This window comes from Lolium perenne, chromosome 2 (assembly GCF_019359855.2).
Source record: "Lolium perenne isolate Kyuss_39 chromosome 2, Kyuss_2.0, whole genome shotgun sequence".
NCBI classification, from domain to species: Eukaryota; Viridiplantae; Streptophyta; class Magnoliopsida; order Poales; family Poaceae; genus Lolium; species Lolium perenne.
Window position 1 is genome coordinate 197,513,716 of NC_067245.2, and position 72,089 is coordinate 197,585,804.

Consider the following 72,089-nt stretch of genomic DNA (forward strand, 5'->3'; position numbering starts at 1 on the left):
GGTCGGTTTAGCACAATTTGTGCCAGGTGGGCTGCATGCACAGCTTTGATGTACATGCGTGTGTACACTTGTATCTCTTCTAGCTGTAAATTTTTACAAGTGGATGAAAGTGAGCTATTTGTGAGTTGGCTATTACCTTGCCACTAAGGAAGTCTCGGCAGGGACTTAATTGTAAATTTCGAAATCCTGTTAGGGGCTGAAAAGTGAAACCGATGTATATGAACTTTGTAAGCAAATATTGCTAGGACTTTGGTGATTGAATTTTTATTTAATATGGGTTTAGCGTGAAATCATGTTTAGCGACATGTGATCAATACTAATGTTGTAAAAATGGTGTTTTTAAATTTCGGGGTTTTCACAAACACATAGGAAGATATAAGTTTCAGCGGTTGCTTTCAACTTCAACATGTATATCTCATGGATAATTGTCAACACAAAGTAGTATGATGAATGCATATAAGCAAGTATGTTGGAATCAATGCACACAGTTGACACAAGTGTTTGCTTCTAAGATAAAAAGAAGTAGGTAAACTGACTCAACATAAAGTAAAAGAAAAGTCCTTCGCAGAGGGAAGCAGGGATAAAATCATGTGCTAGAGCTTTTCAAGTTTTGAAATCATATAGAGAGCATAAAACTAAAGTTTTGAGAGGTGTTTGTTGTTGTCAACGAATGGTAGTGGGCACTCTAACCCCCTCATCAAACAGACTTTCAAAGAGCGGCTCCCATGAAGGACGTTATCTCTGCCAGCAAGGTAGATCATCCCTCTTCTCTTTTGTTTACACATGTATTTTAGTTTTATTTAGAGATGACACTCCTCCCAAACTTTTGCTTACACAAGCCATGGCTAACCGAATCCTCGGGTGCCTTCCAACATTCACATACCATGAAGGAGTGTCTATTTGTGAGATTAAGTTGCTTAATGATGAATCAGAGCAAAACATGTGAAGAGAATTATTAATGAAAGTTAATTAATTGGGGATGGGAACCCTATTGCCAGCTCTTTTTGCAAAATTATTGGATAAGCGGATGAAGCCACTAGTCCATTGGTGAAAGTATGCCCAACAAGATTGAAAGATTAAACACCACATACTTCCTCATAAGCTATAAAACATTGACACAAATAAGAGATAATAACTTTTTAATTGTTTAACGGTAGCACATGAAGTATTTACTTGGAATGGCAGAAAAATACCATGTAGTAGGTAGGTATGGTGGACACAAATGGCATAGGTTTTGGCTCAAGGATTTGGATGCACGAGAAGTATTCCCTCTCAATACAAGGCTTTGGCTAGCAAGGTTGTTTGAAGCAAACACAAGTATGAACCGGTACAGCAAAACTTACATAAGAATATATTGCAAGCATTATAAGACTCTACACTGTCTTCCTTGTTGTTCAAATACCTCACCAGAAAATATCTAGACTTTAGAGAGACTGATGTCTACGCACGCTTCTTTTCATGTAGACAGTGTTGGGCCTCCAAGAGCAGAGGTTTGTATAACAGCAGCAAGTTTTCCCTTAAGTGAATCACCCAAGGTTTATCGAACTCAGGGAGGAAGAGGTCAAAGATATCCCTCTCAAGCAACCCTGCAATCACGAGTCTCTTGTGTCCCCAACACACCTAATACACTTGTCAGATGTATAGGTGCACTAGTTCGGCGAAGAGATAGTAATTAAGATGGGCTCAGTAAATTTAATGATGCACTCCCAAGAAATAAGAGTTGAAGCAAAAGAGTGCATCAAAAAGCAAATTCAAAACACATTTAAGCCTAACCCACTTCCTATGAAAAGGAATCTTGTAAATAAACAAATTCATGAAGCATAATGCAGCAAGCATAGAAAGATAAAACAAGTGCAACTTCAAAAATTTCAACATATAGAGAGGTATTTTAGTAACATGAAAATTTCTACAACCATATTTTCCTCTATCATAAAGATTTTCAGTAGCATCATGAACAAACTCAACAATATAACTATCACATGAAACATTCTTATCATGAGCTTCATGCATAAAATTATTACTACTCCCAACATAAGCATAGTCATTCTTATTAATTGTAGTGGGAGAAAATTCAACAAAGTGGCTATCATCATTATTCTCATCAAGTGTAGGAGGCATAGTATAATCATAATAAAATTTATCCTCCATAGTAGGCGGCACCAAAAGACCACTATCATTATAATCATCATAAATAGGAGGCAAAGTATCATCAAAGAAAATTTTCTCCTCAATGCTTGGGGGACTAAAAATATCATGCTCATCAAAACCAGCTTCCCCAAGCTTAGAATTCTCCATATCATTAGCAACAATGGTGTTCAAAGCGTTCATACTAATATCATTGCTACTAGCATGCAAATAAGATTCCATAGGTTTTTTAATTTTCGCATCAAACAATCCATGTCTTAACTCAGGAAATAGATTAACAAGCTCATAGTTGCTTTCCATTATGCCTAACTAGTGAAATAAAAACAAGAAACAAAAAGATGCAATTGCAGGATCTAAAGGAAATAGCTTCGAGCACTCGCAACGGCGCCAGAAAATAACTTAGTTACCTGGGACCGGAGTGTGAGTGCCTTTTACTTTTCCTCCCCGGCAACGGCGCCAGAAAATAGCTTGATGTCTACGCACGCTTCTTTTCCTGTAGACAGTGTTGGGCCTCCAAGAGCAGAGGTTTGTAGAACAGCAGCAAGTTTTCCCTTAAGTGAATCACCCAAGGTTTATCGAACCCAGGGAGGAAGAGGTCAAAGATATCCCTCTCAAGCAACCCTGCAATCACGAGTCTCTTGTGTCCCCAACACACCTAATACACTTGTCAGATGTATAGGTGCACTAGTTCGGCGAAGAGATAGTAAAATGCAAGTAGTATGGATGAATATGAGCAGTAGTAACGGCGCCAGAAAATAGCTTGCTGGCGTGCAGTTGATGGTAGTAATATTGCAGGAAGTAAAGATGCAGTAAAACAGTAAATAAGCGATGATTGCAGTATTTGGAAACAAGGCCTAGCGATCATACTTTCACTAGTGGACACTCTCAACATTGATCACATAATAAAACCACTCTACACTCTCTTGTTGGATGATGAACACCATTAATTGTGTAGGGCTACAAGAGCACCTCAATGCCGGAGTTAACAAGCTCCACAACAGTCGATGTTCATATTTAAGTAACCTTAGAGTGCATGATAGACCAGCGCAATTATACCGAGTACTAACATAGCATGCACACTGTCACCAACTGACTATGAAAGGAGGAATAGATCACATCAATACTATCATAGTAATAGTTAACTTCATAATCTACAAGAGATCACAATCATAAACTACGCCAAGTACTACATGATGCACACATTGTCACCATTACATCATGGAGGAGGAATAGAGTACTTTAATAACATCACTAGAGTAGCACATAGATTAATAGTGATACAAAGCTCATCATATGAATCTCAATCATGTAAGGCAGCTCATGAGATCATTGTATTGAAGTACATGGGAGAGAGATGAACCACATAGCTACCGGTACAGCCCTTAGCCTCGATGGAGAACTACTCCCTCCTCATCATGGGAAGCAGCGATGGCGATGAAGATGCCGGTGGTGTCGATGGAGATGCCTTCCGGGGGCACTTCCCCGTCCCGGCGGCGTGCCGGAACAGAGACTTCTGTCCCCCAGATCTTGGCTTCGCGATGGCGGTGGCTCTGGAAGGTTTCTCGTACCGTGGCTTATTCTCCTAGGGTTTTCGCGATGGAGTCCTTAAGTAGGCGGAAGGGCAGCCTCAGAGGGGTCCTGGTGGGACCACACAATAGGGTGGCGCGGCCCCCCCTCTGGCCGTGCCGACCTAGCGTGTGGGCCCCCAGGGCTCCCCTCTGGTCCCTCTCTGGCTCTCTGGAAGCTTCCGTGAAATATAAGATGTTGGGCGTTGATTTCATCCAATTCCGAGAATATTTCCTTACTAGGATTTCTGAAACCAAAAACAGCAGAAAACAGGAACTGGCACTTCGGCATCTTGTCAATAGGTTAGTTCCGTAAAATGCATAATAATGACATAAAGTGTGTATAAAACATGTGTGTATCATCATAAAAGTAGCATGGAACATAAGAAATTATAGATACGTTGGAGACGTATCAGAGACCAATCATGCAAACCAAATGTCAAGAAGCTCTATGGTAGTTCTTCATTAATAGGTGCAAAGTACATGATGCAAGAGCTTAAACATGATCTATTTGAGCACAACAATTACCAAGTATCAAATTATTCAAGACATTATACCAATTACCACATGAAGCATTTTCTGTTTCCAACCATATAACAATGAACGAAGCAGTTTCAGCCTTCGCCATGAACATTAAAAGTAAAGCTAAGAACACCAGTGTTCATATGAAACAGCGGAGCGTGTCTCTCTCCCACACAAAGAATGCTAGGATCCGATTTTATTCAAACAAAAACAAAAATAAAAGCATACAGACGCTCCAAGTAAAGCACATAAGATGTGGCGGAATAAAAATATAGTTTCACTAGAGGTGACCTGATAAGTTTTCGATGAAGAAGGGATGCCTTGGGCATCCCCAAGCTTAGATGCTTGAGTCTTCTTGAAATATGCAGGGATGAACCACGGGGGCATCCCCAAGCTTAGACTTTTCACTCTTCTTGATCATATTGTATCATCCTCCTCTCTTGATCCTTGAAAACTTCCTCCACACCAAACTCAAAACAAACTCATTAGAGGGTTAGTGCATAATCAAAAATTCAGATATTCAGGGGTGACATAATCATTCTTAACACTTCTGGACATTTCACAAAGCTACTGAAAGTTAATGGAACAAAGAAATCCATCCAACATAGCAAAACAGGCAATGCGAATTAAAAGGCAGAATCTGTCAAAACAGAACAGTCCGTAAAGACGAATTTTTCTGGGGCACTTAACTTGCTCAGATGAAAAAGCTCAAATTGAATTAAAGTTGCGTACATATCTGAGGATCACGCACATAAATTGGCAGATTTTTATGAGTTACCTACAGACGGGGCTACTCAATTTCGTGACAGCAAGAAATCTGTTTCTGCGCAGTAATCCAAATCTAGTATCAACCCTACTATCAAAGACTTTACTTGGCACAACAATGCAATAAAATAAATATAAGGAGAGGTTGCTACAGTAGTAACAACTTCCAAGACTCAAATATAAAACAAAAGTGCAGAAGTAAAATAATGGGTTGTCTCCCATAAGCGCTTTTCTTTAACGCCTTTCAGCTAGGCGCAGAAAGTGTGAATCAAGTATTATCAAGAGATGAAGCATCAACATCATAATTTTCACAATTTTTCACAATAGGTATATTAGATGCTCCATCACCCGTAGTGGTACTAAGGGCTTTGTCAATTTTAGGCTTATAATAGTTTTTTGGCTTGGGCACCTTAGAGACATACATGAACTTTTGCTCCTTACCCACATAAGCTTTCTCCTTAAACTTAAGAGAAGAAAAAGTTGAACCCAAGGTTCCCATAGCTTCTTCAAGTTCACTAATCCTATGGGTTTGATTATCATGAGTAGCACAAGTTTCTAAGACGGCAATTCTCTCATTAATTCCACCTAGAGATTTATCAAGTTTATCAGTGTTATTAAGTAATATTCCCAATTTAGTCTTAATACTTGGAAGATTTTTCTCTATGGTCTCCAACTTTTTCATGACATCTTCAAGAGAAATTTCAATTTTAGCTTCATTAACAGGTGGTACTCCAACTAGACTCTCAATAATGCAACTAGCTTCTAAAGCAGGAGTGCCTAGGAAATTACCTCCCGCAAGAGTATCAAGAACATACCTATTCCAGCTAGAGATACCAACATAAAAGTTCCTAAGTAGGATAATAGTGGAGTGTTTCTTAGTGCACCTATGATGAGCATCACTAATTCTATACCAAGCATCTTTAAAACATTCTCCCTCTTGTTGCTTAAACGAACGAACTTCAACTTCAGGATTACTCATTTTAGCAGTAGTGAATAAAGCAAATTAAATAAAGTAAATGCAAGTAACTAATTTTTTTGTGTTTTTAATATAAAGAACGCAAACAAGACAGTAAATAAAGTAATGCAAGTAACTATTTTTTTTGTATTTTTGATATAGAAGGCAAACAAAGCAGTAAATAAAATAAAGTAAAGCAAGACAATAACAAAGTAAAGAGATTGGATGTGGGAGACTCCCCTTGCAGCGTGTCTTGATCTCCCCGGCAACGGCGCCAGAAAAAGAGCTGCTGGCGTGCAGTTGACATGGGAGTTAGAAATCTCTGTGGTATAATTTTCCTTCACGTCCCCGGCAACGGCGCCAGAAAAAGAGCTTGATAACGCGTGAAGCACACGTCCGTTGGGAACCCCAAGAGGAAGGTGTGATGCGTACAGCAGCAAGTTTTCCCTCAGTAAGAAACCAAGGTTATCAAACCAGTAGGAGTCAAGGACCACGTGAAGGTTGTTGGCGGAGGAGTGTAGTGCGGCGCAACACCAGAGATTCCGGCGCCAACGTGGAACCTGCACAACACAATCAAAATACTTTGCCCCAACTTAACAGTGAGGTTGTCAATCTCACCGGCTTGTCAGAAACAAAGGATTAAACGTATGGTGTGGAAAATGATGTTTGTTTGCAATGAGCAGCAGAGAACAATGATTGCGATGATTGTATTCAGATGTAAAAGAATGGACCGGGGTCCACAGTTCACTAGTGGTGTCTCTCCAATAAGATAAATAGCATGTTGGGTGAACAAATTACAGTTGGGCAATTGACAAATAGAGAGGGCATAACAATGCACATAGATATCATGATGACTACTATGAGATTTACTTAGGGCATTACGACAAAGTACATAGACCGCTATCCAGCATGCATCTATGCCTAAAAAGTCCACCTTCGGGTTAGCATCCGCACCCCTTCCAGTATTAAGTTGCAAACAACAGACAATTGCATTAAGTATGGTGCGTAATGTAATCAACACAAATATCCTTAGACAAAGCATCGATGTTTTATCCCTAGTGGCAACAGCACATCCACAACCTTAGAACTTTCTCACACGTCCTGCATTCAATGGAGGCATGAACCCACTATCGAGCATAAATACTCCCTCTTGGAGTTACAAGTATCAACTTGGCCAGAGCCTCTACTAGCAACGGAGAGCATGCAAGATCATAAACAACACATATATGATAGATTGATAATCAACTTGACATAGTATTCCATATTCATCGGATCCCAACAAACAAAACATGTAGCATTACAAATAGATGATCTTGATCATGATAGGCAGCTCACAAGATCTAACATGATAGCACAATGAGGAGAAGACAACCATCTAGCTACTGCTATGGACCCATAGTCCGAGGATGAACTACTCACACATCAGTCCGGAGGTGATCATGGTGATGAAGAGTCCTCCGGGAGATGATTCCCCTCTCCGGCAGGGTGCCGGAGGCGATCTCCTGAATCCCCCGAGATGGGATTGGCGGCGGCGTCTCTGGAACTATTTCCGTATCGTGGCTCTCGGTGATAGGATTTTCGCGACGGAGAGTTTAAGTAGGCGGAAGGGCAGAGTCGGAGGGCTGACGAGGGGCCCACACCATAGGCCGGCGCGGGGCCCTCCCTGGCCGCGCCACCCTATGGTCTGGCCACCTCGTGGCCCCACTTCGTATGCTCTTCGGTCTTCTGGAAGCTCCGTGGAAAAATAAGACCTTGGGCGTTGATTTCGTCCAATTCCGAGAATATTTCCTTTGTAGGATTTCTGAAACCAAAAACAGCAGAAAACAGGAACTGGCGCTTCGACATCTTGTCAATAGGTTAGTGCCGGAAAATGCATAATAATGACATAAAGTGTGTATAAAACATGTGAGTATCATCATAAAAGTAGCATGGAACATAAGAAATTATAGATACGTTTGAGACGTATCAGGAGGCGGCTGGGACTGGCGTGGTTCTGCGCCGGAGAGGCAGGTCGGCGTTGTTGTCTCGTCAAGGACTCGTTCACGAAACAGCGGCCGGGGAAAGGGGGCCCGTCTACAAAGTATATTGCGGCGTATAGGTGACCAAACATTCTAATCATCGGCACTAAAATGGAAGAAAGAGCCAAGTGGTATCTCAACTAGATATCATATGCCTCATACTTTGTTGGTCGAAAGAAATATTAACATTCAGGGATGGGGTCAGCGAGGCCCGGTAGGATGCACAAGAGATTGATATTTGTGCCATCGCACCAGGCTCGCTGGCCCCACCCCAGAGTGTACAAGTGACCAAACAATTTAATCATCGGCACTAAAATGGAAGAAAGGCTAATGCAATTAAGAAGTAGCTAGTATGAACTAAATGGAATGCCTCATACTTTGTTGGTCGAAACAAATATTAACATCCAGGGATGGAGTAAGTGAGGCAAGGTAGGATGCACAAGATATTGATATTTGTGCCATCACACCAGACTCACTTGCTCCACCCCAGAGTGTACGAGTGATCGACCAACCATCTAATCATCGGCAAGTACAAAAACACCAACAAACCAACAACCATGGTGACATAAGTCAAGATGCTCAAACACACATAGCATGCATGGAGCAGATGCTCCAAAGGGAGTATTCATCACTTGGTATATAGACCAAGTGATGCTGGCAAAAGAGAGGCCAATCAAGAACCAGTAAATCCAGTAAGTGATAGATATGCCTAAACAAGTAACAACACATAGCATATCCCAGCTAACCAGATGAGACAAGTCTTGGTAGCCAACTTAATCACCTAGCACCACCTAGCCTTTTAAAACCATCAGAAACAGTCCATTTTCTTCAAAGGATACCAAAGTGGCATTCATTTACATGATCCCCTACTATGGATATCTCTATTTTCATCAAAGCCAACAAGAAATAGAAATTTATCATTACTCAGTTGAGTTCAAAACAAAGCTAATGGAAATCAAGAACTAGTCTTGATCTCCAAATGGTGATTAGAGGGAATTTATTCATCTTAAGCAACATTAGGGACAAATGGGATCATGCAAGGGACTTGGGTCATTTGGATCATAAGGCATCAATTAAGGAGGCAACCAGGGACAAAGGGAAACATTTGATGATCCATTATCATAGGCAACAAATCAGCAATCTTTTTCCCCACTAATCTAGCTAAAGTCCTTAAAAGAGATTACCAACAGGAACTCAAGCCACTACTTGATCTTACTAATTCAACATCTAACTAATTAAGCATAAGCTTATTTAGTTACTGTCAGCGCACCGAGAGATTATCAAAAGACAAACAGATAATTTAACCGTATAGTTAAATAGGAGAAGCCCAGAATAATAGTACACCCATAAGGTAAAAGCCACATGTGCATGACACTTTGAGCTACCAAGAATAAAGGCCAACATTGAAACTTGAACAGTCACCAGATATTCATGGGTACTTAGGATCAGTAGGGAATTGATAAAGCAGTGAGGAGCAAGCATACCATCATAAACTGTCCATTTGAGAGAAATAACATTGGGGTAATGTTAAAATGTTTGTCTCCATATTTGGGAGACATTTTTAGTATTGGAGTCTAGCTAATGGAAATCAGGAACTAGTCTTGATCTCCAAATGGTGATTAGAGGGAATTTATTCATCTTAAGCAACATTAGGGACAAATGGGATCATGCATGGGACTTGGATCATAAGGCATCAATTAAGGAGGCAACCAGGGACAAAGGGAAACATTTGATGATCCATTATCATAGGCAACAAAGCAGCAATCTTTTTCCCCTCTAATCTAGCTAGAGTCCTTAAAAGAAATTCTACTTAAAATGAAGTAGCTCTTTGTTGGTATTGATTACCAACAGGAACTCAAGCCACTACTTGATCTTACTATTCAAAGCAGGACCAGTGCAGGACCAGTGCTGATGTTGCCATCATCTCCGACCCCAAGAACTCTCTCATGTTCTCTCTCACATGCCATGCCAGCTGCTTGCTCCAAACTTACAACAACACAAACACAAGCATCTTCAATCAGCAGTAACCACTTGTGCTAATACTGGCAAACAACTAGTAGTACTATTTCTGCATTCTGTAGAATCTTAGAGCAAGCTAGGACTATAAATTGCTGCCAATTCAATACAAGAGGCTCATCATCCACATGATTCATCATCACATGCAGAGAATGGAAATAATATATCCAGATCGAGCACAACAGCATCCAGAGCACAACAGCATCCAGATCGAGCACAACAACATCCAGGAGACAACAGCAACACATCCAGAGCAGGGGTAGAGGAAGAGGGAGGGGAGGGGAGAGGTGGAGCTCACCGACGATAGGGGTGGAGGAGGAGGTTGACGATGACGGCAGGGGTGGAGGAGGAGGAAGACGCGGCGGTTCCTCCTCCTTGACGCGGAGCCGGCCCCTCCTCCTTGATGCGGCGGCCCCTCCTCCTCCACGCCGCAGCGGCTTGTGCTGCTGGTGGCGGGGATGGGTGGAGCGTGGCGGCATGCGGCCCTCGCGGAGGAAGGCGGCGGCGACAGCGGCGGCGACGGCGACGCTCACCATGGAAGGCAGTGGCGCGCGGCGGTAGGGAGAGGAAGAGGGGTGGAGGAGGAAGAAGAAGTACGGGCGGGGGAGAGGGTATGGTATGATATAAAAGGCGCTATTTCTGTGGCGCACTAGCACGAGTGCGCCACAGAATCAATTATTTCTATGGCGCACCAGAACCAGTGCGCCATAGAAACACTTATTTCTGTGGCGCAGCACGCCATGTGCGCCACAGAAATAACTACACTAATTATTGGTGGTGGCAGGATGTGGGCCCCACATAATTTCTGTGGCGCACGGTTTAGTGGTGCGCCACAAAAATAAGCTATTTTGTGGCGCATCCTTTCTGGTGCGCCACAAAAAAGCTTTCTGTGGCGCATTTTTAGTGGTGCGCTGATGTCTACTCACGCTTCTTTTCCTGTAGACAGTGTTGGGCCTCCAAGAGCAGAGGTTTGTAGAACAGCAGCAAGTTTTCCCTTAAGTGGATCACCCAAGGTTTATCGAACTCAGGGAGGAAGAGGTCAAAGATATCCCTCTCAAGCAACCCTGCAACCACAATAAAAGAAGTCTCTTGTGTCCCCAACACACCCAATACACTTGTCAGATGTATAGGTGCACTAGTTCGGCGAAGAGATAGTGAAATACATGTGGTATGAATGAATATGAGTGGTAATAGCGATTTGAATAAAATATGGCAGCGAGTAAACATGCAACAAAACAATAAACAAACGGAGATTCGATGCTTGGAAGCAAGGCCTAGGGATCCTGCTTTCACTAGTGGACACTCTCAACAATGATCACATAATAGAACCACTCTACACTCTCTTGTTGGATGATGAACACCACTAATTGTGTAGGATTACACGAACCCTCAATGCCGGAGTTAACAAGCTCCACAATATTCGATATTCATATTTAAATAACCTTAGAGTGCATGATAGATCAACACAATTATACTGAGTACTAACATAGCATGCACACCGTCACCGACAGACTATGAAAGGGGGAATAAATTGCATCAATACCATCATAGTAATAGTTAACTTCATAATCTACAAGAGATCACAATCATAGCATATACCAAGTACTTCATGATGCACACACTGTCAACATTACATCATGGAGGAGGAATAGACTATTTTAATAACATCACTAGAGTAGCACATAGATGATATTCAACTAGATCACAAAGAGAGAGAGATGAACCACATAGCTACAGCGGAGCCCTCAGCCCCGGGGGTGAATTACTCCCTCCTCATCATGGAGACAGCGATGGCGGTGAAGATGGCGGTGGAGACGGCGGTGGAGATGACTCCGGGGGCAATTCCCCATCCCGGCAGGGTGCCGGAACAGACTTCGTCCCCCCGAATTGGAGTTTCGCGATGGCGGCGGCTCTGGAAGGTTTTCTCGGGTTTCGTCAATTGGTGTCGAGGATTTAGGTCAGGGAGGCCTAAATAGGCGAAGAGGCGGAGTCGGAGGGGCCACGAGGCGGTGACACAACAGGGGGGCGCGGCCCACCCCCTGGCCGCGCCGGCCTGTCATCTGGGGCCCACAGGGCCCTCCTCTGGTGGCTCTCGGGTGTTTTGGAAGCTTCGTGGGATTCTAAGATGCTGGGCGTTGATTTCGTCCAATTCCGAGAATATTTCCTTACTAGTATTTCTGAAACCAAAAACAGCACAAAACAGGAACTGGCACTTCGGCATCTCGTCAATAGGTTAGTTTCGGAAAACGCATAAAAATGATATAAAGTGTGAACAAAACATGTAGGTATTGTCATAAAACAAGCATGGAACATCAGAAATTATAGATACGTTGGAGACGTATCAGCATCACCAAGCTTAGTTCCTACTCGTCCCGAGTAGGTAAACGATAACAAAGATAATTTCTGAAGTGACATGCCACCAACATGATCTTAATCATACTATTGTAAAGCATATGAGATGAATGCAGCGATTCAAAGCAATGGTAAAGACAATGATTAAACAACTGAACCATATAGCAAAGACTTTTCATGAATAGTACTTTCAAGACAAGCATCAATAAGTCTTGCATAAGAGTTAACTCATAAAGCAATAAATTCATAGTAAAGGCATTGAAGCAACACAAAGGAAGATTAAGTTTCAGCGGTTGCTTTCAACTTGTAACATGTATATCTCATGGATAGTGGTCAACATAAAGTAATATGATGAATGCAAATATGCAAGTATGTAAGAATCAATGCACAGTTAACACAAGTGTTTGCTTCTTGAGGTGGGAGGAAATAGGTAAACTGACTCATCATAAAAGTAAAAGAATAGCCCTTCACAGAGGGAAGCATCGATTGCTATATTTGTGCTAGAGCTTTTATTTTGAAAACATAAAGAGAGCATAAAAGTAAAGTTTTGAGAGGTGTTTGTTGTTGTCAACGAATGGTAATGGGCACTCTAACCCCCTTGCCAGACAAACCTTCAAAGAGCGGCTCCCATGAAACATTTTTATTTTTGGGTGGCACTCCTTCCAACCTTTACTTTCACAAACCATGGCTAACCGAATCCTCGGGTGCCTGCCAACAATCTCATACCATGAAGGAGTGCCTTTTTATTTTAGTTTTATTTAGGTGACACTCCTCCCCACCTTTGCTTTCTCAAGCCATGGCTAACCGAATCCTCGGGTGCCGTCCAACAATCACATACCATGGAGGAGTGTCTATTTTTTTTTGTAAAATCATGAAAGTTAATTAATTAGGGCTGGGAACCCCATTGCCAGCTCTTTTTGCAAAATTATTGGATAAGCGGATGAAGCCACTAGTCCATTGGTGAAAGTTGCCCAACAAGATTGAAAGATAAACACCACATACTTCCTCATGAGCTATAAAACATTGACACAAATCAGAGATGATAAATTTTGAATTGTTTAAAGGTAGCACTCAAGCAATTTACTTTGGAATGGCAGGAAATACCATGTAGTAGGTAGGTATGGTGGACACAAATGGCATAGTGTTTGGCTCAAGGATTTTGGATGCACGAGAAGTAATCCCTCTCAATACAAGGCTTAGGCTAGCAAGGTTATTTGAAGCAAACACAAGTATGAACCGGTACAGCAAAACTCACATAAGAACATATTGCAAGCATTATAAAACTCTACACCGTCCTCCTTGTTGCTCAAACCCTTACCAGAAAATATCTAGACTTTAGAGAGACCAATCATGCAAACCAAATTTTAGCAAGCTCTATGTATTTCTTCACTAATAGGTGCAAGTTATATGATGCAAGAGCTTAAACATGAGCACAACAATTGCCAAGTATCACATTGTTCAAGACATTATACCAATTACCACATGTAGCATTTCCCGTTTCCAACCATATAACAATTAACGAAGCAGTTTCAACCTTCGCCATGAAAATTAAAAGCTAAGAACACATGTGTTCATATGAACCAGCGGAGCGTGTCTCTCTCCCACACAAGCATTTATTCAAACAAAAACAAAAACAAAAACAAACAGACGCTCCAAGTAAAGTACATAGGATGTGACCGAATAAAAATATAGTTTCAAGAGAAGTGACCTGATAATTTTGTCGATGAAGAAGGGGATGCCTTGGGCATCCCCAAGCTTAGATGCTTGAGTCTTCTTGAAATATGCAGGGATGAACCACCTGGGCATCCCCAAGCTTAGAGCTTTCACTCTTCTTCTTGATCATATTGTATCATCCTCCTCTCTTGACCCTTGAAAACTTCCTCCACACCAAACTCAAAACAAACTCATTAGAGGGTTAGTGCATAATCAAAAATTCACATGTTCATAGGTGACACAATCATTCTTAACACTTCTGGACATTGCCCAAAGCTTCTGAAAGTTAATGGAACAAAGAAATCCATCCAACATAGCAAAAGAGGCAATGCGAAATAAAAGACAGAATCTGTCAAAACAGAACAGTCCGTAAAGACGAATTTCTAAGAGGCACCAGACTTGCTCAAATGAAAATGCTCAAATTGAATGAAAGTTGCGTACATATCTGAGGATCACTCACGTAAATTGGCAGAATTTTCTGAGTTACCTACAGAGAATTCAACTCAAATTCGTGACAGCAAGAAATCTGTTTCTGCGCAGCAATCCAAATCTAGTATGCACCTTACTATCAAAGACTTTACTTGTCACAACAATATAACAAAATTAAGATAAGGAGAGTTTGCTACAGTAGTAACAACTTCCAAGACACAAATATAAAACAAAAGTACTGTAGCAAAATAAACACATGGGTTATCTCCCAAGAAGTGCTTTCTTTATAGCCATTAAGATGGACTCAGTAATTTTAATGATGCACTCTCAAGAAATAAAAGTTGAAGCAAAAGAGAGCATCAAGAAGCAAATTCAAAACACATTTAAGTCTAACCCACTTCCTATGCAAAGGAATCTTGTACACAAATGAATTCATGAAGAACAAAGTGACAAGCATAGAAAGACATCACAAGCGCAACTTCAAGATTCTCAACATAAAGAGGGGAAACTTAATATTATTAAGATGCATATAACCATGCTTCCCTCTCTCATAATAACTTTCAGTAGCATCATTGATGAAATCCACAATATACCCATCACTTAAAACATTCTTGTCATGGTTCATATGCATAGAAGTATCATTAATTTTGGCATAAGAAGAGTTCTTCTCATTAATAGTAATTGGAGCAAGATTATTATCAAGAATTTGAACATGGTAAACAAGTTGCATATTAAGGGAATTGTTTTTGGCAATCCAATCATAACTATGACAAGTTTCATAAGGATAGTTATAACCTATAGTATAGCATTCTTTATAATAATCATCAAAGGTCGGAGGCATAGTGTCATCATAAGAAATAGAATAGTTATCTTTCACAGTAGGTTCATCCGTGACCATACCATCATTGTTGCAAGAAGAAGATGTATCAAACATGTAATGATCAGTAGCAAAAGGATTTTCAAACACCTCATCCCCAAGCTTAGAGTTTTCTATATCATTATGGGAGGAAGCATGGATAGTACTGATACTATGGCAATTATTAACATCATCATTTTCAGAATTTGCTTCCCAGAGATTTGCAATATCAAAAGTAGTGTGCTCTTTCAAATCATGATCACTAATGTAGGTAAAGGGCATAGGAAGATCATTGTACTCAGATTCATTATCATAATAATCATTAGGAGCAACATACTTACGGTTACCTAGCGTTATCTCATTCACGCGGGGATATGCCGTTACCTCTTTCTCTTTATTCTCCTCCTCCTTCTTCTTCTTCTTCATCTTCTTCTTCGTTCCCTTCTTCTTCTTCTTCTTCTTCTTCTTCTCTTCCTTCTCCTCGTTCCCTTCTTTAGGAGGAAGAGGCTTGAAGGGAGGCTTCTCCACATAACCTGATTTACTCTCAGAAACAATAGAAGAAACTTGGGAGGATTCCTCCTTTTCATTAATAAGTTCGAAACACACAGCGGTCCTATCATATTTTGGCAAAGTGTCTTCTTCTAAAATATTTTGTATGTAAGTATTTGTATGGCTATTATCAATGCAATAAGAAAAACACCCATGCAGGACATCATCAATATCAAGATCACTCATATGTAACAGAGAGATTTTTCTTGATAGCTCTTCACACCACAAAAATAAAGTAAGTTCATCATGCTGATTAGGAGTAATTTCATCATCACAATACAAATTTGCAGCACTCATGGGGTTCAAATTATCATTGGAGGAGCATTGAAAATTAAAATGACCCACTCTATGGCAAACTTCACAAGTAAAAGGATAGAGGGCACAAACTTTTTTACCAAGATCATCTAGAGCCCTAGACCACTTTCTAGTTTTTTCATTAATATGATGGATACAATATTCATCTTCGATTTGATTAATTCCACAAGGTATATGCATTCCACAAAAATTAACATGCTTATAGGAAATAGCAGTCTTAGGAGTTTGAGCCTGTTTATTGCAATCATTAACAACAATTTCATTCTTCATTCAAGCCTCTTTAAAAGGTTCATGATACTTATCGAAATTCTTCTTAGGCAATTCAAAATGAGAAGCAAAGGCTTTATAAAGATTTGCAGCAACTTGAGAGTCAAGACCATAGGTAGCACTCATATTTCGAATTTACTAGTATCCATAAAAGTTTCAATGCATTCATAATCATAGTTTATACCTGACTCTTTACCTTTGTTGTTCTCCCATCCTTCAGCGTTCTCCTCAATCCGATCAAGAAGATCCCACCTAGCTTCAACCTCCTTGCTTGTGAAAGATCCCTCCGAACAGGCATCTAGATAGTCCTTGTGATGTCCTGAAAGCCTTGCATAAAAATTATTAATAATAACATTACGGGGGAGCTCATGAATGGGACATTTGAGCATTAGTGACTTCAATCTCCCCCATGCTTGGGAAATACTCTCTCCATCACGAGGATAAAAGTTATAAATGTAATTTCTATCAATATGCACTTCATGGGGAGGATAAAATTTAGAATAAAAAAGAGATACAATTTCCTCCCAACCAAGAGAATGACTATTCTTCAGCAATTTATACCAATGCGCCGCTTTACTAGACAACGAAATAGAGAATAGCTTCTTCCTCACTTCATCCATAGAGATACCTGCACACTTGAATAACCCGCATAATTCATGCAAAAACAGTAAATGATCTCCAGGATGGACAGTTCCATCCCCTTCATAGCGGTTATCAATAACACGTTCAATAATTTTCATGGGTATCTCGAAAGCAAGATTTATGCGTAGGTGGATTTAAAATATCACAAGCATCATTAGAGTTATCGCATATGGGAGATAAAGTATTATCAGAACAAATTTTCTCCCCTAAAGATGGGAAGCTAAAAAGATCATAAAAACTAGCTTCCCCAAGCTTAGACTTCTCCATAGCATTAGTAGTAATTGCGTTCATACTAATAACATTGCTACTAGCATGCAAATGAGGTTCCATAGGTTCTTTAATTTTCGCATCACACAATTCATGTCTTAACTTAGGGAATAAATTAAAAATCTCATAGTTGTTTTCCATTATGCCTTACTATGTAAAACAAGAAACAAAAAGATGCAATTGCAGGATCTAAAGGAAATAGCTTCGAGCACTTACAACGGTACCGGAAAATAGCTTGGTAGCCGAGATCCGGAGTGTGAGTACCTTTTACCTTTCCTGCCCGGCAACGGCGCCAGAAAATAGCTTGATGTCTACTCACGCTTCTTTTCTTGTAGACAGTGTTGGGCCTCCAAGAGCAGAGGTTTGTAGAACAGCAGCAAGTTTTCCCTTAAGTGGATCACCCAAGGTTTATCGAACTCAGGGAGGAAGAGGTAAATGATATCCCTCTCAAGCAACCCTGCAACCACAATACAAGAAGTCTCTTGTGTCCCCAACACACCCAATACACTTGTCAGATGTATAAGTGCACTAGTTCGGCGAAGAGATAGTGAAATACAAGTGGTATGAATGAATATGAGTGGTAATAGCGATCTGAATAAAATATGGCAGCGAGTAAACATGCAACAAAACAATAAACAAACGGAGATTCGATGCTTGGAAGCAAGGCCTAGGGATCCTGCTTTCACTAGTGGACACTCTCAACAATGATCACATAATAGAACCACTCTACACTCTCTTGTTGGATGATGAACACCACTAATTGTGTAGGATTACACGAACCCTCAATGCCGGAGTTAACAAGCTCCACAATATTCGATATTCATATTTAAATAACCTTAGAGTGCATGATAGATCAACACAATTATACCGAGTACTAACATAGCATGCACACCGTCACCGACAGACTATGAAAGGGGGAATAAATTGCATCAATACCATCATAGTAATAGTTAACTTCATAATCTACAAGAGATCACAATCATAGCATATACCAAGTACTTCATGATGCACACACTGTCAACATTACATCATGGAGGAGGAATAGACTACTTTAATAACATCACTAGAGTAGCACATAGATGATATTCAACTAGATCACAAAGAGAGAGAGATGAACCACATAGCTACAGCGGAGCCCTCAGCCCCGGGGGTGAATTACTCCCTCCTCATCATGGAGACAGCGATGGCGGTGAAGATGGCGGTGGAGACGGCGGTGGAGATGACTCCGGGGGCAATTCCCCGTTCCGGTAGGGTGCCGGAACAGAGACTTCTGTCCCCCGAATTGGAGTTTCGCGATGGCGGCGGCTCTGGAAGGTTTTCTCGGGTTTCGTCAATTGGTGTCGAGGATTTAGGTCAGGGAGGACTAAATAGGCGAAGAGGCGGAGTCGGAGGGGCCACGAGGCGGTGACACAATAGGGGGGCGCGGCCCACCCCCTAGCCGCGCCGGCCTGTCATCTGAGGCCCACAGGGCCCTCCTCTGGTGGCTCTCGGGTGTTCTGGAAGCTTCGTGGGATTCTAAGATACTGGGCGTTGATTTCGTCCAATTCCGAGAATATTTCCTTACTAGGATTTCTGAAACCAAAAACAGCAGAAAACAGGAACTGGCACTTCGGCATCTCGTCAATAGGTTAGTTCCGGAAAACGCATAAAAATGATATAAAGTGTGATAAAAACATGTAGGTATTGTCATAAAACAAGCATGGAACATCAGAAATTATAGATACGTTGGAGACGTATCATGCGCCACAGAACTAAGCTCCACCTATAATCATTTCCCTACTAGTGGGATGCTCAAAGAGTGTGTATTCAATCTCATAGTAGGCTGATGAACTAAGCTAACAGGGATGCGTATTTCTATACCGGAGTAATAAAGAAAATAAGGCTTCTTATTGGTTCATTTTTTTGTTACCCTTGAAGTTGATCAAAATTACCCACCAATGCCACTGGTAACTTATAAGTCAAAAATAGATCGTTTCCTTGTTCGTATGTCGTCCGTTTCCTTCGTCTATGAAGTTCCGGAAACAACCAGGTCAAAAACAAAAGTTGTGGAAACAACCTCCACATCAAACACGTATAGGATCCGAATAGAACTTCACCTCAATTACGTATAGCTTCCAAGCGGAGACGTTCCAATGCTTAGAAATAAGGCCTAGGGTGTAATAACCCAGAATATAGGAACAACGAAGGGTAGATTTAGAAATGGGATGTGCATTTCATCGCAAAATGGGGGAAATTTTCGCGCCTTATTGCAACTAAACCTAAGGGGGATCGAGGTTCTCTCTCATTTTGCACTTAGGGTTAGGCAATGTGAGTTAGGGAAATTTCAACATGATCTCTTTTGTATCTTATTTATTTGGGGAATGATTTCATTTGACAAGTGTTAATACACTGAACAATAAGCATTAAGCAAGATAAATATGGAATTCACAATTCAAACACAACTTATGAATTCAAATGACTTTGAATTTCAAATTGAATATTAAATACAATATTTAATCAAGAATATAAACATTACATAATACAAAAGCTCATAAACAAAACTTGAGCTTTATTGATACACAACACAAATTACAATGTCATTACAATATTCTTGATACAAGAATTATGGAATAATAAACAGAAATGAAAAAGGAAAATTACAATATTATCCTAAACTAAAACCTAGACTAAATGCCTGGAAGATTGTCTTCTGGTCATATTCAACTTCAAACCTGCAAAACAAAACCACAAGTGCTAGCCAGAATGTTAAATATTAGAAATTCAGTTTGGACAGAGTGTAGTCATCACAGAAATTCAGTTTGGAATGAACCAATCACATCGCACACTTGTGCTTGTCCAAAACCTGGACAGCACAAGATAAGAGCAAGCAGACCAAACCTGAGCACCACCAGAGGGCTCAAGTTTCAGCATATGAGAGCACCAGCTCATGTGTGCTATGCAAGGCACAGCAAGGCCATGCAAGGGCTTAGTCACAAAGCAAGCCAGGCTTGTGTGTCAAGGCCAGGGAAGAAGTAGGGTTCATATAAAAGCAGCACAAACCCTAGAAACTGTAGCAGTCGACCAGATAAGGAATTCACCAGGTAAGGGTGAGGCTAGAGCAACACAGAGTTCATCCAGTTCTTGCTCAAGAACAACACCAAACACACACAAACCCTCAGCCACCAGAAATCATGGTGACCTAGAAGATCAACCAGGACTGGAGGTGAAGGGCTGTGAACAAACCACAAGTCTGCATCAACACAAAATCTCATTCTAGGAGCTGGAACAAGGTATACCAAGTTCCTGGAGAGATCCAATGGATCTAGTCCATAAAATATGCATGACACAGTCATGGGGTTGAGCAGATGCTCAACAGGGTGGATCATCACTTGGTTTTCACCAAGGATCACTGCTAGTCTAAACAGCCACCAAAATAGAAACCATCCAGATACAGATCTTGTGCACAGAAGCAAGATCTTATGCACAGATAGCACCAGTAGATGTATTGCAATAAATAGCAGCTAGTATAGACTACATAGAAAATCCTAGGCACATAACCATCAGTAAAACCCTAGATTTCATCACAGGCAAGCATATTGGCATTCATAGTTAGTATGATCCCCAAACATGCAAGCAAAGTTGAGTAGCCCACAAGATCCAACCAAATAGGTGAGCAACCAATCAGTAGCAAGGCTACTGAGGTCACATCACACTTAGCACCATGTAAGGTAAAGCCAAATACAGAACATCATCATCCAGAATTGGATTCAGATTCATTTGCTTGTTAAATCATTATGAACAGCAAATTCATATACAAGCAAGTAATTCAAATCATCACTGCATAAGCAGTTCATCATAAATCAATTTATTCAAGCATGAATATATCATAGATCCATGCTATTTACTAACAGTAGCATACTGTAGGGCAACACAGCACAAATCACTGCATCATAGCCACTGGATCAAGTCCAGTGAGCTAGAATAAGCAACAACACATGTATGCAGTAGCATAGTGATGCTTGAGCATCAGCATCAACAAGGAAAATGCTTCACTTAGTCACAGAATTAAACAGCAACCAAGCACTGACATTTAATTGATCAAATGGATCAATGGAATCAAGTCAAGCCACACAGATAAGCTAGCCAACAAGGAATGGTTGATCCAATGGATCAATGGCTTACACAGAAGGCACAGAGCACCTCACACATATCTCTGGCATTCACAAGTGTCACAGATACACAGCAGTATACCTAGACAAGCAAGTGTAGATTGCCAGTAAGCATAGCAAGCCCATAAGCATGAACAGCATGGTATATCAAGATTGTAAGCAAGCACAGGATAGCATAGTAAGATCAGAGCATGCTAGGAGCAATAGATAATCAACACATGGCATGTACAGCAAGCAAGGCAGCACTGGCCAGTACCAGAAATTGGTAGATTGGCAATAGCTTGCAGAAAATGGAAGCGCAGGCAACTTAGGCAGCTATGGCAAGGCTCTGTGTGATCACGGGATCACCAGAGAGCAGTAGAACAGGAGGAAGAAGAAGCACAGTAGCTTTGGAGGCGCACATGCATGGAGAAGAGAAGGAGGAGGGAGCAGAACACTTACATGCGCCTGGTGGCAGAGGCTATGGCATGGCGAGGCAGTGCTCGCGCGGCCATAGCAGCTGCAAGACCCAGGGTAGGCGCCGGCGTTACGCCGACGAGCACGAACACCACCACAGCAGCACGGCACGGAGACGACGGCACTGGTACTGCAAGCAGCACCGCACCAGGTCGGTCTCAGGGGGCGCGCACGTCGACGGCGAGGACGAGAGTTCGCCGGAGACCACCAAATCTCCCGAGGCGATTCTCCAGTGGATCCAGATCAGAGGCGATTCGCAGGAGAGGAGGAGGTTGGAGAAACCACGCGGACAGATCGACAGATCATCTCGCGGCGGTCCAGATCAGGTAGGTGGCGAAGGTAGGGAGGCCAGGAGGTGGCCGGAGCACGGCGGCGTCCATGGCGACGACGCCATCGCCACGGGATCGCGAGAGGTTAGGGTTAGGTCGGGTGAGCGAGAAAGACGCGTGAGTGAGCAAGGTGGGCCGCTTCGGCGCCACCGAGCCACTATGGGGCATGCCTTAGTGGGCTGTCACATGGGCTTAGGTTAATGGGCTGGCCCAATAGGGGCCAGGGGTATTTTGGACTTTTCACAAATAAGAAAAAGGCCAGAATTTCACCAATTTTTAGTAAATAAAATACAACTCTAAAAAATCCATTAAAAATTGGATTAGTGAATGAAAAATAAATCTTAACCATAATAAAATATAAAATAGAATTTAAGAAACAAATTCAAAATTATGAATTTGATGAATTTAAAATAATAACTTGGAATTTCAAACTATTATTTCCTTGTATTTAAAATTCAAGGAAAAATCTCAAATAAGTTCAAATACTTATTTTCAAACATTTCAAAAGGAAATTCTATTATTCCAAGTCATTTCTATTGAGAAAGGTATTTTTCAAAGAAAAATACCCTATTCCTTTTTATTAAAAAATATAGAGGCAACTCTATGATTTCAACTCATTTTTGGAATAAATAATGAATCACCAAGTAAAATAGTTTTACTTTAAAGTATTTTACTTTATGTGAATTAAAATGGTTTACACCTTAAATCAATTGTAAGTTACTGCCAAAGGCATAAATCTTAACTCAACCCTAAATTGTAATAACTCATTGGGGTAAAGGGATTCAACATAAAATAATACATCCATGATTGCATTATTTGGATTTTATAACATTGTCCTTACCGGACAATGATGCTTCTTACAGAACCCGAGGTCCAGGTTCCATCAACTGCATTGAACTGCACTATCTCGCAGTCCACATGCAAGTTCACCCTTGCTCATGTCAACTTGATTATTTTCTACTACTTTAATGCAAAGCTATATACTTATCATTCCTGCATCGCAAATAAAATGTTACTTTCCAACTATGAATATGACTATGTGGCTGGCAATGGAACCATGGTATATGTTGATATGGTGGAGGTTCCATTGCATGGGTTATATTAACCTAGGATTAACCACCAATGCCGTCCATTGATTCTAGCGCCGTACAAACCGCGTTAACCATGAGATCTATAATGGCTCTGGGGAAGCCAGCCGTATCTTTTCCCTTCTGCACGCCAACGGATTGGTAGAGCCGCGGGGTGTGGGAGGCACTGCCGTAGGTTGGGATAGCCTTTTAAATCCCCATCCATTAGTGATGATGGCTCTACGATCTATGATGGATTGTCCAAAGTACACCGTGAGTAAAGCCGTATTATCGGGAGAAGTCTACTGGGGGTGTGCGGGTGGACAAAAGGGTGGGTTTGCAGTCGCGGAGAAGGCGGTGTGGGCTTGGATCTTTATACCTGGCCTCACACCAAAGGAAGTGTGAACGGGGGCAAGTCCCTGCGGATGGCAAAAAGGGTGAGATCTCTTGTGGGAAAAGTAACGCACCTCTGCAGAGTGTATCAAATTGTGGCTGTCACTCCTTGTTCCAGGAAGGGAACTACGAACGCGGCAGGAAAGGAACTCCACGAAGTTCTAGTCAACCTGTGAAGACTGACGGGCATAGTTTTCATAATAAAAGCAACCTTTTGAAGAAATGATTTCAAAACATGCATTGACCTGCGATTTCCTGATCAATGGTCGTAGCTAGTGCATCAAACACCTTTTTACTCTTTTAGAACTTGCTGAGTACCTCTGTACTCACTTTCTTTTGACACCCTTGCTAGACTGTGATCCGGAAGTGGAGGCCATCAACGATGGAGCACCAGAAGGAAGCTATGAGCTAGTTTACGAGGAACCTGATCTTACCGGCGGAGTGGAAGGAGTAGACTATGGGATAGTCTACGGACCCGATGACACCGAGGTGGAGGAGTAGTGATATACCCTAGCATCATAGAGCCGAGCAACGTAGAACTTACCTAAATAAGATGTTGAGCTCTCTTTATAATTGGTTATGAGTTGTAATCGTACTTAAGTAGTATCTTAGGGTGTTCTCATAGGACCTGTGAGAATACCAACTTGTTAAGACCATGTTTGTAATAATATATGGAGTGTTATGACCTGCAATGTTTCTGTTGTACCACTCTGAGGGATATGGCAAATTGTGAAGAAGTCCCTTCACAAAGATCATATCAACGACTTGTATACTACAACATGCAGTGGTATGCTGGGTCACCGCAGCTGGTATCAGAGCAAATGTTGCGACCTTAGGTTGGAAAAACCTAGTATAGGGAAGAAACCTGTAGGAGTCAAGTAGAAATAGTAAAGGATTCTCTAGAAATATGGTGATTATTCACATGAGAATAGCAAAACTATATATTTTAGTGCGATAATTCTTTATTATAGCTATTATGATGCATTATCACTACTAATATTCTGCTTTTGTATACAGCCATAATGGCGAACACTTTTCCTAAGAGGACTTTGAGGAAGGTTGAGGGATGGCTCGGTGATTATGATGGACAAATCACAGATCTCCTGCGTGGGATGCTGAAGGAACTCCATTGTGACCCACGGATCCCATTATCAAGTATATCTATTACGATGGGGAAATCCTAGCCAAATGCAGAGTATCGGTCCAACTACCGACACAACTGCTGATGAGTCGTATAATGCCATACGGAGAAGCCAAAACCATCACCACAGCCTATCACATGGCCCTATTCAAGGCAATCCTTGAGATAAGGCAGCACAAGTCAGTAGAGCTGCTATGTTCAGAGTATTCTCATATACCTCATGCCGAGGAAGATGAGGATCCCACTCTGAATCATCTGGTGTTAGCACACGAAGCCACGAAGCTGCAGCACATCACATGGATAGCTGTAAGTCTTTATTGACCACGATGTACCTTTTACACATGAAGATGAGGGGTGAGATTGAGCACATGCTAACTGAGTTCACGGACCCTGATAAAGTCCAAACTCGGATGCGTGATCTGAGGGCACAACCACAACATACTACACCTTTCTTTAGCTTAGACAGCTATGTAGATTTGAGCGACCAGTTGTCCCATAAAGATCCACTCACACCCAACTTTGTTCCACACTATCCACATGTGTCAGCATCGTATGAGTCTGGATATGGGGGAGATGATTCCAGGAACCTAAACTGCTCGGAGTCACCAATCGAGAATTCGACTGGTTGGCGTTTCGGGGAACCATATGGGGATGAAGGAGAACCCATCACTTGTGATACAGAGGATGAAGGAGGCGCGGTTAACCAGAATGTTAACCAAAGCTTTGGGCAGGAAGAGAAAGACACCAACTCCATTTCTTTAGATTTGGAGATGGGATTACCCAAAACATCCCAATACGTTGTAGGTGAGAGTTCTGGAACTAAGAAAAAGAAGAAGAAGAAGAAGAAGAAGAAGAAGAAGAAGAAGAAGAAGAAGAAGAAGAAGAAGATGAGAGGTCAAGTGAGTAGGAATCCTCCATGGATGGCAGAAGAAGGTGAGCTGTATCCCACTGGGGATACATATGAATCTTTATCCAGCTACTTTGGCATGACAGATCTCTGTCTCGGCACTTCGTCCGATTCAGATTATATACCTACTGGAAGGACCTTCATTCTGGACGGTGTTCGGAAGACAAACCGCTGTACCGGATGGACCCCAGGGATGTACGCGGAGACGAGTTATGATGATGAGGCGTAGAGCTCCAAGGAAGAATAAAGTAATCTAGGTGGTATTGTAATAGAACGTATTTTAAAATTCCGTTGGCTTGGGCTTTAAGCCAAATAAGTGGTTTATATATACCACATGTAATATAAGTGTGTGTGTGTGTTATGTAATATACAAAGTATATGCATAATAAATGTTTGTTTTGTATTTGCTTCTTGATTTCATTGTGTGACTAGTTCTGGGCAATGAGTTGAGCTCAGAAAACATTTGCATGGTGTAATTATGAGTAATCGCTCTTTGTTAAAGGACTAGGGGGAACATGGCGTTAGTAGAAACCGAAGAGGCTCGCAGAGAGCGGGAGGCGAGAGAAAAAGAGGAGGCAGATGCAGCAGCTAGAGCATAGAATGCACCACCACCACCACATCCAATGATGCACCCAGACTTCCAACAGTATATGAGAGCAATGGAGGAAGACAGGAGGCGTTATCAGGAAAGTCAAAGCAAGAACATGCAAGACTTCTTTACCCACGTCATTAATGATAAGGGTAATGTAGGCAAGGGAGTAACCCTATCAGACTTCCAAAATGCAAGACCACTACCTTTTACATCAGCTCCAGAACCAATGGACGCTGAAGATTGGCTCATGGATACGGAACGGAAGCTGAAGACCGTTGGTTGCAACGATGAGGAGAAGATTAGATATACTACTTATCTGTTGTCAGGACCAGCAGCGTCATGGTGGGAGAATCTTGTAGCAGTACACCCTCCAGATAAGGTGTTCACCTGGGAGGAGTTCAAGAAGAAGTTCCGGGATGCCCATGTTCCGGAGAGTGTGGTGGAGCTAAAGAAGAGGGAGTTTGACGAACTACGTCAGAACACTGCACCCATTATGCAGTATGTTCGGGATTTCAACAGGCTATCCAGGTATGCACCTGAGGATGTTGATACGGAGGAAAAGAGAAAGAAGCGGTTCATGAAAGGCATGAATCCATACATGAAGATGCAACTGAGGTTGGCACGGACTGCTGAATTCCAGGAACTGATTGACTCGGCAATCACTTTCGAGGATGATTACAGGCAAGTCCAGGAGGATAGGAGGATAGGAGGAAGAGGGCCCGTATCGAGCCAAGGAAGTACCCAATTAGTAAACCAACACCTGATCGGAGTTTCAAACCGCGATTTCGACCTACTACTGGTAGTCAATACAACCGGGGAGGTCAGAGTCAGAACCCAATCAATCAGATCATCTGCAACAATTGTGGCCTGAGGGGTCATTTGCAGAAGGATTGTCAGAAACCCAGAATCATCTGTTATGGTTGTGGGAAGGATGGACACATCAAGCCGGAGTGTCCAAACAAGTCATCTTGGAGCGGACAGAGCTCAGGAGGACGAGGTGGAAACAACAACAACAACCGCAACAACAACAACAACCGCAACTACAACAACAACAACAACAACAACAACAACAAGAGGGGAAAGCCTTATGGAAAGCTGAATTGCACATCTTTGGAGCAAGCAGAAGAGTCGGATCAAACAGTCTTAGGTACGCTAAGCATTCTTACTCATCCTGGCAAAGTCTTATTTGATACTGGAGCAACCACATCATTTTTTGCATTGGAGTTTGTGGAAAAATTCGGGCTTAGATGTTCTGAGTTAGAAACCCCTATAACTGTTCTATCCGCGGGGGGAACGATCTTAGTAACCCACGTGAAAGAAGCACAAGTCATAACCATATGTGATTGTGTGTATTTCGCGGACCTATTCATCATTCCCATGAAGGACATATCTATTATCCTAGGGATGGACTGGTTAACAGAGAATGGAGCGGTGATTAACTGTGGAGACAAAACAGTATCACTTCGCAACTCCATTGGAGGCCGAATAGTTTTCCAAGGAGACAGGTACAGTGAATTGGAGATAGGATTGGAACTCAATAGTTTGAAGGAGGTGAGGATTGAAGATATCCCTTTAGTGAATGAGTTTCCAGATGTATTTCCTAAGGAACTACAGGGCATGCCACCCGATAGAGAGATAGAGTTCACAATCGATTTGATTCCAGGCACAGCACCAATAGCTCAACCACCATATAAGATGGGACCAAAGGAATTAGTGGAACTGAAAGCTCAGATAGATGAGTTAGAACAGAAGGGATTCATTCAAGAAAGTGTGTCACCATGGGGTACACCAGTCATTTTTGTGGATAAAAGAGATGGAGGAAAGAGAATGTGTGGAGATTACAGGAATCTGAACAATGTAACCATCAAGAACAAGTATCCTTTACCTAGAATACAAGACCTTTTTGATCAAGTTCAAGGAGCTGGAGTCTTCTCGAAGATAGATTTAAGGTCAGGATACCATCAAATTAAGATCAAGAAGGAGGATGTCCCAAAAACAGCGTTCGTATCAAGGTATGGACACCATGAATACTTGGTTGTACCATTTGGACTAACAAATGCACCAGCAATTTTCATGAATTTGATGAACAAGATATTCATGAAGTACTTGGACAAGTTTGTGATAGTGTTCATAGATGGTATTCTAATCTATTCCAAAGATAAAGAAGAACATGCCAAGCATTTGAAGATAGTTCTGCAAACTTTGAGAGAACATCAGCTATATGCGAAGTTCAGCAAATGCAAATTTTGGTTAGATAGTGTTGAGTTTCTTGGACATGTCATAACCAAAGAAGGCATAGCGGTGAATCCAAGCAAGGTTCGGTCAGTATTGGAATGGAAATCACCCAAAAATGCTAAGGAGATACGAGGATTCCTTGGTATGGCAGGCTATTATCGGAGATTCATAGAAGGATTCTCGAAGATTGCAGGACCAATGACCAAGTTACTCAAGAAAAATACTCCATTTGTGTGGACTGATGAGTGTGAAGCCAGCTTCCAAACACTCAAAGACAAGTTAACCACAGCACCGGTGTTAGCAGTTCCGGAACCTGGAAAGGATTACACGGTGTATTGTGATGCTTCCAAGAATGGACTTGGATGTGTTCTTCTGCAAGATCGGAAGGTAATAGCTTATGGATCAAGACAGTTGAAACCACATGAACACAACTACCCAGTACATGATCTAGAATTAGCGGCAGTTGTGTATGCTTTGAAGAGTTGGAGACAATTTTTATATGGATCCAAGTGTGAGTTATACACCGATCATAAAAGTTTGAAATATTTCTTCACTCAGAAGGAATTAAACATGAGACAGAAGAGATGGTTAGAGTTGATTAAGGATTATGACCTTACAATCAACTATACACCAGGTAAGGCTAATGTAGTAGCAGATGCCTTAAGCAGGAAGAGTACGGAAAATCAACCTACAGAATGGGAGATTCCAAAGGAACTTCGGAAAGAGCTAGAGGATGCTCAGATTTTGTTTATTCAAGGTGATGTTAAGGGAAGTGTAGCAACCATGAGGATTATGGATGAGATGTACTCAGACTTGAAGTATGAGATTATCCGGAAACAAGTGGATGATTTGTTCATCCAAGAAGAAATCAAAAGGATTGGAGAGGGAAGACCATCAGAATTCCATCTAGGGGAGTTTGATTCACTATACTTCCAGAAAAGGATATGTGTACCAGATAATCCAGAAGTGAAGTCAATCATATTAAAAGAAGCACATGAAACCCCTTATTCAATACATCCGGGAAGTACTAAGATGTATATGGATTTGAAAGAGATGTTCTGGTGGAACAACATGAAAAGAGAGATAGCACAATATGTCTCGGAATGCCATACATGTGAGCGAATGAAGGCAGAACATCAAAGTCCTGCGGGATTACTCAAACCACTAGAGATACCGGAGTGGAAATGGGATGAAATCGGAATGGATTTTTTTACTGGTCTACCAATGACTAGTAAAAATAAGGATATGATATGGGTAATAGTGGATAGACTTACCAAGAGTGCTCATTTCATAGCCGTAAATACAAAGGATACTGCAGAGAAGCTTGTGGATATATATGTGAAGGAAATTGTTAGCAAGCATGGAGTACCAAAGAAAATAGTCTCAGATAGAGGTTCAATTTTCACATCAGCATTTTGGAAACAACTCTAAGAAGCTTTGGGATCCAAGTTGGATTTCAGTACAGCTTATCATCCACAAACCGGAGGACAAACCGAAAGAACCAATCAGATACTTGAGGACATGCTTAGAGCTTGTGCTCTGAACTTTGGAGGCTCATGGGAGGACCATTTACCTTTGGCGGAATTCTCATATAACAATAGTTATCAGAGTAGCATCCAGATGGCACCGTACGAAGCATTGTACGGAAGGAAGTGTAGATCACCAATTTGTTGGTTTGAAACCAGAGAGAACAAGGAATTTACACCGGACTACATCAAGGAAAGACAAGGAGTCATCGAGGTGATCCGGGATAGACTCAAAATAGCTCAGAGTCGTCAAAAGAGTTATGCCAACCTAAGAAGAAGAGATTGGGAACCAAAAGTGGGTGACATGGTATATTTAAAGGTTAGCCCAATGAAAGGACTTAAGAGGTTCGGAGTGAAAGGAAAGTTAAGTCCTCGATATATAGGACCATTTAAGATACTCAATCAGAATCGAGGAACATCTTTTGAGTTGGAATTACCGGCGCAACTAAGTCAAGTTCACAATGTATTTCATGTATCACAACTCAGAAAGTGTTTGAAGGCACCGGATGATCCTATCACATATGAAGAAATAGAATTGCAATCTGACCTAACTTATGTGGAAAGACCTGAAAAGATCTTAGAAGTACAATGGAAGAAGTTAAGGAACAGAGCAATCAAATACTGCAAAGTTCAATGACAACATTATCCAGAGCGAGAAGCAACCTGGGAGACGGAAGAAGAACTCCGGAAGTCTTACCCCGAGATGTTCAGGTACCAATCTTAACTTCGGGACGAAGTTTCTGTTAAGGGGGAGAGGCTGTAATAACCCCGAACATAGGAACAACGAAGGGTAGATTTAGAAATGGGATGTGCATTTTATCGCAAAACGGGGGAAATTTTCGCGCCTTATTGCAACTAAACCTAAGAGGGATCGAGGTTCTCTCTCATTTTGCACTTAGGGTTAGGCAATGTGAGTTAGGGAAATTTTGACATGATCTCTTTTGTATCTTATTTATTTGGGGAATGATTTCATTTGACAAGTGTTAATACATTGAACAATAAGCATTAAGCAAGATAAATATGGAATTCACAATTCAAACACAACTTATGAATTCAAATGACTTTGAATTTCAAATTGAATATTAAATACAATATTTAATCAAAAATATAAACATTACATAATACAAAAGCTCATAAACAAAACTTGAGCTTTATTGATACACAACACAAATTACAATGTCATTACAATATTCTTGATACAAGAATTATGGAATAATAAACAGAAATGAAAAAGGAAAATTACAATATTATCCTAAACTAAAACCTAGACTAAATGCCTGGAAGATTGTCTTCTGGTCATATTCAACTTCAAACCTGCAAAACAAAACCACAAGTGCTAGCCAGAATGTTACATATTAGAAATTCAGTTTGGACAGAGTGTAGTCATCACATAAATTCAGTTTGGACAGAACCAACTATCACTGCACACTTGTGCTTGTCCAAAACCTGGACAGCACAAGATAAGAGCAAGCAGACCAAACCTGAGCACCACCAGAGGGCTCAAGTTTCAGCATATGAGAGCACCAGCTCATGTGTGCTATGCAAGGCACAACAAGGCCATGCAAGGGCTTAGTCACAAAGCAAGCCAGGATTGTGTGTCAAGGCCAGGGAAGAAGTAGGGTTCATATAAAAGCAGCACAAACCCTAGAAACTGTAGCAGTCGACCAGATAAAGGAATTCACCAGGTAAGGGTGAGGCTAGAGCAACACATAGTTCATCCAGTTCTTGCTCAAGAACAGCACCAAACACACACAAACCCTCAGCCACCAGAAATCATGGTGACCTAGAAGATCAACCAGGACTGGAGGTGAAGGGCTGTGAACAAACCACAAGTCTGCATCAACACAAAATCTCATTCTAGGAGCTGGAACAAGGTATACCAAGTTCCTGGAGAGATCCAATGGATCTAGTCCATAAAATATGCATGACACAGTCATGGGGTTGAGCAGATGCTCAACAGGGTGGATCATCACTTGGTTTTCACCAAGGATCACTGCTAGTCTAAACAGCCACCAAAATAGAAACCATCCAGATACAGATCTTGTGCACAGAAGCAAGATCTTATGCACATATAGCACCAGTAGATGTATTGCAATAAATAGCAGCTAGTATAGACTACATAGAAAATCCTAGGCACATAACCATCAGTAAAACCCTAGATTTCATCACATGCAAGCATATTGGCATTCATAGTTAGTATGATCCCCAAACATGCAAGCAAAGTTGAGTAGCCCACAAGATCCAACCAAATAGGTGAGCAACCAATCAGTAGCAAGGCTACTGAGGTCACATCACACTTAGCACCATGTAAGGTAAAGCCAAATACAGAACATCATCATCCAGAATTGGATTCAGATTCATTTGCTTGTTAAATCATTATGAACAGCAAATTCATATATAAGCAAGTAATTCAAATCATCACTGCATAAGCAGTTCATCATAAATCAATTTATTCAAGCATGAATATATCACAGATCCATGCTATTCTTGACAAAGAGCATACTGTAGGGCAACACAGCACAAATCACTGCATCATAGCCACTGGATCAAGTCCAGTGAGCTAGAATAAGCAACAACACATGTATGCAGTAGCATAGTGATGCTTGAGCATCAGCATCAACAAGGAAAATGCTTCACTTAGTCACATAATTAAACAGCAACCAAGCACTGACATTTAATTGATCAAATGGATCAATGGAATCAAGTCAAGCCACACAGATAAGCTAGCCAACAAGGAATGGTTGATCCAATGGATCAATGGCTTACACAGAAGGCACAGAGCACCTCACACATATCTCTGGCATTCACAAGTGTCATAGATACACAGCAGTATACCTAGACAAGCAAGTGTAGATTGCCAGTAAGCATAGCAAGCCCATAAGCATGAACAGCATGGTATATCAAGCTTGTAAGCAAGCACAGGATAGCATAGTAAGATCAGAGCATGCTAGGAGCAATAGATAATCAACACATGGCATATACAGCAAGCAAGGAAGCACTGGCCAGTACCAGAAATTGGTAGATTGGCCATAGCTTGCAGAAAATGGAAGCGCAGGCAACTTAGGCAGCTATGGCAAGGCTCTGTGTGATCACAGGATCACCAGAGAGCAGTAGAACAGGAGGAAGAAGAAGCACAGTAGCTTTGGAGGCGCACAGGCATGGAGAAGAGAAGGAGGAGGGAGCAGAACACTTACATGCGCCTGGTGGCAGAGGCTATGGAATGGCGAGGCAGTGCTCGCGCGGCCATAGCAGCTGCAAGACCCAGGGTAGGCGCCGACGTTACGCCGACGAGCACGAACACAACCACAAAGAAGACGGCAAGACGGAGACGACGGCACCGGCATCGCAAGCAGCACCGCACCAGGTCGGTCTCAGGGGGCGCGCACGTCGACGGCGAGGACGAGAGTTCGCCGGAGACCACCAAATCGCCCGAGGCGATTCTCCAGTGGATCCAGATCAGAGGCGATTCGCCTGGAGAGGAGGAGGTTGGAGAAACCACGCGGACAGATCGACAGATCGTCTCGCGGCGGTCCAGATCGGGTAGGTGGCGAAGGTAGGGAGGCCAGGAGGTGGCCGGAGCACGGCGGCGGCCATGGCGACGACGCCATCGCCACGGGATCGCGAGAGGTTAGTGTTAGGTCGGGTGAGCGAGAGAGACGCGTGAGTGAGCGAGGTGGGCCGCTTCGGCGCCACCGAGCCACTATGGGGCATGCCTTAGTGGGCTGTCCCATGGGCTTAGGTTAATGGGCTGGCCCAATAGGGGCCAGGGGTATTTTGGACTTTTCACAAATAAGAAAAAGGCCAGAATTTCACCAATTTTTAGTAAATAAAATACAACTCTAAAAAATCCATAAAAATTGGATTAGTGAATGAAAAATAAATCTTAACCAGAATAAAATATAAAATAGAATTTAAGAAACAAATTCAAAATTATGAATTTGATGAATTTAAAATAATAACTTGGAATTTCAAACTATTATTTCCTTGTATTTAAAATTCAAGGAAAAATCTCAAATAAGTTCAAATACTTATTTTCAAACATTTCAAAAGGAAATTCTATTATTCCAAGTCATTTCTATTGAGAAAGGTATTTTTCCCTATTCCTTTTTATTCCAAAAATATAGAGGCAACTCTATGATTTCAACTCATTTTTGGAATAAATAATGAATCACCAAGTAAAATAGTTTTACTTTAAAGTATTTTACTTTATGTGAATTAAAATGGTTTACACCTTAAATCAATTGTAAGTTACTGCCAAAGGCATAAATCTTAACTCAACCCTAAATTGTAATAACTCATTGGGGTAAAGGGATTCAACATAAAATAATACATCCATGATTGCATTATTTGGATTTTATAACATTGTCCTTACCGGACAATGATGCTTCTTACAGAACCCGAGGTCCAGGTTCCATCAACTCCATTGAACTGCACTATCTCGCAGTCCACAGGCAAGTTCACCCTTGCTCATGTCAACTTGATTATTTTCTACTACTTTAATGCAAAGCTATATACTTATCATTCCTGCATCGCAAATAAAATGTTACTTTCCAACTATGAATATGACTATGTGGCTGGCAATGGAACCATGGTATGTGTTGATATGGTGGAGGTTCCATTGCATGGGTTATATTAACCTAGGATTAACCACCAATGTCGTACAGTGATTCTAGCGCCGTACAAACCGCGTTAACCATGAGATCTATAATGCTCTGGGGAAGCCAGCCGTATCTTTTCCCTTCTGCACGCCAATGGATTGGTAGAGCCGCGGGGTGTGGGAGGCACTGCCGTAGGTTGGGATAGCCTTTTAAATCCCCATCCATTAGTGATGATGGCTCTACGATCTATGATGGATTGTCCAAAGTACACCATGAGTAAAGTCGTATTATCGGGAGAAGTCTACTGGGGGTGTGCGGGTGGACAAAAGGGTGGGTTTGCAGTCGCGGAGAAGGCGGTGTGGGCTTGGATCTTTATACCTGGCCTCACACCAAAGGAAGTGTGAACGGGGGCAAGTCCCTGCGGATGGCAAAAAGGGTGAGATCTCTTGTGGGAAAAGTAACGCACCTCTGCAGAGTGTATCAAATTGTGGCTGTCACTCCTTGTTCCAGGAAGGGAACTGCGAACGCGGCAGGAAAAGAACTCCACGAAGTTCTAGTCAACCTGTGAAGACTGACGGGCATAGTTTTCATAATAAAAGCAACCTTTTGAAGAAATGATTTCAAAACATGCATTGACCTGCGATTTCCTGATCAATGGTCGTAGCTAGTGCATCAAACACCTTTTTACTCTTTTAGAACTTGCTGAGTACCTCTGTACTCACTTTCTTTCGACACCCTTGCTAGACTGTGATCCGGAAGTGGAGGCCATCAACGATGGAGCACCAGAAGGAAGCTATGAGCTGGTTTACGAGGAACCTGATCTTACCGGCGGAGTGGAAGGAGTAGACTATGGGATAGTCTACGGACCCGATGACACCGAGGTGGAGGAGTAGTGATACCCCCTAGCATCATAGAGCCGAGCAACGTAGAACTTACCTAAATAAGTTGTTGAGCTCTCTTTATAATTGGTTATGAGTTGTAATCGTACTTAAGTAGTATCTTAGGGTGTTCTCATAGGACCTGTGAGAATACCAACTTGTTAAGACCATGTTTGTAATAATATATGGAGTGTTATGACCTGCAATGTTTCTGTTGTACCACTCTGAGGGATATGGCAAATTGTGAAGAAGTCCCTTCACAAAGATCATATCAACGACTTGTATACTACAACATGCAGTGGTATGCTGGGTCACCGCATAGGGATCATACTTTCACTAGTGGACACTCTCAACAATCATACCATAATTGAATACATAGATATTATCTCTTCACTACTCTGATCCACTCTCCGGTTTGATAACAAACACAAGTTCACTACATAGGGCTGCATAAGCACTCCTTAAAGTTCATATTCCCAATCTATGGACGCCCCACGCTATCAGTTTGAGCATACAAAGATGGTACTTACTAGACACCACAATTCATACGTATTTCTGTAAATTAAACTTAAGAGACAAACCCGGTGTGCACACTATCACCTTCATACCGCGGGACAAGGTGTCCCCGGAGATCACATAATAAAATCACTTGAGTAGCACAATAGTTAAAGAATAACATCTACATATTCAACTAGATTACAAAGCTCATGATCACATAAAGATCACACCATGAGAGAGAGATTAACCACATAGCTACTGGTAAAGCCCTCATCCTCGGGGGAGAACTACTCCCTCCTCATCATAGGAGGCAACAACAACAATGGAGATGGCGGTGGAGTCGATGGAGATGGCTTCGAGGGCAATTACCCGTCCCGGCAGGGTGCCGGAACATAGACTTCTATCCCCTGAAACTTGTCTGCGATGGTGGCGGAGCTATGGAACTTTTCATGGGCGGAGGCTAATTAATTTAGGGTTTTCGTGTCAGGGGCTTCTTATAGGCGGAAGGGCGAGGTCCGTGTACGCCAGGGGGCCCCACACCACCCCATGGCGCGGCCAGGGCTGGGTCGTTCCAAAGCATGGTGCGGCCCCTCTCTGGCCCTCCCCCATCTCTGCTCTGGACTCCGTCTTCGTCCCGGAAAAAATAGGAGGTTTGGCTTTTGTTTCGTCCAATTCCGATAATATTTCCTGTACAACTTTTCTGAAATACAAAACAGAAGAAAACAAGGAACTTCCAGTAGCATCATGAATAAACTCAACAATATAACTGTCACATAAAGCATTCTTATTAAGAGCCACATGCATAAAATAATTATTACTCTTCACATAAGCATAGTCATTTTTATTAATTGTAGTGGGAGAAAATTCAACAAAATAGCTACCATTATTATTCTCATCACCATAATCATCAAATATAGGAGGCATATTGTAATTTTAATTAATTTTCTCCTCAATAGTAGGTGGACTGAAAATAACATAATCATCATTGTAATCATCATATATTGGAGGCATAGAATCATCATAGCAAATCTCCTCCTCCAAAGCTGGGAAACTAAAAAGATCATTTTCATAAAAACTAGCTTCCCCAAGCTTAGACTTTTCCATAGAATTAGCAATAATGGTGTTCAAAGAATTCATACTAATAACATTGCTACTAGCATGCAAGTAAAGTTTCATAGGTTTTTTATTTTTCTCTTCAAACACTTCATGCCCTAACTCAAGATAAATACTATAAAGCTCTCTAATTTTGTTGTTGTTTTCCATTAAGCCTAACTAGTGAAAATAAAAACAAGAAACAAAAAGATATAATTGCAAAATCTAAAGGAAATAACTTCGAGCACTCACCAGCAACTAAAAGACTTAGTAGCCAGAGAATGTGAGTACCTTTTACCTTACCTCCCCGGCAACGATGCCAGAAAAGAGCTTGATGTCTACGCACGCTTCTATTCTTGTAGATATTGTTGGGCCTCCGAGTGCAGAGGTTTGTATAACAGTAGCAAGTTTCCCTTAAGTGGATCACCCAAGGTTTATCAAACTCATGGAGGTAGAGGTCAAAGATATCCCTCTCAAGCAACCCTGCAATTACGATACAAGAAGTCTCTTCTTGTCATTTTGTCACCGTTGGCAACGGCCAGACCGTGCCCATCTGTTCTTCTGGTCACACTAGTTTTCGTTCTCCTTTTGGGCATATCTTTAAAATCAACCATGTTTTTCTTGTTCCACACTTAATTCAAAATTTTCTTTTTATTCGCAAGTTCACACGTTGAATCTGACATTGCTTTTTAGCAAAGTCTTGTTTCTGTCAGTTTTCGTAGAAAAAATCGGGAAAAAATACCAGGGGAGATTTTCACCAAAACAAGGGAAATAGAGCTTTGGAATTGCATGAGAGGGGCCCCGAGGCCCAAAAGGCACCTGGTGGCGCGCCCATCACCATAGGACGCGCCACCCAGGCCCTTTTGGCCCATGATGTAAATGGGTATCTGTGAAAAAGCATCGAGCTGATGGTACTATTGAGAAGTACAAAGCTCGGCTTGTGGCTAAAGGCAATAACCATAAGGAAGGTGAAGATTTCTTCAATACCTACTCACCTATGGCGAGATTGACTGTAATTTGAGTACTACTGTCATTGGCTAGCTCACACGGTCTTCTCGTTCATCAAATGGATGTTAAGACGGCTTTCCTAATGGTTTTGTACTAGAAGGTCAAGTGAAAAAGGTGTGTAAGTTAAAGAAAACTTTGTATGTCCTCAAACAAGCGCCCAAACAATGGCATGATAAGTTTCAAAGGACTTTGACATATGTGGGCTTTGTTCCTAATGAAGCCGACAAATATGTGTACTACCCCCATGGTGGGGATGAGGAAGTTGTCTTATCATTTGAGACACTCTCAAATCATTGGTTCGCTCATGCACTTAATTGCGTTATGAGGCCTCACATCTCGTTTGTTGTGAGAAAACTTAGCCGGTTTGTGGTCAAACCAGGAGATGATCATTGGCATGCTCTTAAGAGAGTGATGCGCCATCTAAAGAAAACCATGAGCTATGGAATTCATTATAGTGGGTATCCAAGAGGACTTGAAGGGTGATTCCAATTGGATTTCAGATAATGATGAGATGAAGGTCACACATGGGTGTGTATTCACTCTTGGTGGTGGTGCTGTTTTATGGAAGTCTTGCAAGCATACCATCTTAACGATGTCAACAATGGAAGCATAACTCACATCATTAGATACAACTAATGTCGAATCGGAATGACTTCGTGAGCTCTTGACTGACTTGCCTATGGTTGAAAAACCAATACCATCAAAGCATGTTAAGAGGAGATTGTCAAAGTGAAGAGTTCTAAGGATAATATGAAGAGTTCAAAGCATGTTAAGAGGAGATTGTCAAAGTGAAGAGTTCTAAGGATAACTAGACCATGGAAGCGCGCGTTACCGCGCCCGTCTATGTCCAGATAAGTGTTATTGAATATGTGAGAGAGAAAAAATGGTAAAAGACAAAAAAAAAATCTGGCAAAGTCTAAACAACAAGTGGCTCGGATCCTGTAAGAAAAAATCAACGTTTTAGTCTAACATGCAAAGATTTCGCATGAGCGCTTCAAAAGGGATCACAGCGATGTTACGTACAGCTGCTCGTGATATTTAAATTAATTAATTTTTCAAAGCTGATGATACCATGACATCTCACAAAACCAGAGTATGGCTGTCGTTTTATCTTACTTCATTGACACAACCTTAAACATGCCCACATGGCCACATGCTACTTCATGCCGTCTGTTCACACGATCGACCTTGCTATTTAGTCAAAGAGCCCTGAAGACTAACTTGAGGTCCACCCGGCTCCTCTAGGATCTCCTGCAATTACATGTATGACTGATATCTTTCAAACCATTGTATTTGTTTTTCATTTTTGAGGGATACTCACCCAAATGGTTCTTTGTTTTTAGGGGGGAGGGGAAATCTATGTGATTTGTTGACAAAATATGACAATACAACTTGTGCTCTTATTTTACAGCCAACTACTGCAAATAATTAACTCGCAGTAAAAGCCGTGGGAAAAGATGCAATAGGCCTAGTTGTTTCACGGAACTTTTCCTTTATCTTTTGAATGAACAGAGGGAAAATGGTAAGTAGTAACCCAGAGAGAAAATTTCAAAGATCATAGAACTAAAGATTTGGTAAAAAAGTGTGTGATATTGTTTTCGTCAATGTAGTATCGAACAATAAAGCTGCAGTGCACATATATCATGATCTACACAATCCTTACACTGTTATGGGACATATATATCGAGGAGATTCAAGTCATATGCATTTTCCTGATCGAAGTTCTATGAATATCTATTATCAGTGAGATCATAAATGACAAGACTGAGTAAGGTTCATAACCATCCTTAATGTAATGAACTATGTATGATAGTCAAATTTGTTTAGACATACAAACTCTACATTATAGAAATATTATGGTCCCCTAATGCTAGAGTGTGCCATTAATAAAATTTACAGAGTTTAAGATTAAAAATATCCAACAATCAATTACATTCAAGATGGTACGTACAAATGAATAAAAGCTCTGTGATGCTCATTTTTTTGGGAAATCCTGTTGATTGTTCCAAATTGGCAGGAGCCTTGACCGAGAAACCAAGCATGGTTGAAGAAATATGAGGATAATAATAATAGTACAACTAACACAAGATAATTGCACCATAATTATTACAAATAGGCTAAATGGACTTCGAGAGGATGGCCACGTTTTTTATCTAGAAGTTCATGAATATGAGAAGTGTATATAACAAAGTGTCAATTAATTAGTGCTACCGTGAGGAACTGCACTGGTAGCTCGATACCGCTGATTGCTTAGAGTTGTTCAAAACTATTGTTTATATCATTATATGCAGCATGCCATCAAAGGAATATAACAAACAATATCTAGAAGGATACAAAACGAATTTTAAAACAACAACTTAATTTGATGATGACACTTGGTAATAGTATTCAACATCTTCATGAGCATACCTCAGTAGCACCAGGTGCATTTCCAATAAGCACATGCCACTTGTCCGCTGGATCATGCAAGTAACTGATAATATAATGAATGGATCACCTTGAAATTAAAATGTTAAGAAGAGCCTCCTCCGTAGCTATTCTTAGCAGTAGCATCTAATGAAGTGGAGCATACCTCTGGAAGATATATATAAAATGTGTGCGACAATGCTTTTAATGGATCATACCTTTTTACCCTGAAGGCTAGCTTCACAAAGAAACAAGAAGATAATAATAATATAACAAACACCATATGAAGCTAGTAATGTGAAGACATGCATTGATGCATACCATATTCATTGTCTACATTCTGTCTATAAGAGCTTAGAGTGCCATATGCAGATATGCCTTTTCAAGTACATTGTTATCTGTACTGCTGAGCACAGGTAAATACTACATATTGCAATTAAATGAGATGTGAGTAGGTAGTAAATTATGGGATCTAAAACGCCGGCAATCACACTAATATTTGAATGAGATACTTTATCAGGAAAAAAGATCCTTCTTCTACGGTGGCTACGGGAAAGCTGACAACCATAATATCCATCTTCTATACCAATAATTGTAGTCACCAGGAATCCTGACCCTTCCAATACTACATCTTCATCTTCTTAGTTCAGCCATCATAAGGAGCACGAACCCTCCAGGACTGAGGTGCAGAATAAACAGATCTGACATACAAAATGTGATTTATGGTCACCTTTTTTTTTAACAATTGCACTTAGATCTTACCTTCCACCACTCAGATCCAAAATCAGCCAATATGCAATTAAGAAACTAAATGTCATGCCCAAGTACTTTTACTGCCTATGCTTGGATGTCCACCATTGCCTATCGATAAATAGAGTAACAACGATATTCTCCCTGGAGATTACCACGCCTGTTAGTATAAATAAAAAATAAGTCACCATTAGCATTAGAGAATGCAGATAAGAATCAGGCTTCTGAACGGAGAAACTGGAAATGGGAAAAGATATTGGGGGAGAGAAGAAGAGCAATGGATCGGATACCATAGAGATGAATGGTGTTCACAGGAATACCGTTGAATTCGAATAGGCCGCTAGGGATATAGATTGGCGCTATGGTGAGGGCTACGAAGAGGTGAAAGCGAACCCATTCATCTTCTCCTCGGCTCTCCTCATCCTGGTCGCGAAGGAAAGGGACCTGGCCCTACCGTCGCCCTTTAGGGTTGCTTCCATGAGCACCACCGTTCCGCGGGGCAGATGAGGGAGATCGGAAGCACATCAAGGCTAGCAGGGGAGAGGAAGAAGCGAGACCTTTCATGTCGCCTTGAAGACAGGCAGTCGAGCGCCGTCCGCCACGGGCCGCGGCAGACGTCGAGGCACCAAATAGAACATGGGACCAGAGAATATGTTGGGTCGGGCTTGTTGGATGGTAGATGGCCCGATTCATGCGGATGTACCTAGGTCGGTCTGCAGAATAGCAGCCCATTAATGTTTTGGGCTGCCTTATTAAACGCTGGGACATGCGTGGTATAGCGGATGAAAACGCCCAGAGACGCACGAGGTGGGATGCCGTAGTAATCTAGAGCGTTAACGAACTAAATCGGACGGTTAAGGACGCCAAAACGATGTGGAGGCTCCTAGGTAGGCTAGTTATACTGTTAACTAATATGAAGAGTTCAAAGCATGTTAAGAGGAGATTGTCAAAGTGAATAGTTCTAACGATAATATGAAGAGTTCAAAGCATGTTCAGAGGAGATTGAAGTCCGTCATAAAACTGAAAAACTCCGGAGTGATGATAGCATTGGATTATGTTCAAAATGCTATGAATTTGTCAGATCCTTTCACAAAAGGACTATCAAGAAACACGATAGACCTTGCATCGAGGGAGATGAGTTTGAGACCCACATGAGTTGCCGAGGGGGTGATTCAACCTATGTGATCAGAGATCACGTGAATTAGGAAGTGGAAAACAAACCGGAGCAACAGAGTTGAGAGAAACTCTGTACTTCCACTCCGCTGCTTATGCAAAACTCTCACAGTTACTGTAAGACAGGTTGACTATATCCTAATGTGTTCTGTGCGGCTTTTGATGAGTGGAGAGTGGGCGATCTTTAAAGAACACACCTATATGAGTAACACTGATGGGCACAGTGCGGGAGATTTGAACGAATCTCCAGTAAGCTCATGAAGGGCTGAGAAGTATGACTTATAAGCTCCACCCGAGAGGAAGCCTATAACAGTCTTGTACCTATGTTGTACTCGACGGACATCCTGCGCGTGGCCCCAGCTGAGATTGAGCTCGTCTCCTCCTTCGAATTCCTGCGACGTCACCTTTGTGGAGTTCGAGCTCGAGCATGTCCTAGAAGAGTGAGTGGAAGGAGGACGAAGGGGCGCGGAGAGTGCGACCAAAGTGGGAGGATGACGGAGGGAAGAGGGCGTGAAGGTCCTCCTTCCTTGGCCCCATCGATGGTGGACAGCGGGGAGGACGGACACGAAGATGAGACTTTCAATTTAAAAATTTAGGCTAGATTTAGAACGTTCTAGGAGTATTAGGAATTCATTTGGAAAAATGAATTTGTGCTAGAGTCGAACACACCGGAACAGAGGGAGATTAGTTCGGGAACGATACGATTCAGTCGACGGGTAGAGGCAGGGTAGGCCTAGCCCGCCCACTCGTCCCAAATAGTATGCCCAAACCCCTCTCCGGTCAATCCGCTCTGCCCTAAGGGCATGTACAATGGTTGATAAGACGGTCTTATCTTATGCCTTTTGATATGACAACAAAACATGGTATACAATGGATTATTTTTTAGTCTTATCTTTAGCCTCGTGTATTCCTAAAAATATGGTGAGACATATTGTGCTAAGAGATCTCTTAGCCAAGAGAAGGCAAAGATCTTTTTTTGTTTCTCTCTCCTCCAACTCAGCAATTATCTTATGTGGCATTCCTAAGATAAGACTAAGATAAAACCATTGTACATGCCCTAATCCAGCCGAGCTCCGCCGGCCGCCGCACGCCTCTCTGTATTTTCTTTTTCGCGAGTCGAGACCATGCTCGAAGTCGAATCTCCGGTGTCCTTTCCATGCTGGTCACCGGGCCAGATCAAGGAGGCGCCCAAGCCCAAGCTACTGTCGCCGAATTCATCGCGTCTCCTACCTCAGAGCTCCAGAAGCTACCGCGGGAGTCGCGTTCCGGCCATCGATCCGCCACATGGGTCAGGTCGCGTTGCCGCCGTTCCTCGCGCACCTCGGCCCGTCGACCCGAATCAAGGTCCCGTTTTGGCCGAGTCGCGTCCTCCCGCATCTGGACCCCGGCGGCCGCCTTCCATCAGGATCGATGGGTCACGGTCACGTCGTCCCGCACCTCCTCCTCCTCCACCCCGATCCATCCACGACCACGATTCCGGGTCATCTCGACTCCCCCCTGGGTCAATCAACGCGTGTCGTCCCGCGGATCGACCAACTCGCGTCGACGATCCCGGATCAGATTGCCATCACTCGCGTCCTCCCGCATCTGGACCCCGGCACTCTGCCCGGATCGATGGGTCACGGCGTCCCGCACCTCCACCCCGATCCATCCACGACCACGATCCCGGGTTAGGTCGACTCCCTCTTCGGCCAATCGACGCTTGTCTTCCCGCAGCTCGACCCCGGCCATCAACTCGCGTCCACAATTCCGGGTCACCACGATCCATCGAGAATACTGGGTCAGATAACCTTCACCATCCCACCATCGACTCGCGTCCTTGCGCACCTCGACTCCGCACCTCGATCAATCCGAGGCCCCCACGTCTTGCCGCACCTCGACCATCCAATGGTGCTTCTGGCTCTTGTAAGTCATCTCCTCCTGTCAACAAGCAGCTAGAAGAAGCGGATAATGAAATTGAAAAGCTCAACAAGTTGTGCTTGGGAGAAGATATCTCCTATGAGGAGTACTGCAGTTTCCTTGAACAGCTGCCTGAGAAGCCTGACATTGACATTTTGACTAAACTTGATGCTCTTCAGCTCAAGGAGCTTCACTCTGCACATGAGTTGTACCGCAAGTCTTACCAGGTTAATTCCCATCATCTACTTTCATACACTGTCTATGCTGGTTTCGTATACCTATACCCTGTTTATAGTTTAACATCTAATTACCAATCTCATTTTCTCTAGTTGTCACAACAAGTGACTAAAGAGGATTACCCCCCTAGCCGTCTCGAGGAGAAGAGGCTTTTAAAGCGCCACGAGGAATTAGATTGGTCTTTCCGCCCTGATTACTGCGAAATTGCTGACCTGGAGGACTACCAACGGCTCGTCCCTCGAAATTATGTATGTTTTCTTGGGCAAGATTTACGCATTTTTTTATATATCTTGTTATGCTAGTATGGTAGACCTGTGTTTACCTCACTACCCACTAAAACAACATTTTGGTAAATCAAAATCTCATATAATGGTGATGTACTTGAACCTTGCAGAATGTAACACAGCCGTTTCAGTTTCATGCTAGCTGCAGTTGTCACCTTGAATTTTGTGATCCATATTGTTATCATGATTTTGTAAGCCGGGAATTGATTGGAAAATCCAAGGAGCTCACAGGAGCAACATCCACATGCCTTAGACCCACCTCTGGATCATTTGCCTGCAGATTTATCATGTCACTCTATTTTCTTGTATACAACATATAGAAGCGAGAATGGACTTTCGTAGCTCGGGCTACATGTAGGCAACTTTTTGAACCTATGAAAATTTCATTTTAAACATGTTAAAAAATTTCGAAAAAAATATGTAGACGTAGAGGATGTTGAAATTTATAGGTGTGTAAATTTTCAGATTGAAATATGTTGTATTTTATAGGAGTGTAAAACTAGGCTACATGTAGCCCGGCTACATTTGATGTTTCCGATATAGAAGCTTGTATCTCAATGTATTCACTGTCCATTTTGGCTCTTCACCTGGCCCACCTACCAATAATTAAATGTACCATTCTCAGCTGCTGGCTTCTCTCGACTTCCATGGCTCTACTATTCTTCACACGCAGCTTTAATTGGTGCCCTCTTCTTCTCATCTGTTGCTTTACAGTCTATGTTGAGACACCAATCCCTCAGATCCTCCAAAGTGCACCTTTATGTTCCAAGTTTTTCAATTAGATAAATGGCTTCTTTTTTCAAGATCTGCACACACATCTCTCTGTCTTTCCTGTAGTAGTCAATGCGCGACATTGGCTTTAGCTGTTTCTCGGTCACTAAAGAGGAGTCTAGCACCTTCGTGAACAAGGTGCCAGATCTCAAGCAGAATTCCCATGGTTTTGGTTCAACGCACCATCCATTACAGAAATTCGACACGCATGACGTAAGCCCTCTAACAGAAAACTACAATTTCCACTGTGCTTCAATCCTTAGGTACCCAGTAGCTGTGAGTTACTTTCCCATCTGTCATCTGTGCGCAATAAACGGATCATCGTCGCATACTCATTGTGACAATAAGTGTTGTTCAACTTTGGCTTGCCTCTTAAGCAATTCAGCTTCTCCACGCCAATTGGCCTCAGTCACTAAAGAGGAGTCGAGCACCTTCATGAACAAGGCGCCAGATCTCAAGCAGAACTCCCATGGTTTTGGTTCCACAGACCATCTTTCATAGAAATTTGACACGCATGACGCAGGCCCTTCTTACAGCAAACTAAAATTTCTAGTGTGCTTCAATCCTTAAGTAGCCAGTCTAATAAACGGATCATCGCAACACACTCACTATGACAATAAATGTTGTTCAATTTGGCTTGCCTCTTAAGCAATTCATCTTGTTATAAATTTCATATTTAACTACTCCCTCCGTTCATAAAAGGATGTCTCAACTTTGTCTAAATTTGGATGTATCTAGACCCGATTTAGTATATAGATACATCCAAATTTTGAGGAAGTTGAAACATCCTTTTATGGATGAAGGAGGGAGTATTAAGTTAGACAACATGTTTTTATTTACTTACAGATCAATTGCAAAGCAACTCTTGCATCTACTGATCCTCTTGCATTTTTTATGCTCTCGCTGTACATAGATAAGAAAACCACACCTCCACACGGATATAGATTAATATTAATCATAAGATTCGATTATAGTAATCATAAGATTTGCCAAGGGAGTTGAAAGTTAGGCTCAGTGTCAGCATTGCTTAAGTATTTCTCTCTCTACAATACCACAATTCTGTTTCGTGATATAACTTTTAAGTTAACACTGAATCTATCTTAACACAACTATAATTCATTCTTGATATATATTGATACATATTATAAACTACATTCGTTCCGACGAACAAGTCGTATAAATTTAGTCAAAAGTTGAACCTTACTAAGTTTGACCAAATATATAGAAAAATATCAATATCTGCAATACTAAATAAATACATTATGAAAAATATTTTGTGGTGAACCTATTGATATTTACTTGGTATCTTAAATGTTCATATTTTTGTCTAAAACTTTTGCCAAACATATAGATGTCGTTGACTTTTAATTAAATGTATATGCTTTAGTTATTGGAACAGAGAGAGTATCAGCTTAGGACAGGACGATCTATCTGAAATAGTTTGGCCTAACATAACTATTTCTCAAGATGTTAAATTTAGCCAATGGAAAGTCGTGATAACAATCTAATTATTCAATCTGCACTGCGTGTGTTTCCCACTAAAATAAATAAATTAATAGTATCATGGTTCAGTTATTGACTTGCAAATCCAGCTGGTGTTTTCTCTCTGAATCTTTATCATATTAGGAGTACGAACACCGTCGATTGGTCTATGAGTTGCAGGATCCATAATACCTTGATGAGTGTTTTCATTGGACGGCTATTCCATCTTTTTTAGGGACGATTATCCCTATTTTTTATGGACGGTTCTCCCTCTTCCACATGCACCGTCTTCAATAGCTGGCACTCTTGCCCATGTATCAGTGAACTTTATATGGAGCAATGATGGTCCACAAAATCATCCTGGACACTGCAATGAAATTGATCGCTTTGTGAGAAATCCTTTATAAATACCAGACCCAAAAGCGAAGAAATCACAGATCTGAAAAGGCACGGTTAGCAAAACCTACCTAATTTCACAAGAACAGCTTGGTACCATGGCAAAATCTCCGTCTAGCTTTGAATGGAGTCAGGAGGTTGAGGGAGGATGAACAAAGTGGAGTATTGAGCTCCTGCCTTCGTATCCTCGTAACCATACAAACGATAGTGATCGATTCACCAGGATTGTACAAACTAACACACACCGACAGACTTTTCTTCGAATTATATTCTGTAGGACTATTGCAATTACGAGTTTCACTACCCTTTCAATGTATAACGTCAGGTATTTAAACTGTATTAATCCAAACCCATTCCCTAATAATTTGAGACGATTGGTACAGATTACGGCTTCTAGGACACAGAGGGGCCAATAATCCCTGTCCATGAAGTGATAACCATCAATCTCTTGTGACAAACAGGCCAGTTTGACTAAATTTAATGCGCACACAGGACAATCCTGTTTCGTTTTTTTATGTGCTCACTACCTTGTTATGTTCATGATGAAACAGGGAAATTGTTCCTAGTTTTTACTATCAAAGTAGATTTTTTCTGATATTTTCATATCCACTTATTATGAAATACATGTTTGCTGCTCATTTACCAGAACTTGTTTAAAATGTTCAAGTTTGATATTCATTCTACTTTACTGATGATTTTCTCTCTTTTCGATATAGGGTGGTTATGAGTATGTAAAATGGGATGAGTACCACACGGATTTTCATAGCTATGAGATTGAACAAGAATATATCAAATATTGTGAAAAAATGTCAAAGGAACTTAAGGTATGCACATTATATATGAAAAAGTTACTCAGATGTTGAATTTTCCACACGGATTTTCATAGCTATGAGATTGAACAAGAATATATCAAATATTGTGAAAAAATGTCAAAGGAACTTAAGGTATGCACATTAGATATGAAAAAGTTTACTCAGATGTTGAATTTTCCGTGTTAACAATTTTTTTCAATATGACAGTGGATGGAAGCTTATGTGCCAAACAAGTCTCCATCTCTCAAGGTAAGTATGATTACTAAAAGTGTAGAGTGCCAATATGTCAATATGTACTATAGCACCATTATAATTTCTTTATATCAGTGGGGAAGAATTGTGACAAGAGGAACTTACCAAGCAATCAAGATCGCTACTGGCTTCTCCAAGATAACTCCTGATTTAGCCTTTTCTGGCTTCTACGTAGGGTCCCTCACACACTTGTTAATTTAATTTAGTTGTTTTTATATTTAACAATTACATTCTTCTGATTCAGGAGTGGTTAGATAGCATGACATTTGATGTTTGTTACTGCAACGAGTTCGATGGTGTCTACTACGAGATTTGGCAGCGGTACACCAATGAGGTTAGCACTGTACCCTGGTCTTCTGAACAACCAAGCAAAGATTGGATTGAGATATCTCTTGTGTTTTGATGCTTCATAATGCACGTTCTTTTTCTTTCCTTGAACAATTCTCAGAAGAAATTCGGAGATGCTTTGGATGAAGTCTATAAACTTAATAGGTTCCCGTTACGCCAAGACATAATGAGATGTGCACTGGAGGATGACAAGTTCTGCTCCGACTTCGAAGAGGAGGTAAATTGTGTTTCTTTGCATATGTTTTGCAAATTCAACCTGTTATTCTCGTGGTTATGTGTTTTCAATGCTTATCTTTTTATTCCTTTTCTTTTTTCAGTTTTTTGCTTGCACAACTTGCCTCAAAGAAGTAAGTATGATTCTGTTTGTCTGACCCTCCTAAGTGCAATCCATCGGAATATTGTTCTCACATCTCTGATGCCATTCCTAACTATAGTTTACAGAGGATAAAGCCAATGTTACAGAGGAAAAAGCCAGGGAGTTGATTACAGAGGCACTTAGAAAGGAGGTACATCAGTGTTCAATCACATCTCCATGCATGTTCCAACTATTGTTCATGTTACTAAACTTCCTTTTATTTCCGATGCAGAAACCAAAGTTCTATGAGGAGTATTGTAGAAAGAAGATCAACATTGCCCGAGCCATTGGGTTAGTGTCAAGTTAGATATACAACGGGGCTTATAGCGTCATGCATAAGAATAAGATTCCAGCATTTATTTGTGAGATCTCCCTATACACAAGTGAATGCTTTACTTTTTGATTCTAACCTGCTAATTTGTGCATGCAAATTGCTTATATCGTGATGCGGCATAATAAGATGACAGCAATCATTTTCAGATTTTCCTATACACAAGTGAATGCAAATTAATTTACTATGTGTAGAGATTTCGTTGTATTAAACTATTATTAATACTCCCTCCGTTCCTTTCTATAGTGTCTATAGTTTTTTGGCACGGAAATTAGCGTGAGAGTATACACAAGACCCCTTGGCTGAACGATTTGAAATCAGACTAAAATTAGAGAAATCGATAACTTCCTAACTTACCGTAACAAATCCCACAAATCTGTCTGATTGACTCTCCATATATGTGCAGTCAGGTTTAATTAAGGAAAGAAAAATATTGCTTTCTAAATCTAAACAATCCTTGAGGCCATGCATTAGGAATCTCAATTAATTGTTTCCTATTTTGTATGAATTTTTTTTCATGCATGTCATATGGGAGTTAACCGGTGAAGGGGGTAATTGAAAAAAACCAAGCTACAACCTTATATTGTGAAATAAATGCCAAAAATCTATAAGCACTACAGAATGAAACGGAGGGAGTATTATTTTCGAGTTTGGATATAAGAGTATGGAGCCTTTCGTATATGCATTGAAAGTACTTGTAAGCCTTAAATGGTTTAGGATAATGGAGTGTAGTATGTAATTTGTTTGTTCCCAATGGTTCTCTGTAGTGACTGGCTGGCTGCTATTTGCCCTGATAGGTCCAGTTGCTTGCCTAGGTTTAAGGATGGCAATGGAGCGGGTTTGGACGGATATAGTAAAACCAGATCCATGCTCAAATCCATCAGTCTCGCTCTGCCCCGCCCACGAAATTATCCATGGGCATGGATGTCGCCTCAAATCCAAATCCGATGGATACCTGGATATCCATGGATATCCATGCCCATAAAATATGAGTACCATTTCAGCAATATTTCACTTGCATTTCATAAAAAATAAGCTAACATGAATATTTTGGCAGCATTTCGACATTATTTCAGTAGCATTTCAGCCGTAATTATGTCGATAATTCATAGGAATATCAAAGCAAAAATATATCACATCACGGAGGAGGCGGAGCAGTCAACGAAGATCCACAGTCAATGCGGCCGGCGGAAGCCCTACCAGCACAAGGCGGTTTCGTGATTATTTAGAGTATAAAATCATTAAGGCTTAAATTAAGGGTTTGGTGATTTGGGCCTAAAAAGGACAGCCAATCGTAGGTAAAATTGCATGTGTCACTGACATGTGGGTCCCACATGTCAGTTGGATATCCATAGAATATCCATGGAGCAAAAGCTCTACCCGTGCCCGCTCCATGAATTATCGAATATCCGCCCCATGAAATCCGTGGACACAATCAACCCTCCATACCCGTGCCCGACGGGTCGAATATCCGTGGATACTCGGATCCGTGGATAAAATTGCCATCGTGACCTAGGTTGCACTATTTAGATCAAGATTTCGTCGTTCTATTTGGATACCACCGATTTTCTCTGACTGCTTTGCCAAGGCTGCACTTTCTCACTGCTACTAGATGGTCCAAGCGCGCTATGTTGTGCTGTCCTTCGATATTAGCAATTTGGTTCTCTCGCGTCAGTGTTGGTGTGTCGTCGTGGTCGTGGTTCTGTCTCTTTGGCTGATACCACCGGGGAGAAAATGCACTGAAAGTGCCATAACAATGTTGATCCGTCTTTGAAGCTTCTAATCGGTCACATGAGAGGGAACAGTATACCCCTGGATCAGGTGTATGGTGTGATGTGTGATATGCACGGAGGCGCTTCTAATCTTGCTTTCAGAAAGCGGACATTAAAGAGTACTTGTTCAGCGATAGCTCATGAGGCTAGTCAAGGCGATATTAACAAATTGATGGCACTGTCAGGGGGTGTCCAGCCTGCGAAAGATGCCCTGTTTGGTAGGAAGAGGGGTAGGGATACAGTTTGGTTTTCACGTTGCAAACATTTTCGGCAATTAGCTAAACGGGGTTGAAACTAGGTATAAAACGCTTATCAGGATGAGTGCTATTGCTGTTATAGGTCGCTTTGGCTATGTAGAAATGACAAGGTTTTTAATGATAAGAATTTTTCTCTTTTGCAGGTTGTTTACCGCGCTACGGCTTTGCTCCGTTCATGGTCGCCACTCCAGCGTTTGGAGGATCGTGACCTTTGTACGGAGGTGTCTACACGATTAGAGAACACGGCGAAGGAGTTTATTTCCCAACATGGGTGGCAGCATAATAGGTGTCTTCAGGCTTTTTAGGCTGTGCCGGATTATCTAGCGTTTATCTTTCTATCGACTGTGTACTCCTTTGTTTGATCTTTTTGATACTTTGAACGGCTGTGTGCATCTTAGTTATGCAGAGACTGGGTATGAAGCGCCCTTTTTCGAAAAATGAATAAGTACACTCATACAACAACACCTAGCTTGGGTTTAAGACGTATCCGTTCATTCAGTACTTAGATATAGAAATTTGAAAATATTGTACAAGTACCTACGTCTAATCTAGGTTAACCGCACCTTCGTTATAAGGATATCGGTAATTTGAATATATCTCCAACATTTACGAGTTGAAATGTTTGATGCGGGAAACAAAACTAAAGAAAGGCACATGTATTAGGTACATTAGCATCTACCTTAGGTATATATCGAACCTGCTAACAGATCTTACGGTACAATTCATCTTGTCCACGTCGTTTTCAATCCGTACCTTCGTGATAGGGTTCATACATAGAAAAAACTAGTTTGACTTGGGCATATACAAGCACTTAGGTTGAGGTAACCAATAACTCCAGTATAACCGTTTCAAAAAAAAAAAAAAAAAAACTCCAGTATATGGCTTCCGGTTTTAACTTATATCGGAATACTCGTTGATGTGGATCAACGTGATCCAAGGGGTTGTAGACCCAATCTTTCACGGAGATCAGTAGCAACAACGATAAGTAACACGACTTATGATCTAGACGATGCTTACGCGAACAACAAGCAAACCCTTCTCGGCGAGAGAATTTACTTGAACGGTTCTAGACGAACCACGTAACAATTAGAAGCACGACGCCTCCAATCCAACGCATGGAAACAACTTCGGTGGATCTGAACGGATACACACAGGAAGTTTCACCCTCGGCGCGACGGCCAAAACACACTCGTGTTTGAACTCATAAAATTCAACCTAAAAATTACAAAGGACTCAACTTGGCTTTATATAGAGCTGAACTAACTTTAAAAAACAAGGGACAAAATAACCTATCTCTACTCTCGGCTAAGAAACGACCCCAAATATTTTAAGGAAATAAACAAACCGAGTCCAAAAATTGTCCAATGTTTCAGCGTGGTGCATCTTCCTTTTCTCTTCATTTGCAGGTGGGCCATCTAGCTTCTTTCAAAGACACCAAATCCCACACCAAATAACATTTATATATATTTTCCTTACGGGGTGAAAGGACGAGATGTCGCCTAGAGGAGGGGTGAATAGACGTTTTAAAAATTATTACGGATTTATCTTATAAGAATACGAAATTAAACTAACGTTTATTTTACAAGCACAAACCCTAAATATGCCAGGCTCGACTAAGTGCAACAACAACAACTAAGATAATCAAGATAGGCACAAGATATATGTAGCACAAGTGATAGCAAGATATATGTACTTCAAACATGATGGCTATCACAAGGAAAGTAAACTCGGGTATAAAAATAACCGAGGCACGCGGAGACGAAGATGTATTTCAGTGTTTCCACACACAAGGTGAGGTACGTCACGTTGGAGAGATACGGGATACCACGAAGGTCTCCCAAACGCCACGAAGGCTCACCTTCTTCTCCAAGCCAATACCACGAAGGACAAAGAACTTTCCCTTATGGCTAGTTTTTTCTCTACTCCGGAGATGGCTGATACGCGTGAAGCACACGTCCGTTGGGAACCCCAAGAGGAAGGTGTGATGCGTACAGCAGCAAGTTTTCCCTCAGTAAGAAACCAAGGTTATCGAACCAGTAGGAGTCAAGGATCACGTGAAGGTTGTTGGTGGCGGAGTGTAGTGCGGCGCAACACCAGGGATTCCGGCGCCAACGTGGAACCTGCACAACACAATCAAAGTACTTTTCCCCAACGTAACAGTGAGGTTGTCAATCTCACCGGCTTGCTGTAAACAAAGGATTAGATGTATAGTGTGGAAGATGATGTTTGTTTGCGAAGAACAGTAAAGAACAAGTATTGCAGTAGATTGTATTTTAGATGTAAAAAAATGGACCGGGGTCCACAGTTCACTAGTGGTGTCTCTCCAATAAGAAATAGCATGTTGGGTGAACAAATTACAGTTGGGCAATTGACAAATAGAGAGGGCATAACAATGCACATACATTTCACGATGACTACTATGAGATTTAATCAGCGATAAAGTACATAGACCGCTATCCAGCATGCATCTATGCCTAAAAAGTCCACCTTCGGGTTAGCATCCGCACCCCTTCCAGTATTAAGTTGCAAACAACAGACAATTGCATTAAGTATGGTGCGTAATGTAATCAATACAAATATCCTTAGACAAAGCATCGATGTTTTATCCCTAGTGGCAACAACACATCCACAACCTTAGAACTTTCTGTCACTGTCCCACATTCAATGGAGGCATGAACCCACTATCGAGCATAAATACTCCCTCTTGGAGTTACAAGTATCAACTTGGCTAGAGCCTCTACTAGCAATGGAGAGCATGCAAGAACATAAACAAAACATATATGATAGATTGATAATCAACTTGACATAGTATTCCATATTCATCGGATCCCAACAAACACAACATGTAGCATTACAAATAGATGATCTTGATCATGATAGGCAGCTCACAATATCTAACATGATAGCACAATGAGGAGAAGACAACCATCTAGCTACTGCTATGGACCCATAGTCCAAGGATGAACTACTCACACATCAATCCGGAGGCGATCATGGTGATGAAGAGTCCTCCGGGAGATGATTCCCCTCTCTGGCAGGGTGCCAGAGGCGATCTCCTGAATCCCCCGAGATGGGATTGGCGGCGGATGTGTCTCTGGAAGGTTTTCCGTATTGTGGCTCTCGGTACAGGGGTTTTCGCGACGGAGGCTATAAGTAGGCAGAAGGGTAGGGTTGGAGGAGTCACGAGGGGCCCACACACTAGGGCGGCGCGGGCCCCTCCTTGGCCGCGCCGCCTTGGTGTGTCGCCACCTCGTGGTCCCACTTCGTATCCTCTTCGGTCTTCTGGAAGCTCCGTGGAAAAATAAGACCCTGGGCGTTGATTTTGTCCAATTCCGAGAATATTTCCTTTGTAGGATTTCTGAAACCAAAAACAGCAGAAACAAAGAATCGCTCTTCGGCATCTCGTTAATAGGTTAGTGCCGGAAAATGCATATAAATGATGTAAAGTGTGTATAAAACATGTGAGTATCATCATAAAAGTAGCATGGAACATAAGAAATTATAGATACGTTTGAGACGTATCAATGGCAAGCTCCACAACCACTTCACAAGCTCCACGAAGGAGAAACCCGAGCCTCTTAAAATCTTCCACGAAGAGGTCACCGGAGCACCAACCGCCAAGAAAACTAGGAGATCACTCCTCCAAGAGTAACAAGCTCACAATCTCTCACTCGAACTAATCACATTGGAGAGCTTAACAGTATGCAACGATGCAAAGCAAGAACACCAAGACAAGTGCTTAAATCCTTCTCTCTCAAATTCCACCAAAGCAACAAATGCTACGGAGGAACTAGAAAGGAAGAACAAGGTGGAAATCAACAAATGACTTCAAGATCTAGATCCCAAGAGTTCCCCTCACTTAGAGGAGGAATTGATTGGTGGAGGTTGTAGATCTACACCTCCTCTTTCAAATCCCTCAATAATATGCAAGAATCATGTGAGGAATGGGAGGGGAAGCAAACTCAAGAAGGTCAACAATGGTGGTTAAAAACGTGCCTAAGAACCCTGAAAATAATGGGGAAGAAGCCCCTTTTATAGCCCCTCAAAAATATGACTGTTTGGGCCCAAATCGAGCCAACCCGGCGCTGAACCCGGCAGGTACCAGAATTTTTGGTATCCTACCCGGCATGCCGGGCCAGATACCGGGCTGCTCAACAGCAGCACCCGGCTTGCCGAGCCACACGCCGAAAATGCGATAACGCAACAACCACAATTTGCAAAACGAGTATCTGAACTACCACAACTACTTCCTCGTTCTATTTTGATACCTCAACACTTTTCTCTGACCAAAGCAAAGTCAGCTGCTAAAAATTGTAGCGGAAGTTATCTTGTAGGACTTGAGCATCTCCAGTCGTGACCCCCTAAACGGCGCCGAATTGAACGTCGCTCCCGAGCCGCGGCCCCAAACACGTCCCCCAAACTTGTTTTTACATTAAAATAAGAGTTATATACATTTTTGGTACCACAACTTGCACTGGTTAGTACCACAATTTGCAAAACGAGCATCAGAAGTACCATAACTTGCACCGAGCGAGCAAATAGGTCCACGACCAATCAGAAGCGGACATGTGACATTGTGATTTTTGCGAAAAAGCATCCTTTATATTTTTCTCTTGCAAATGTGACCTTGTTGCTTTTTTACATGCGGTCCCAGAACTCGCTACCTGGAGCTATCTCAAAAACAAGGTTGCCACCGAGACAGACAACACTTACATGAAATGTTGTCGGACTTCACTATATTACACGATTGCTGGACCGGCGTGGGCATGCATCCCCAAATAGGCTTAAATACATGTATAGAGGATATTCATCGTTCTAACTTCTAACAAACTAAGCTAGTATATCTTCTCCAAGCACGTGAATAGCAATAACCCGAGCTATGTACACTACGTGATAGGATGTTAACGTTGTGAAGACTTGTTGAAAGCACGTCTGTTGCGTTTGCTGATAGTCCGTGTTGGAGATATGCCCAAGAGGCAATAATAAATGGTTATTATAATATATCTTTGTGTTTATGATAATGTTTACATACCATGCTATAATTGTATTAACCGAAACATTGATACATGTGTGTTATGTAAACAACAAGGAGTCCCTAGTAAGCCTCTTGTATAACTAGCTTGTTGATTAATAGATGATCATAGTTTCATGATCATGAACATTGGATGTTATTAATAACAAGGTTATGTCATTATGTGAATGATGTAATGGACACACCCAATTAAGCGTAGCATAAGATCACGTCATTAAGTTATTTGCTATAAGCTTTCGATACATAGTTACCTAGTCCTTCCGACCATGAGATCATGTAAATCACTTATACCGGAAGGGTACCTTGATTACATCAAACGCCACTGCGTAAATGGGTGGTTATAAAGATGGGATTAAGTATCCGGAAAGTATGAGTTGAGGCATATGGATCAACAGTGGGATTTGTCCATCCCGATGACGGATAGATATACTCTGGGCCCTCTCGGTGGAATGTCGTCTAATTAGCTTGCAAGCATATGAATGGTTCATAAAGAGACCACATACCACGGTAGGAGTAAAGAGTACTTGTCAGGAGACGAGGTTGAACAAGGTATAGAGATACCGATGATCAAACCTCGGACAAGTAAAATATCGCGTGACAAAGGGAATCGGTATCGTATGTAAATGGTTCAGTCGATCACTAAAGTCATCGTTGAATATGTGGGAGCCATTATGGATCTCCAGATCCCGCTATTGGTTATTGGTCAGAGAGAGGTCTCAACCATGTCTGCATAGTTCGCGAACCGTAGGGTGACACACTTAAGGTTTGATGTCGTTTAAGTAGATATGGAATATGGAATGGAGTTCAAGATCCCGAGTGGAAAGAGGTCGACGAGAGCGTCAAGGAAGAAGATAAAGAAGAAGTGGAGGAAGAATCGCGTGCGTACCCGCGTGCTACCATCGCAAGCATCGAGGTGGTGGAGAACCCTTTCAGTGCCAAGAGGAGCGCAATAATTCGCACCGGAGGAAAGGTTCCACGTCACTACCTAGCTCCAAAGACATCTTCTCCAGGCACCTACAACCCCTTCCGCAATCTAATTTACAATAGTCAAATTGAAAGGACTCCCAAGGCAGCATTGCCTAGCAATTGGGATATAGATCGTTCTAACACTGCAGGAAGGATGAAGCCTGAAACTGAAGAGTGGGGAAATAACACCAAGAGTTGGGACTCGCCGTCGGACATGCTTCTTAACCGTGTCGAGCACAATTCGGAGATGATCCGCAACCTCATGTACAAGATTGATGAGCTTCAGGAGCTTGTTGAGAAGCTTGTCAAGAATTCATCACCACCACCGCCGAAGGAGTAATTCATCATCGGTATTGGCATCCCCTTGGTTTGTTCCAAGCTTGGGGGAGTGCCGCGGTATCACATCACCACTATCTTTTACTTTTTACTATCAAGTAGTGTCATATCATGAGTAGGGAGGTTATCATATAAGATGGGTTGCAGTGTGGAAGTATCTCTCCTTTAGTTGGTTGTCTATGTATCCCTTGGTGTGAGTTATCGTTATGGAATATTAATGAGAAGTCTTATCATTTACATATTGCACATCTTATTTTAGTTTGCAATCTTTATTATATTATTGATCTTGTTATTAGTATTGGTATCACTATGGGAGCATTGAGTAAATCTATTTGGTTTTGGAAAACTTAGCATTGGTCAATAGCAACAACACTTTGAGGTTTTAGTAGAAAAAAGAAATACATGTAGATAGTTGTTTCATTGTCTTCCTTTCTTGTTAGCTCTTAGCTTATTATTCTGAAGTTAAAATTGTTTGTGCTTACAAGGAAGATGCATGATTGTTTCTATCACATGTATATTTGTTTGTTTCCCTCAACTCTTATGCTTGCTAATTAACCTTGCTAGCCAAAGACCTGTACTGAGAGGGAATGCTTCTCGTGCATCCAAACTTGAACCCAAACCTGTGCCTTATGTGTCCACCATAACTACCTACTACATGGTATTTCTTGCCATTCCAAGTAAATACTTCCTGTGCTACCTTTAAACGATTCAAAATTTATCATCCCTTATTTGTGTCAATGTTTTATAGCTCATGAGGAAGTATGTGGTGTTTTATCTTTCAGTCTTGTTGGGCAACTTTCAACAATGGACTAGTGGCTTCATCCGCTTATCCAATAACTTTGCAAAAAGAGATGGCAATGGGGTTCCTACCCGATTAATTAACTTTCATAATTTTACAAATAAACACTCCTCCATGGTATGTGATTGTTGGAAGGCACCCGAGGATTCGGTTAGCCATGGCTTGAGAAAGCAAAGGTGGGGAGGAGTGTCATCTAAATAAAACTAAAATAAAAAGGCACTCCTTCATGGTATGAGATTGTTGGCAGGCACCCGAGGATTCTGTTAGCCATGGTTTGTGAAAGCAAAGGTTGGAAGGAGTGTCAACCAAAAATAAAACTTTATGGGAGCCGCTCTTCGAGAGTTTGTCTGGCAAGGGGGTTAGAGAACCCGCTACCATTCGTTGACAACAACAAACACCTCTAAAAATGTTACTTTTATTCTCTTTATATGATTTCAAAACTGAAAAAGCTCTAGCACATGATTTAATCCCTGCTTCCCTCTGCGAAGGGCCTATCTTTTACTTTATGTTGAGTCAGTAAACCTATTTCCCTCCATCTTAAGCAAGCATTTGAGTTGTTGTGATCAAACCATTTATATTGTGATTTACCTCATCATGTCTTTTACTCTTCCTTGTTTAGTACAAGTTTTATCTGAATGAATATAGCTTTGAAGGTTATCAATGATTATGAGGAGATTATTATGATTAATTATGCAAGTTATGCCATATAAGCTTTAACATAATATGTTAATTGTTCTCTGACCAAGAACGAAATTTGCCATCACCAATTATGATTTCTTATGCACCTTTATTTGTGATTACCTTCTACTTGTTCCAAGTTGAATTATATGAGGAAGTTGTTTACTAGATTGTCTTGTGTGAATTGATATGATGCTTCTTGTCCATATTTTATTTATCGACTCTTCACTCCATAAACATGTGGTCTTGTTTACTGAGTTCAGTTTCGCTTGGGGACAAGCGAAGTCTAAGCTTGGGGGAGTTGATACGTCCATTTTGCATCACTATTTTATATCATAATTTACTGTTATTCATTGATATATTTCATATTTGGAGATGATACTTATGTTATTTCATCTATTTTGCGTGTTTCGTGATTATTGGAGGATCGCGCACTGCAGTCGGATTCTTTGGAAAAAGCGCCGTCGAATGCAATTTTTCTTAAGATCAACAATTGACGGAAATTATATGAAAAATCCTATTTTTCCAGAAGACGAAGAGAGCCAGAAGGAGGAGCCGAGGAGGGCCGCCATGGGCCCCCCTCATAGGCCGGCGCGGGCCCTGCCCTGGCCGCGCCGCCATGTGGGGAGGGGGCCCACAGCCCCCTCTGGCCTCCTCTCCTTCGCGTACTTCTTCGTCCCGAAAACCTAAGCTCTAGAGGATAGTCGCGAAGAGTCACAACCGCCTCTGCGGGGCGGAAAACACCAGAGAGAAAAGAGCTCTCCGGCAGGCTGAAATCTGCCGGGGAAATTCCCTCCCGGAGGGGGAAATCGATGCCATCGTCACCGCCATCGAGCTGGACATCATCTCCATCACCATCATCATCATCTCCATCATCATCACCGCCGTCTCCACCGCTGCACATCGTCACCGCTGTAACAATTTGGGTTGGATCTTGACTGTTTGATAGGGGGAACTCTCCCGGTATTGATTTCTACTTGTTATTGATGCTATTGAGTGAAACCATTGAACCAAGGTTTATGTTCATATTGTTATTCATCATCATATCACCTCTGATCATGTTCCATATGATGTCTCGTGAGTAGTTCGTTTAGTTCTTGAGGACATGGGTGAAGTCTAAATGTTAGTAGTGAATTATGGTTGAGTAATATTCAATGTTATGATATTTAAGTTGTGGTGTTATTCTTCTAGTGGTGTCATGTGAACGTCGACTACATGATACTTCACCTTTATGGGCCTAGGAGAATACATCTTGTACTCATTTGCTAATTGCGGGGTTGCCGGAGTGACAGAAACCTAAACCCCCGTTGGTATATCGATGCAGGAGGGATAGCAGGATCTCAGAGTTTAAGGCTGTGGTTAGATTTATCTTAATTACTTTCTTGTAGTTACGGATGCTTGCAAGGGGTATAATCACAAGTATGTATTAGTCCTAGGAAGGGCGGTGCATTAGCATAGGTTCACCCACACAACACTTATCAAAACAATGAAGATTAATCAGCTATATGAAGCGAAAGCACTAGACTAAATTCCCGTGTGTCCTCAAGAACGTTTGGTCATTATAAGTAAACAAACCGGCTTGTCCTTTGTGCTAAAAAGAATTGGGCCACTCGCTGCATATATATCTCTCGCACTTTACTTACTCGTACTTTATTCAACTGCTACATCAAAATCCCCTGAATACTTGTCTGTGAGTATTTACAGTGAATCCTTCATCGAAACTGCTTGTCAACACCTTCTGCTCCTCGTTGGTTTGGACACTCTTACTTATTGAAAATACTACGATACACCCCCTATACTTGTGGGTCATCAGGGTCTTATTCGAAGACTTGGACTACAACTCTTGGGGATTTCCACCTATATAATGAGGAGGAGAGGGAGGGGGCAGCCACTCTTGGCCGCACCACCTAGGGCTGCCCATGGCCGGCGCCCTAGCCACCCCCTCTCCCCAAACCCTAGCCTCTCCTCCTCCACATAATACTCCTGCAGCGCATAGGCGAAACCCTGCCGGAGTTCTCCACCACCACCGCCACCACGCCGTCGTGCTGCCGGGATTCCGAGGAGGATCTACTACTTCCTCTGCCCGCTGGAACGGGGAGAAAGACGTCGTCATCAACACCGAACGTGTGACCGAGTACGGAGGTGCTGCCCGATTGTGGCACCGTCAAGATCTTCTACGCGCTTTTGAAAGCGGCAAGTGATCGTCTACCGCAGCAACGAGAGCCTCCTCTCGTAGGCTTTAGAAATCTTCAAGGGTTAGTCTCGTTCATCCCCTCGTTGCTCCCATCTTCTAGATTGCATCTTGGCTTGGATTGCGTTCTCGCGGTAGGAAATTTTTTGTTTTCTATGCTACGAATCCCATCAGTGGTATCAGAGTCGTGTCTATGCATAGATGGTTGCACGAGTAGAACATAATTGTTTTGTGGGCGTTGATGCTTTGTTGTCTTTAGTTTGAGTACTTTGCATCTTTGTGGCATGGTGGGATGAAGCGGCTCGGGCTAACTTTACATGACCGCGTTCATGAGACTTGCTCCACGTTTGACATGCAACTTGTATTGCATAAGTGGCTTTGTGGGTGTCTGTCTCTCCCACCATAGTGAAGATTCAATTTACTCTTTCTATTGACAACATTAGTATCACCGTTGTGGTTCATGTTCGTAGGTAGATTGGATCTTACTCGAAAACCCTAAACCACGTAAAATATTCAAACCAAATTAGAGACGTCTAACTTGTTTTTGCAGGGTTTGGTGATGTGATATGGCCATGATGTGATGATGAATATGTATGAGATGATCATTATTGTATTGTGGCAACCGGCAGGAGCCTTATGGTTGTCTTTAAATTTCATGTTGAGTAGTATTTCAAAGTAGTTGTAATAGTTGCTACATGAGGTGAACAATCATGAAGACGGCGCCATGGACCTTGACGCTACGCCGACGATGATGGAGATCATGCCCGTTGATGATGGAGATCATGTCCGTGCTTTCGAGATGAAGATCGAAGGCGCAAAGACTAAAGGGCCATATCATATCACATATGAATTGAATGTGATGTTAATCCTTTATGCATCTTATTTCGCTTAGAACGCGACGGTAGCATTATAAGATGATCCCTCACATTAATATCAAGATAATAAAGTGTTCTCCCCTAGTATGCACCGTTGATATAGTTCGTCGTTTCGAAGCATCTCGTGATGATCGGATGTGATAGACTCAACGTTGACATACAACGGGTGTAAGCCATGTTGCACACGCGGAATACTTGGGTTTGCTTGACGAGCCTAGCATGTACAGACATGGCCTCGGGACAACGGAAACCGAAGGCTGAACACGAGTCATATGGATGAAATGATGAACATGTTGATGTTCACCATTGAAGCTACATCATCTCACGTGATGATCGGTTTTGGTGTAGTGGATGTGGATCGTGTACCACTTAACAACTATGAGGGATGTTGTATTAAGTGGGAGTTCATTAGTAATTAGATTAAAACATGAACTAATTATCATAAACATAGTCTGAGTAGTATTTTGAATTAATTTTGTAGTATTGACATCCGTTTTCTACCGTGCGCTAGTCTTATAATTGAGATGGAAATACTGTTAAATCTGACAAGAAACTTTACGGACTGGTACTGTATTGTTAAAGAATCAAGAAATGATTAAGTCCTATTTGCAAACTTTTAGTAAACCTCACATTGCTGATTCAAAGAGCTATGGTTTCAATTAGTATCTAAAGTCATCTTGTCTCCGTGAAACTTGAAGTTCAAATCTGTTTGAAAAGTAAGGAGCTGAAAATTTAGTTTTCAGAAATAATCAAGGTATGAGATATATGTGATATCTAAGACCTTATTGCAAGATGATAGAATATAATTTGGTGAGACTACATAAACTCATAAGTTTTATGGGAATGTACGAAGGTTGAAGACGCAAGGCGTCCCAATCCTCCAACTATTGGGGCACTAACGATATTCGCATATCCATGAAGTGATCGTCCTTAGTATACACCGTTGCTATGACTCGTCGTTTCGATGCATCACGTGATTATCGGGTGTTATAGATTCTACGTGTGCATACAACGGGTGCAAGCCAGATTTGCACATACGAATACTGAGGTTAAACTTTACGAGCCTAGCATGTACAGACATGGTCTCGAAAAGTCGTCATGATATGATGGATAAAATTATGAGTGAAATTGTTCATCATATTAAAAGGTTACTAATAATGAAATCCGGAACACTTGTCATATGATGATCAACTTCAAAGTAAGAACCTCAAGGTTATTGGTATTTGACCAACAAACCTAAAAGTTATTAAAGATGAAGTGTTTTCTGAATAATGAGGAAAGCTAAAAGAGAAATTAAAAAAGATATTTTGGCAAAAAGAAAAGAAAAGACTAGAAAGTCTAGCTCAGGTGTATATAAATGATATACATGTTATGGTTGTATTCCTAATTAGGTCACACAATGAAATTCTTGGGTATTAGTACCGTATTGGTTGGTATATATGAAGTGTCATACAAAACAACGCAATACAAGAATACAATGGCCTAAGTGACTGACAAGAAATATGATAGGAATGCACGTCTGGAACAAAATAAAGTTTTATTATGTTCGTCGTTGGCATTCTATCTAGTCCTTAGAATTTATAATAAAGAACTTAATAATTGTTATTTTGCTCTGGTCAAATGAAAACAATGAGTTGTTCAAATTATGACATTACTCCATGTACGATGGATAAGTTATTATAAATTTTAATGGTGAAACACACACACATAATACTGACGCTAAAATGCCATAAGGCAAATGATTTGAATTCCACTTATTTGTGGAACCGCCATTTAAGTCATGTTAGAAAGGAACACATGAAGGAACTCCATGCAAATGGATTTTTGGAGTCATTTGATTTTTGAATCATTTGGCGCTTGCAAAATCTTTTCTAAAAAGTAATGACTGAAATACTGTTCATAGGCCAGGAGATGAACGGGCAACTAACTTAGTGGAAACATACATAATGATGTATGTGGTTCACTGTGCATAGTTGTGTGCGGGAGATTCTTCTACTTCATGAAAACTTTCAACAATGAATTGAGTATATATGTGTGGACATATTTGATAAGGAAGAAGTTTGAAACATTTGAATGGATTCAAATAAATTTCAGCATGAAGTGAAAATCATCGTAAAGTCAAATATCTATGATTGGATCATGGTGGAAATATTTGAATTACGAGTTTTAGCAAACATCTAAGAGAGTTATGAAATTGTTCTACAACTCACGTTTCTTGGAGTATCAAAGTAATGATGAAGTATCCAAGAGATGTATCCAAACCTTGTTGGGTCAATGATGAGATAAAATATTAACGCCATTATATTATTGTGGATTATGCTTTAGAGACTACTGCTTTTTTACACTGAATAGAGCATCATCATGATCAAATGAAATGACACCATACGAGTTATGGCATGGGTATGAACCCAGATAGTCCTTTCTTAAATTTTGGTATGCATAGCATAAGTGAATAAGTTTACAACCAAAATCGGATGAATGTCTTTGTTGGTTATCCTAGAGATTTGATTGGGAATTCTTCCCACGAGACAAAGACAAAAGTGTTTGTCAATGTTTCTTATTTCCGAGAAATTGTTTCTAGCGAAGTATTTGAGTGGGAGGACAATAGAACTTGATAAGGTTTATTAACCTGAGCATAATGATCAAAGTAGCGCAGCATCGGAATTGGTTCTAGAAGCGGCCACAACGATCATGGCTCCCATGACTACAAAGTGTTTTAGCCATGGAGATCAAAGTACATATTGAACCTTGTAGGTATGGTTTACTTTGTGATCAAATAAATGATTTGTGGACAAAGGATTGATTTTGAATAATGATAAACCAACTACAAACAAAGAAGTTATGATGGGCCCTGACTCCGTTAAAATGGCTATACGCCATGAAATCCAAGATAGATGAATACTTTTTGAAAGTAAATGGATCTATAAAATTGATGGACTTGGATGAAATATCTTTGAAGAAGCTCGACTTGTTGAAAAGTTGTTTACGACAAAGTTCAAAGAGTTGACTACGATAAGATTAGATCTTCCGTAGCAATGCTTATAGTCTATATGGATTATTCTAGTAATCACTACATATTTCTTTTATGAGATATGCTTGTAGGATGGCAAAATACATTACTTATCAGAAGTGTGTATTAAAGGTGTATACAAGATACAACCAAGAGTTTTGCTGGTCCGTGGAATACTAGATAGGTATACAAACTTCAATTGGATGAAGTGAGTATCGCGGAGTTGGAATCTTCACCGGATGAAATAGTCAAAGAGTTTTTTGATTTCATCGGAAACAATGAAGATGCTTGCATTTGCAAGAAATTAAGTGGGAGCGCTGAGACATATTTATAATACTTATATAGATGACATATAGTTGGTTATAAATGATGTAATTATATACTTGATTAAAAGGTTTCATTGAAAATTAACTTCAATGAAAGGATATGGACTGAAACATATTTAGTGTCAAGATGTATGAAGATATATTGAAACACATAATAAGTTTAAGTCAAAGTACATAGAATGGATATTGAAGTAGTTCAATATAGAAATATTAAGAAAATGTTCTTGTCATGCGAAGGTTTAACAAGACTTGAGTGTATCTGACACTCGATGAGTAAAAATACATGAGTGATTTTAGATCACAAATAATATGTACAAAATGAGATATCTTGTGCTCTAAAAAGTTAGGAGCATATACCAGAATGATTCATGTGATGAGTATTGGACAACAGTAAGAATATCCTTGAGTACTTTAGAAGAACCAAGGATATATATATATAATTTTGTATGGAGAAATGAAAAACAAATCGCTGTAAGGTGTTGCACCGATATTGGTTTTGTCACATATAAAATACAATTTCAATCTCAAATTTGACTAAGTGTTGTTTAAAAGGTAGCACAATGAGCTAGAAGTTGTCTATGCTAGAAGAATATTGTGACGGATTCTACAAACGAAGGCAGAGTATATCATTGTTTTGACAATGACTGAGGATGTTAAGTCAAGAAGTTCTTTGAGAATTTGGTGTAGTTCCGATAGTGTCAGAACTTTGAAGCTATATTATGTGTGTGACAATATTAGTGACATATTTCAGACCGTGGAATTAAGGTTCCACCAGAATACCAAACATATTTAATGCCGACTCATTTGGAAATGAGTGATGCGTTGAGACGCAAATGAATTACAAAATACATACATTTCTGAGCGTGTCAGATCCGTTGACTAAAACCTCTCCCATGAGCAAAACATGATAAAACACCGGAAGGCCAAGCTGTTATATCTTCACAAATGTAAACTAGATTATTGACTATAGTGCAAGTGGGAGACTGTTGGAGATATGCCCAAGAGGCAATAATAAATGGTTATTATAATATATCTTTGTGTTTATGATAATGTTTACATACCATGCTATAATTGTATTAACCGAAACATTGATACATGTGTGTTATGTAAGCAACAAGGAGTCCCTAGTAAACCTCTTGTATAACTAGCTTGTTGATTAATAGATGATCATAGTTTCATGATCATGAACATTGGATGTTATTAATAACAAGGTTATGTCATTATGTGAATGATGTAATGGACACACCCAATTAAGCGTAGCATAAGATCACGTCATTAAGTTATTTGCTATAAGCTTTCGATACATAGTTACCTAGTCCTTTCGACCATGAGATCATGTAAATCACTTATACCGGAAGGGTACTTTGATTACATCAAACGCCACTGCGTAAATGGGTGGTTATAAAGATGGGATTAAGTATCCGGAAAGTATGAGTTGAGGCATATGGATCAACAGTGGGATTTGTCCATCCCGATGACGGATAGATATACTCTTGGCCCTCTCGGTGGAATGTCATCTAATTAGCTTGCAAGCATATGAATGGTTCATAAAGAGACCACATACCACGGTACGAGTAAAGAGTACTTGTCAGGAGATGAGGTTGAACAAGGTATAGAGATACCGATGATCAAACCTCGGACAAGTAAAATATCGCGTGACAAAGGGAATCGGTATCGTATGTAAATGGTTCAGTCGATCACTAAAGTCATCATTGAATATGTGGGAGCCATTATGGATCTCCAGATCCCGCTATTGGTTATTGGTCAGAGAGAGGTCTCAACCATGTCTGCATAGTTCGCGAACCGTAGGGTGACACACTTAAGGTTTGATGTCATTTAAGTAGATATGGAATATGGAATGGAGTTCAAAGTTTTGTTCGGAGTCTCGGATGGGATCCAGGACAGCACGAGGAGGTCCGGAATGGTCCGGAGAATAAGATTCATATATAGGAAGTCATATTCCAAGTTTGGAAATGATCCGGTGCATTTATGGCAGGTTCTAGAAGGTTCTAGAAAAGTCCGGAAGAAATCACCATGGAAAGTGGAGTCCCGGAGGGACTCCACCTTGCATGGCCAGCCAAACCCTAAGGGGTGAAGTCCTAGGTGGACTCCACCATAGGTGGCCGGCCACCCCACCTAAAGGAAAGGTGGGAGTCCCACCTTGGGTAGGACTCCCCCCTTGAGTAGGTTTCCCACCTATGGGAGGTTTTGTTGTTGGGGTCTTATTCGAAGACTTGGACTACAACTCTTGGGGATTTCCACCTATATAATGAGGAGGAGAGGGAGGGGCAGCCACTCTTGGCCGCACCACCTAGGGCTTCCCATGGCCGGCGCCCTAGCCACCCCCTCTCCCCAAACCCTAGCCTCTCCTCCTCCACATAATACTCCCGCAGCGCATAGGCGAAGCCCTGCCGGAGTTCTCCACCACCACCGCCACCACGCCGTCGTGCTGCCGGGATTCCGAGGAGGATCTACTACTTCCGCTGCCCGCTGGAACGGGGAGAAGGAGGTCGTCATCAACACCGAACGTGTGACCGAGTACGGAGGTGCTGCCCGATTGTGGCACCGTCAAGATCTTCTACGCGCTTTTGAAAGCGGCAAGTGATCATCTACCGCAGCAACGAGAGCCTCCTCTCGTAGGCTTTAGAAATCTTCAAGGGTTAGTCTCGTTCATCCCCTCGTTGCTCCCATCTTCTAGATTGCATCTTGGCTTGGATTGCGTTCTCGCGGTAGGAAATTTTTTGTTTTCTATGCTACGAATCCCATCAGTCCGGAGCATGGTGGCATCGTAGGCGACGCACATGATGGCGTCGACGGTTGCCATAATGAGTCAATAGAGAGCCAAAGAACAAGCAGGTGTTGCACTACCACATGCCACAACAACGAGGGAACCCCTCGCTACAAAACAGCACAATATAGAGTGAGGCGTGAGTTGCGGACACTACCGGCCATGATGATGCCGCCATGGCCACGATGTGGTGCCAGACTGGCACCGCCGAACGCCACGATGTGGTGCATGTTTAGTAGCGGAGCACGAGAAAGAGGATGACAACAGGATCCCACATACATCACCGAGAGGAGCACCTCGACGAGTACCACGGAAGCAACAATGGCATGGCTGGAGGACTATGTAGGAGACGGATTTACCCGATTGATCACCCGCGACAATCAGTGTAAGCATCCATGCCGCTGGCTGCATGATACGACTACCAGAGGCTATGCATGTCCTCGCCTCGTCATCTCGTCCCCTTCCACGTCTGTCGGGGTAACCCTTGCCCTTCCGGGTCACTACGGCGGCGTCCGCGGATGTCGTTTCCTTCTTGGAGGCGTCGTGGTGGCGGCGCGGTCACTCCATAGTCTCCGGGTGAAAACCCAAGATCACTGGATCAGGTGGCAGCGACGCTTTTGCATCGTCATCTTCTGGAAGATGCCACCTTGGAGTTCTTAGGCTGTGTGGCGTTCCGTTGTTTAGGTGGCGGAGGTCCGCCTCGGTCTGCCCTCCTCGGCAAAGCTTCCTTTGTGTTCTGCACCCACGGTGTTTCTCAAAGTGCTCATCCTTGGTGTTCCTTGCTAGTGGTGAGCTTTGTTGGTCGATTCTTGGTGGTGGCCGAGACCGCTGGGATTGTTTGCGATGGTGGTGCTATCTCGTCGGTTACGGTGGTTGTCGGTTCGCCCGTGCTGCGGTCCGACAACGTATCATGTCATGCGCTCGCTCTTTCGCTTTGTAGACTGTAATATTCTTGTCGGTTGCTCGCGTTGTCGGCGGGTGTTTCCTAGGATAAACCTTGTTTTGTGTGTGCGCGCGCAGTTCTACCTTGTAAGCTGGGCTCAGTGTCGTGTATCAGTTTCACAGTTAAAGTCGTTATTAATTTAACGTTAGCTCTTTAGCATTTTATCTAAAAAAAGCTGTACGTAGCTCAAGTTATTGCTATTCACGTGCTTGGAGAAGATATACTAACTTAGTTTTTTAGAAGTTGGAACGATGTAAATATCCTTTATACATGTATTTAAGCCTATTTAGTTGTTGTCTGGGACGGTGGCAACTTTGTTTTGAGGCTGCTCCACGTAGCGAGTTCCTATTCCAGCAGCGCTACTTTGTTTTCAATTTATTCTGTTTTCTGACAGGTGGTACCCGCATGTAAAAAAGCAACAAGGTCATATTTGTGAGAGAAAAATATAAAAGCTGTTTTTTGAAAATCACAATGCCACATGGCCACACCCAATTGGTCGTGGACCTATTTGCTCGCTCGGTGTAAGTTGTGGCAGATGCTCGTTTTGCAAGTTGTGATACTTCTAGTGCAAGTTGTGGTACCAAAAATGTATATGACTCTTATTTTAATGTAAAAACAAGTTTGGGTGACATGTTTGATTCGGCGCCGTTTGGGAGGCACGAGAAGGTGTTTTTTTTGCAATAATCACAATGCCATATGGCCGCTCCTGATTGGTCGTGGACCTATTTGCTCGCTCGGTGTAAGTTGTGGTACTCTAGATGCTCGTTTTGCAAGTTGTGGTACTTTTAGTGCAAGTTGTGGTACAAAAAATGTAAATAACTTTTATTTTAATGTAAAAACACGTTTAGGGGATATGTTTGATCCGGCACCATTTGGAGCCACGAGTGGAGATGCTAAGAGCATCTCCAGTCGCGTCCCCCAAACCGTACCCTAAAGGGATTTGGGGCGCGTGATACGTCTCAAACGTATCTATAATTTCTTATGTTCCATGCTACTTTATTGATGATACACACATGTTTTATACACACTTTATGTCATATTTATGCATTTTCCGGCACTAACCTATTGACGAGATACCGAAGAGCCAATTGCTGTTTTCTGCTGTTTTTGGTTTCAGAAATCCTAGTAAGGAAATATTCTCGGAATTGGACGAAATCAACGCCCAGGGTCTTATTTTTCCATGAAGCTTCCGAAAGACCGAGGGAGAAACGAAGTGGGGCGACGAGGCGCCGACACAACAGGGCGGCGCGGCCAAGGGTGGGGCCGCGCGGCCCTGGCGTGTGGGGCCCTCGCATCGCCCCCTGACCTACCCTTCCGCCTACTTAAAGCCTTTGTCGAAGAAACCCCAGTACCGAGAGCCACGATACGGAAAACCTTCCAGAGACGCCGCCGCCGCCAATCCCATCTCGTGGGATTCAGGAGATCGCCTCCGGCACCCTGCCGGAGAGGGGAATCATCTCCCGGAGGACTCTTCACCGCCATGGTCGCCTCCGGAGTGATGTGTGAGTAGTTCACCCCCGGACTATGGGTCCATAGCAGTAGCTAGATGGTTGTCTTCTCCTCATTGTGCTATCATTGTTCGATCTTGTGAGCTGCCTAACATGATCAAGATCATCTTCTATTTGTAATGCTACATGTTGCGTTTGTTGGGATCCGATGAATATGGAATACTATGTTATGTTGATTATCAATCTATATGTGTTGTTTATGATCTTGCATGCTCTCCGTTGCTAGTAGAGGCTCTGGCCAAGTTGATACTTGTGACTCCAAGAGGGAGTATTTATGCTCGATAGTGGGTTCATGCCTCCACTAAATCTGGGACAGTGAGAGAAAGTTCTAAGGTTGTGGATGTGCTGTTGCCACTAGGGATAAAACATCGATGCTATGTCTAAGGATATTTGTGTTGATTACATTACGCACCATACTTAATGCAATTGTCTGTTGTTTGCAACTTAATACTGGAAGGGGTGCGGACGCTAACCTGAAGGTGGACTTTTTAGGCATAGATGCATGCTGGATAGCGGTCTATGTACTTTGTCGTAATGCCCAATTGAATTTCACAATACTCATCATAATATGTATGTGCATTGTTATGCTCTGTTTATTTGTCAATTGCCCAACTGTAATTTGTTCACCCAACATGCTATTTCTTATTGGAGAGACACCACCAGTGAACTGTGGACCCCGGTCCATTCTTTACATCGAATACAATCTACTGCAATACTCGTTCTACTGTTCTCTGCAAACATCATCATCCACACGATACATCTAATCCTTTGTTACAGCAAGCCGGTGAGATTGACAACCTCACTGTTACGTTGGGGCAAAGTATCTTGGTTGTGTTGTGCAGGTTCCACGTTGGCGCCGGAATCCCTG

The 72,089-nt window shown here is 41.7% G+C and overlaps 1 protein-coding gene and 1 long non-coding RNA gene across 2 annotated transcripts in view; both read left to right on the top strand.

The window, feature by feature from the left end:
* The window catches only part of LOC139835255 (uncharacterized), a 986-nt gene extending 714 nt beyond the window's left edge, over window positions 1–272 (top strand). The window contains exon 2 of the long non-coding RNA XR_011751038.1: window positions 1–272. This exon is cut by the window's left edge and continues 231 nt beyond it. This is a non-coding gene — a long non-coding RNA (uncharacterized lncRNA).
* A 44,051-nt stretch (window positions 273–44,323) lies between these two features.
* On the top strand, window positions 44,324–51,323 carry LOC127334330 (uncharacterized). Its single transcript, XM_051360761.2, has 11 exons — window positions 44,324–44,478; window positions 44,652–44,699; window positions 44,802–44,957; window positions 48,359–48,466; window positions 48,662–48,703; window positions 48,782–48,877; window positions 48,951–49,040; window positions 49,155–49,271; window positions 49,372–49,401; window positions 49,489–49,560; window positions 49,642–51,323. The coding sequence occupies exons 1-11, from the start codon at window positions 44,461–44,463 to the stop codon at window positions 49,714–49,716; spliced, it is 852 nt and encodes a 283-aa protein (XP_051216721.1). The 5' UTR covers window positions 44,324–44,460; the 3' UTR covers window positions 49,717–51,323.
* The last annotated feature ends 20,766 nt before the right edge of the window (window positions 51,324–72,089 follow it).

Bases quoted from the DNA above. Each gene is read 5' to 3' on its own strand.
- LOC127334330 (XM_051360761.2), top strand. The intron at 44,958-48,358 runs GTATGTTTTCTT...TTTTCGATATAG, and splicing joins GGCTCGTCCCTCGAAATTAT to GGTGGTTATGAGTATGTAAA. The intron at 48,467-48,661 runs GTATGCACATTA...TCAATATGACAG, and splicing joins AAATGTCAAAGGAACTTAAG to TGGATGGAAGCTTATGTGCC.